The following is a 60,948-nucleotide window of genomic DNA, read 5'->3' as shown; positions in this document are numbered from 1 at the left end:
CATAAAAAATGCAGACTTACTGAGTAGGGGTTGAGAGGAGATGTGAAAATGGAGGAGGAGCCACTGGAGAAAGAGTCCATCAAAGAGACTCTTAATATGGAAAAATAGCAGTTTAATCCCATATGCAGAGACAGACTGAAATAACACAAACAGGAAGTCGGTGAAATTTTGCAGGAAACCACATTTCTGCAAAACGGCGTGCAGCCCGTCACTCCCGCCCTCTGCCCAGTTTCCGTGCTGCATAGCCTGCTCTGCAGTTGCAGAAAAAGCACTCGTTTCCCAACACAAGTTCGTTTCACAGTCTTAAGACAGTTTATTCAGTTGTACAAGGAATCAGAGCACAGGTGAAGTGAAGAGATCAGTTCCTGGACCGTAATTATCGCACCCATATTGTTATAGAGCGCCACGGGAGAAGGTGCCTGGGGAAGGGTTAGTTGTACGAGTCGCAGTTGCTGTTCCGGTTGGAAGACGGTTCCCTGCTGCTGTTGACCATTAATCTTTCCAAGCCTGAGAAAGAAACAAAGACGTGAGCACAAGAGAGGGTCGGAGACGTGGACCCAGACAGTGCCCCCATACGGGGTCGCAGAGAGGCGGATCCTAATTCAGCAACGCAGGGTATAAGGCTGGAGGGGGATGGGACACGCCCAGGGAGGGACGCCAGTCTGTCACAAGGCACTCCAAGGGGATCTCGAACCCCAGACCCACCGGAGAGCAAGATGAGGTCCAGCTCACCACACCATGCCACTGCACCCCCCACAGTTGCAGTATAAACTCGATTAATACTTCTGGTATTTTTTTTCAAAGCAAGAAAAAAGCTACATAAAATATTTGTTTTCATTAGAAAATAAAAAAAGTCAGGGATTAATACTTACATGATGTAAATATGAAAACTGTGACATAAAAATATGTAAATCATGTTGTGATGTAGTGCTGTAGCTGTAGCTGTGTGTTACTGTGTGTTACTGTGTTTTTTATTTTCACTCACCAATTGAAGACTGTCTCTTGTCGGTATCGCTGTTTGGGTGAATTCCAGCTTGCACTCTATGAAAGGACACTGAGAGACATGGAAACAATGAGACAGACAGACAGACAGAGACACAAACACGCATACAAAAGGGGGAATTATTATATCACTTCTGGAAAATATAAAGGTTTGGCACTAAGTACTCAAACAGTGAGTCACCACTTCCCTCACACCGCAGCCACACCGAGACTCACCACTCTGACTCTGCATGGGCCCAATCCACCTGTCCTTCCTCTTCTCCAACTCTGAGTGCAGGAAGACAACATGGTTTACCGCGGGCTAACGGTGGAGTAGACTGCATGCTCAGATTTAGGGCACGCTGCGGCACAAAAAACTTACTTCTCTGCATCACAGTCTTGTAGGTAGCAGGTCCGAAAATGGCGAGGAGCAGTAGCAGGAGGAGGGTGCACAGCAGGGCCGTCGCTGTCCTGTATGCCGACATCTCTTTGTCGACAGAGCCAGCTGAGGGCATACAGAGATGGAGATGTCGAGAGGTTCCTGCTCCCGTCACCTTCCAGTTCCACTCAAAGGTGATGTGCAACTCATGGTAAACAAAAGGTCATTTCACAACAGGCTCAGCTTTCTCGATTTTTAAATGCTATATTTAAATTTAAATTATAGCTGTACTTTACAAATTACTGTACAAATTACTCTCATCAAATCTTAGATGCCCTCACCATATTCAACACTCGTTATAGCCTACAAGACAAATATGAACCCCAGTACCTACAGAACCACAAATACAATCCCACAAGAGTGCTGAGTTCCCCAACCTCAGGCCACTTGGTGGTCCCACTGAAAGGCTCCAAAACTGACAGTCTGTAGGATCTTAGTTTTGTCCGTGATATGATGAAATGAGCTCCCTGTGTCCTTAAAAGCTGCTAAAGCCCTCCCTCATTCAAGAACAGGCTTGAACCCATCTCTTTGAGACCCACTTGTCTCCTGATCTGCTGACAGCTCCACAAATCCAATACCCTACCCTGGTGGAGCAGGGAGCAGGGTGCAGGGCTGGGGGGGCACACACCCCAGATGGGATGCCAATCTGCCGCAAAGCACCCCAAGCAGGACTCAAGCCCCAGACCCACCACAGAGCAGGTCCCTTCCAAACCCGCTGCGCCACTGTGCTCCCCCCGTATAGAAAACACAACGTGTTCATTACATTAGCAGAAAGACATAGATGCAGATGCATGATACTTAAGTACACTTAGTCTGTTTCTTTCCACAATATGATTCAATGTTCATATGTTCAATTTCCTAGTAACTATTTTTTTTGAGATACATACAAACATTTACGTTACATTACATCAGTAGCTGCGTAAAGGTTTATCTGGGCACGATCTTAAAGTTATACAGCATGAACATTTACACCGTACATGAACTTAAGAGATCACCAGCAAAGTGAGTCTGGAAGAGGTGAGTTTTAAGATCCTTTTTAAATGTGGGCAGAGATTCAGCAGTTCTGAATGAGGTTGTTCCACCACAACTGAGAACCTTTGTGCATGGGACCACCAAGCAGACAGATGTGGAAGAGCGTAGCAGACTGGCTGAGATGTTGCGCATGATGAAGTCTTGTAGGTACATTTACACAGTTAGATAACTTTCACTGGAGCAATTTAGGGTAAATACCTTGCACAAAGGTACCACACTTTTAGGTCGAAAAGCAGCAGCTGTAAACACTATGCTACCAGTAGGTCATGCTGTTATTCCATGGCCAGTTCCACAGACACAGACTCACCTTCACAATGGATCTCTGTTATCTGGCACGTAGTATTCATCACAGTTCCGTTAGCGATCCAATATCCCAGCATGTTCTGCTGCAGCACCTTCCAGGTCTGGAAACTGCCACAGCGCCAGCTCTTGCACACCTCCTGCTTGTTAAGTTTGGTGATACTGTTGTTGCACAGAGGCAGCGGGTGAAGGTGGCCCAGCTGCAGGTACACTACTCCTGAGCAGGGCGTGGACCCTGCTGTCACCTGGATGACCCCCAGGATGGGGGGTGACACCAGAGGGAGGCAGTTTGGGAGTGTAATTGGGATGGAACTCAGGGAGGGGGAAGTGGACAAGTTGAACTGGAGCATGGCGGTGGTCGTGTTCATCCTTGGGGAGGCATCTGCACACAGGGCCAAATTAAAATTAATAATCTGTGTTTTCCAGTGGTTATGGACAGGGATTACATAGTGTTTAATATCTATTAGATGTTACAGGGGAAACAGCACGATGAGATATAAAGGCACATTTTGCAATGCTGTCCCAGCCACACACACATATGTATCTTTAAAAAGGCAGCATAACATTTCTAAATGAGACAAAATGTACACATTCTCATAGAGTTAAAGGAATTAAAGAAAGGGAAACCTTTCAGGCTTTGCTCTCTATTGACACTTTAACGTTGCTTTGATAACTTGTTTAAACTGACCTAAAACCTGCTTATCAAGGGCCAGATTGCTCCATCACTGACCTTATATGCTATACCAGAAAAACAGGATATAAAAAACATATCAAAAGGAAAACCATTTTGCATTCCCAGCAACAGCTGAAGTTTTGGTCAGTAAAAAGAAGAAGAGAAATAAGTGAAAATACAGTTGTCAAGGTGATTACAGAGCTAAGGATTACCACTCCATGGTACATTACAATGTAATTCATGACCGTTTACAATGTGAGAAGTACATCTGAACTTATCGGCTGCCGGAGGTTTGGAAGAAAAGTATATTTCTGAGCTGAGTTTACACAACAAATCTGGCAATCACAGTAACGTCAGAACTCGGGGAGGGTCAAGCCCGCATGGACCCCAGCACTGACCCACCTGCCCCTCGGGTCCAGGACTCAGGAAGGTGCTGCACACACACCTCACAGGCTGCCCCATGTGTTTTACACCACATGACAGACTCCGCTTGCAGCTTCATCCATAATCTGACTAATTGAACTGTTAAATGTATAAATAGACCTGCATCACTACGGTACATGAACAAACGTGTATTGTTCCATTTCCTTCTCTGTTGTGGGCTGTGTGTATGAAACAGAGGCCATGTCAGTAACATGGAGGCAAACTCACCGACAGCCATGATGAAAGCAGTCAGAAAGGACACAGCCAGCATCTCCGCCATCACTGCGAGAGTCAGAGTGCAGTCACACTCCCAACGTCGTCTTCTTGTCACTGAAATAATGTTTACAGCTCAAAAGTTCATCACAATTTCCACCTGTAGACAGACAGACAGACACACACAAATACAAACACACACACACACACACACACACACACACACACACACACACACACACACACACACACACGCACACAGTAAAAACAATGCTTATTCAGAAAGTCTGTTTCCAAAGAAAATATGGCAACCCAGTGAAATGGAAGCAGTTCATCAGCTGCATGTGTAGAAGTGTGTGTGTAAGTGTGTGTTTGTAAGTCTTCTATGAATATACTGTGTACAATGTACAGTCTTTCACAGTCATTAAGAAACGTGGATGTTACATTTACATGTATTCATTTAGCAGATGCTTTTCTCCAAAGCGACGTACATCTCATAGAAAATACAATTTGTGCATTACATTAGGAGAAAGAGGGACATAGTTGCATACGTGTGATAATGCACACACACACACACACATCTTCAGAACCGCTTGTCCCATACGGGGTCGCGGGGAACCGGAGCCTAACCCGGCAACTCAGGGCGTAAGGCTGGAGGGGGAGGGGACACACCCAGGACGGGACGCCAGTCCGTCGCAAGGCACCCCAAGTGGGACTCGAACCCCAGACCCACCGGAGAGCAGGACTGTGGTCCAACCCACTGCGCCACCGCACCCCCTCTACGTGTGATAATGTTGAAACATTAATTATCACAACCATGAAGATGAATTTCTCGTGGTTATTGTTCTGTTATTTTAGCCATGAATCATTCCTTTTTAATACATTTTCATGCTTTAACATTAAACTGCTTTTCATTGTAGGATATTTCAGGCTAAAGTATGATTCTGTCCATTGATACATTCACAGTGTCCAGCAATCGCTACAATCATTACAGCCCGGACATGCAGAATGTCACTCCCAGCCTTGATTGGGTGTAAAAGAAATTTCCGCCACAACATACAGCAAACAAAAAACAAGAAGATAAACAAATTGAAAGGATAATTATATTTTTAGTACATTTTTTACCAAACTAATTATCACTCACTTACAAGAAGAGGTTTCTGACTGTCTTTCTAACGGAAATTTACTTGCATGTGTATAATACTAATATGATGACTATTGTTAGTCTCATTTATACATTTACATTTACATTTATTCATTTAGCAGACATCCAAAGCGACGCACATCTCAGCAAAAGTACAATTTACGCATTACATTAAGAGAAAGAGACATAGCTGCAGACATGAAAGTCTCAGGTAAACCTAGTTTGTCAAATGTATAGTTTAATGAGCATTGGCAATCTTTGTGGCGTTCTACAGGTCTAAAACATCTCCACAGTAAAAAAAAAAAAAAATTCATACAAATAAATGAATGATAGTTTGGTAGTCTTACCATGGAGTGAGAAGTTCGGAGAGAGACAGAGAAAGTGAGAGAAACTATGTGAAATACGAGGAAAACTGACGCTGGAGGAAGTCTAGAGGGGTGAGAGCCTCGTCTTCCTCTCAAGGTTTCCGTACTTCAAAGTGTCTCAGAAAATACGTTCAGAGCAGTGGGAGAACAGCCAGTGATGGAATGACTTGCAGGGATGTCAGTTTTGGGCAGTTACCAGGCATGGGGCGGTCAGCGTGGACTTCCAGACTTTTATTATTGCTACAGCCCACGTTCGTAAAACTCAAAACAAATCTCTTAGGCAAAATGATGAAAAGCTAACTGAAAAGAAGTTTGCATACCTTACTCACTCTCTAATTTTCCATCCATCCATCCATCTTCCTCCGCTTTATCCGGGGCCGGGTCGCGGGGGCAGCAGTCCGAGCAGAGTACTCCAGACTTCCCTCTCCCCGCACACCTCCTCCAGTTCCTCTGGGGGAACCCCAAGGCGTTCCCAGGCCAGCCGGGAGACATAGTCTCTCCAACGTGTCCTGGGTCTGCCCCGAGGCCTCCTCCCAGTGGGACAAGCCCGGAACACCTCCCCAGGGAGGCGTCCAGGAGGCGTCCGGAACAGATGCCCGAGCCACCTCAACTGGCTCCTCTCGATGCGGAGGAGCAGCGGCTCTACTCCGAGCTCCTCCCGGGTGACTGAGCTCCTCACCCTATCCCTAAGGGTGCGCCCAGCCACTCTGCGGAGGAAACTCATTTCTGCCGCTTGTATCCGCGATCTCATTCTTTCGGTCATGATCCAGAGTTCATGACCATAGGTGAGGGTAGGAACGTAGATCGACCGGTAAATTGAGAGCTTCGCCTTACGACTCAGCTCCCTCTTCACCACAACAGACCGGTACAATGACCGCATTACTGCGGACGCCGCACCGATCCGCCTGTCAACCTGCCGCTCCATTTTTCCCTCACTCGTGAACAAGACCCCGAGATACTTAAACTCCTCCACTTGAGGGAGCAACTCCCCCCTAACCCGGAGGGAGCAATCCACCTTTTTCCGACTGAGAACCATGGCCTCGGATTTGGAGGTGCTGATTCTCATCCCCGCCGCTTCGCACTCGGCTGCAAACCTCCCCAGTGCACGCTGCAAGTCTTGATTCGATGAAGCCAACAGGACCACATCGTCCGCAAAAAGCAGAGACGAGATCTCGCGGCCACCAAAACAGACACCCTCCGTTCCCTGACTGCGCCTAGAAATTCTGTCCATAAAGATAATGAACAGAATCGGTGACAAAGGGCAGCCCTGGCGGAGTCCAACATGCACCGGGAAAAGGTCTGACTTACTGCCGGCAATGCGAACCAAGCTCCTGCTCCGGTCATACAGGGAACGAACAGCCCGTAGCAACGAGCCCCGAACCCCATAATCCCGAAGTACCCCCCACAGGATGCCACGAGGGACACGGTCGAATGCCTTCTCCAGGTCCACAAAACACATATGGACTGGTTGGGCAAACTCCCACGAACCCTCCAGCACCCTAGTGAGGGTATAGAGCTGGTCCAGCGTTCCACGGCCAGGGCGAAAACCGCATTGCTCCTCCTGGATCCGAGGTTCGACTATCGGTCGGATTCTCCTTTCCAGTACCCTGGCATAGACTTTCCCAGGGAGGCTAAGGAGTGTGATCCCCCTGTAGTTGGAACACAATCTCCGGTCCCCCTTCTTAAAAAGAGGGACCACCACCCCGGTCTGCCAGTCCAGAGGCACCGTTCCCGAACTCCACGCGATGCTGCAGAGGCGTGTCAGCCAAGACAGCCCCACAACATCCAGAGACTTGAGAAACTCGGGGCGGATCTCATCCACCCCCGGAGCCTTGCCACCGAGGAGTTTTTTGACTACCTCAGCAACTTCAGCCAGGGTAATGGACGAGTCCCCCTCCGAGTCCCCAGCCTCAGCTTCCTCTACGGAAGGCGTGTCGGAGGGATTGAGGAGATCCTCAAAGTACTCCTTCCACCGCCCGAGAACATTCTCAGCTGAGGTCAGCAGCGCACCACTTCCACTGTAAACAGTGTTCGTGGAACACCGCTTCCCCCCTCTGAGTCGCCGGACGGTTTGCCAGAATCTCTTTGAGGCCGACCGAAAGTCTTCCTCCATGGCCTCACCGAACTCCTCCCAAGCCCGAGTTTTTGCCGCGGCGACTGCCAGAGTCGCGCTCCGTTTGGCCCGTCGGTACCTGTCAGCTGCTTCAGGAGTCCCATGAGCCAGCCAGGCCCGATAGAACTCCTTCTTCAGCTTGACGGCATCCCTTACTTCCGGTGTCCACCACCGTGTTCGGGGATTGCCGCCGCGACAGGCACCGGAGACCTTATGGCCGCAGCTCCGAACCGCCGCACCGACAATGGAGGAGCGGAACATAGTCCATTCGGACTCAATGTCCCCCACCTCCCTCGGGACCTGGTTGAAGCTCTGTCGGAGGTGGGAGTTGAAGACCTCTCTGACAGGGGCCTCCGCCAAACGTTCCCAACAGACCCTCACTATGCGTTTGGGCCTGCCAGGTCTATCCAGCTTTTTCCCCCGCCATCGAATCCAACTCACCACCAGGTGGTGATCAGTTGACAGCTCAGCCCCTCTCTTCACCCGAGTGTCCAAGACATATGGCCGAAGGTCAGAAGAAACGACTACAAAGTCGATCATCGACCTCCGACCTAGGGTGTCCTGGTGCCAAGTGCACTGGTGGACACCCTTATGCATGAACATGGTGTTCGTTATGGATAAACCGCGACTAGCACAGAAATCCAATAACAACTCACCGCTCGGGTTCAGATCAGGGAGGCCGTTCCTCCCAATCACGCCCCTCCAGGTATCACTGTCGCTGCCCACGTGGGCGTTAAAGTCCCCCAGTAGAACGACAGAGTCCCCAGTGGGAGCGCTTTCCAGCACGCCCCCCAAGGACTCTAAAAAGGCCGGGTACTCTACACTGCCGCTAGGCGCATAAGCACAAACGACAGTGAGAGACCGTTCCCTGACCCGAAGGCGTAGGGAGATGACCCTCTCATTCACCGGGGTAGACTCCAACACATGGCGGCTGAACTGGGGGGCTATTAATAAGCCCACACCAGCCCGCCGCCTCTCACCTTGGGCAACGCCAGAATAGTGGAGAGTCCACCCTCGATCGAGTAGAGTGGTTCCAGAACCCAAGCTGTGAGTGGAAGTGAGCCCGACTATATCTAGACGGTATCTCTCAACTTCCCGCACCAGCTCAGGCTCCTTCCCCGCCAGTGAGGTGACATTCCAAGTCCCAAAAACCAGAGTTGGCGCCCGAGGTTTGGGTCGGCCGGGCACTCGGCCCCGACCACCGCCCAACTCACAATGCACCGGCCCCTTACGGTTTCTCCGGCAGGTGGTGAGCCCACCGAAGAGCGGCTCCACGTTATGGCTTCGGGCTGAGCCCGGCCAGGCCCCGTGGGCATAGACCTGGCCACCAGGCGCTCGCATGCGAGCCCCCCCCCCAGGCCTGGCTCCAGGGTGGGGCCCCGGTGACCCCATACCGGGCGGGGTAAACGGACGCCTTGCTTTTTCCTTCATAAGGGGTTTTTGAACCGCGCTTTGTCTCGTCTGTCATCCAGGACCTGTCTGCCATGGGAGACCCTACCAGGGGCATGTAGCCCCAGACAACATAGCTCCTGGACTCATTCAGGCACTCAAACCCCTCCACCACGATAAGGTGGCGGTTCACGGAGGAGACTCTCTAATTTTGACCACTCAAATATCAGATCAGCTTTCCAAAATGTAGACCCTTATTGAAGAATTTCAGACTGAACTTAGTCGGCCACAACTAGTACCTGAACTGCCTTCATCACTTCTCTCTAGGAGCAGCCATTGATCAGAAAACTGGGGGTATGGCCAAGGCTATTCCCTGTCACACTCCTCCGACTTTAAAGAGTAGGCTACAAGATTGGCTTCCACTGCCCCCTTATCCAAAAACAGCTTTAAGGTGGAAGATCCACTGAGATGTAGAGCAAGGGTGACACAGAGATAGCAAGTGAATGATGACTGCCCTAGAAAATCTCGGTGATTTCACACAGTGTGGGTGCAGGACCACAGAAGCAAATGGCAAGTCTTGCAATTTGAGCTGTGGGGCAGAGTCAGGCAGGCAGTGGAAGGGCAGTTTTAGGATCGAGAGCAGGGAGGGACACAGGGACACCTTGGAATGGGGAACAAGGCTGGGTATAGAAAAAAAAGCAGCCAGGTGAAGGGAGGGACATAGTCAAAAATGTGATCTATTGGGAAGCATTAGTACTGGGACATGAACATGAACGCTGTCTCGGATGAGGCCATGGTCTCAGGAGCATAAGAACAGAATGGAAATGGATGCCATGAGCATCCATAGAGAGCATAAACTGTCTTGGATTAAAAATAATTATATTACATAGACACACACATGCATGCGCACTTGTGCGCACCTGACTGAAAGCTCTCGAACACCAGAGCAACACAAAGTCATTCATCCCCCATAACTCCCCACAACTATTTACATCCACAGCGGCAGTGGTGCATTATGGGAGAGCTACTGTTCCTGGCGCTGCCACTTCAATATGTTCTGTCTGTCAGTTTGAGTGAGAAAACATAAGAAAATATTCTTAGTAGTACTGGCTACGGTCCAGTCAGTTACTATAACTAATGAAGTGGTCATAAAACCCTATACCAACCAATCGCAATATTCCATGTGGTAAGTTAAACAATGATGTGTGAAAAGAAAAAACTGCACACTCTCGACCTCATCGCTGTTCTATCCGTCCAAACCACTCGCCCCACGGGGAACTGGAGCCTAACCCAGCACACAAGGCCGGAGGGGGAGGGGACACACCCAAGATGGGACGGCAGGCTGTTACAAGGCACCCCAAGCGGGACTCGAACCCCAGATCCACCAAAGAGCAGGACCCAGACCAACCCACTGCACCACCGCACCTCCTATATCACTGTTCTGTGACATAAGAATAATTACATGCATGCAGTGCCTTTCACCTTTGGGACATTCAGGACTTTTCCTGGTGGGCCAGTTAGGTTTTATTGGAGACTGAAAGGGGACATATATTTGCAGGAAAATAGTCACACATTTAGGGACAGCTGACAACATACAAGATACAGCAATTGCCTTTGGTTATGAAGGTCATTGGTGCAGATCGCTTCTACTGCTGTAATACCCTTGAGCAAGGGTACTAAGGTCTGAGGTTTGCAGTGTTTTCAAGGTTATACCCTGTGTAAACCACAGTGGGACAATCAGGTCTTAGACCCACAGCTGGTCCTTGGAAACTCTGTATAAGTTTAAAGAAAAGCCCCAACAGGCAACTGAACCTTCTACCCTCAAAATAAAAGTCTGACGCTCTGCCAACTCAGTTATTGTATCCAGGCTCGTCTGTACTATTCCAACCAAGTCATTCATTCCACTTATCTGGCTTTAGCTGTTCTCCGTACACTGTGGAAGCGAAGCACATTACCGCTCCTTTCCCGTAATTTACTCTCATACTTAGGTAAAACATGATAGCTGTAAGCCAAACCATAGTCCATGTGTGCCACATAAAGCTCTGCTGAAGATACCTGACACCCTTCATTTTGCTCACAGACCACTGCACGAGAAGAAAATTGTTTTTTTGCTTGACCCAGAGATGAAAAAAGTGCTTCTGACATATTAATGTTGAAAATCAATGTTGTTAAATTTTGAACAGGAGATCAAATATACATCACACTGACAACCTATTAGTCCAGATTTGTCCTGGAAGGATATTGCCACAACCACACACCACCCAGGCGAACACAGGGGGCACCACTCTGCACCAGCACATCTGATACTAAATCTACAAAAAGGACGCAGAGCAGAGACAAGGTTGCAGATTTCTATTCAGACTTCCATTGCTTGGAGTATAGCCTTGCCTGATGATCTTTCTTCTTATGTACCTACCTGTTCTAAGTCCTGTTCCCACAGTGTTTCTGTGAACCAGCTCCAGCCTCCACAGAGCTCAGCCTCCTCGTTCTTCATTTACCTCAACACTAAGCCTCTGTATGACTCCTCGCTCACAACTTCCAGGGTCACCATAGCATTCTGGCTCCAGTCAGCAACAATTGACAAGCACATTTCTAAATACATTTCACACCTGAGTTCACACTATTTCATGTCTGTGTGTGTTTTGTGACAACCACCTCCACCTCACACACAGTGACTCTAGGATGGGCTCTGGACCCAAACACCCCTGCCCAGGGCAAGTGGTTAATGAAAATGGATGGATGGATATTCCACTAATCTAACTGAAACAAAACAAAGCAATCAAAAACAAAGCTAAGAAAGTCACAATGAACAGTAAATGTTTATTTCAGTTCTACACAGTGAGATTGCACAAGTAGACCGGAATAAATATGTTACAAAAATACTTAATCACTGACATATTAAATAAACAGACAAACAAGATAAATAATCCTATTAAGAAATAACTTCACTATTATGGAAGAAGAATGATGGAAAATGAATGCATAGTGGCTGACACAGAAACTGTAATTTTTCAATAGCAGTTCAACTTCCATCAGATTTTAATAATTAATCAAATAATTTTTATTCAGATGACATATTAATGTTGATGTTGTGAAATTTCAGGAATCAGAAATGTCCTTCATTTCTTTATTCAGTTTCGTTCATTACTAAACTAGACCAGTAGAAAATGTGTTCATATTAAAGTTGATTATAAGACATGATTTAAAATACAGCACATAATCCTTTTAGAGGGGAAAGTTATTCTTCGGTCAAAAAATAGGAACATCCAGCCACTTTACTGCTGCTGATACCTGTGAAACTGCCATCCTCATTTAATATTTGTTGGTTCAGTATATATCCTCTTTAAAGTAATTCTGAATAACTCAATAAACATAGCATCTTACAACACACACACACACACACACACACACACACACACACACACACACACACACACACACACACACACACACACACACACACATTTTCTGAACCACTTGTCTCATATGGGGTCGCGGGGAACCGGAGCCTACCCGGCAACTCAGGGCATAAGGCTGGAGGGGGAGGGGACACACCCAGGACGGGACGCCAGTCCGCTGCAAGGCACCCCAAGCGGGACTCGAACCCCAGACCCACCAGAGAGCAGGACCTAGTCCAACCCACTGCGCCCCCTATCTTACAACATATTCAGTTAAATATATTCTTTCTGAAAAGGTTATTTCGATTACATTAAATGTTCTTATTGTAAATTCGTTGTTCAATTCAGTTCAATTCCATTCAATTTATTTTTATAGAGCTCTCTTCTCATGGTGACACAACGCTTGAATACAGGCATAAGGCAAAGAAACAAATACTTCAGACAAAGAAACAAAGAAGACAAAGAAGACAGTTTACTATTTGTAAGAAAAACACAGCGATATAGTAGATACTTCTTTCATTTTTGCCCAGAGAGATTTCCTATGCCCTAGAAGAAGTTGTTGTGGATTCTGTACTGAACGTTATAGGAGCGTCTTCTATGCCAGCGCCTCCTAATGGCAGCACACCAGCCGGTCAGCAGGCACTGAAATACAGGGGTTGGAGAAGAGGGATATCAGTCAATGAAAACAACCAATCAGAATACAAGTATAGAATATCTGCTGAGTTCTGGTAAAAGAGAAATGAGAGAGAATATACAACAAAGCAGCATGAATTTCTTGTGTGATCTCACACACTCTCAGACTTGGAAACACTGTTTTACTTCCAACTGTCGAATTTGTTTCTTTGTCTTATGCCTTTGTTCAGTGCTCTGGGTTACTGTGTGAGAAGAGCATGCTATAAAAATAAATTGAAAACTTACACAGAGCAGAATCCAGAAAGGCAGGAGAATGATAATGATACCACATGGGATGATGAAGCCTAAGATCCATGCACTACTTCCTGCAGTGGTGACGTTGCCCAGGGGGGTGGTGAGCAGAAGGATGGGTGTTGTGGTTGTAGTAACACTCAGACCTGCAATTGAATCACTAATTCAGTGCTTCATGAAGTCATTAACCAGCAGTGGTCATCATGTCTCTTTGGGTGCTCTGAACTGACCAAATGATGGAGGACATTAACTGTGTTTACTTAGTACAGTGAATGTAATATGGCTTAGAAGTGTGAAAGAACAAAGTTAGCACACATCTACCTACAAATACAGATACCCTTGTACTTATGTAAATTAGACTTATGTAAATCAGGATTTATGTAAAAAATTCCCAGCATAGACGTTATTTAGGGATAGTGCTTTTATTTTACGCAAAACATGTGAAATACTTAAAGCGCAAGTCGGTGTAGCCAGACAAGGCAGGAAGCTGTGTCTTCCCAGTTCTTGCAAGCGTACAGCAATCAAATTGGAGATGAAATTTAACATAATAAGGAAGTGTGAAGATGGACAAAGATTATCATCTATAGCATGGGAACCAGGTTTAACAGTATCAAATTTGAATACAATAGTGAAGGATGCTGCACGTATAAAGGAGCATGTGAAAGGAGCAGCTAGCATGAAAACAACAATAATAACAAAGAAACATCAAGGTTCAATAACTGAGATGGAAAGATTATAAATTATGCAACAACAGCACCCTCTTGTGTGCCAGCATACTATTAGACATAAGGTAAGCACAACAGTACAATATTGTACGTGTACCATATGCAGTAATCTACTTTTTCAATTAAATTTATGCTTTATAGAAATGTAAAAATGTATTCCATTGACTAGGCCTGTGTCGTACTACAGTATTTAATATGTCTGACATTCACTGGAGAATTTGCACACACACACTGTCTGAAACCACTTATCAGAAGCAGGGTGGCGGCAAACTGGAGCCTAATCCGGCAACACAGGGCATAAGGCTGGAGGGGGAGGGGACACACCCAGGACAGGACACCAGTCCATCACAACGCACCTCAAGCAGGACTCGAACCCAAGACCTGCCAGAAATCAGACGCCAGCCAAACCTGCTGTGCCACCAGAACCCCTGCTACTGGAGAATTATATTGTGTAATTTTTTTTATAGCTGTGTATGCAACAAATACAAAGGAAATGAGAAGGTTTGACTCTGTAACTGCATAGGAGGGGCAATCTGACATACGTAAATTTAAATTTAAGTAAGGAGTTGAAGAATTGTCTATTTGCATAAGTTGAGGGGTGTCTGTATAAGGTTCACTTGGTTTTGAACAGCTAAGAAAGTTACTTGACCAGTTTTGCTTCCTAACCCTAGTACCTCACCCTTGCACCCAATGCTTCCAGGATATCTGGATCTGGATCACTGCAACTCTGATCAGGACCAGTGGTTATTGAAAATGGATGGATGGATTTAAAAGGTAGTTGTATATATAAAAGTGACACAGAGAGAGTGTGTTTCACTGATGCAATGAGTGACCCATTGTAAGTAGTGTATCTAGCAGTGTAAGTCACCTTGATGGATAAGGTGTGTGGGCTAGTAACACTACATAGTATCTATTGTAAGTCGCTTTGGAGAAAAGCATCTACTAAGTGAATAAATGTAAATGTAAATAAAATGATGTTAAACGTACCACTGACTGCTATGATTCCAGAAAGAAAGGGGCTCGGGTTACTGATATCGCCTTCTTTGAAAACATACTTTACATTGGCTTGTATCTGGTTATTCATCATGATAAGCCTGAAACAAAGAAATTAAATAAACAGTCCCATAATCACACACACATTTGCTGAAGCCATCCATCCCAAGAGGGGTTGCGGCGAGCCTAACCCGGCAACCCAGGCCTAAGGCTGGAAGGGGAGGGAACACACCCAGGGTGGGATACCAGTCCATCACAAGGCAAGCCAAGCAGGACTCGACCCCCACACCTGCCAGATAGCAGGACCTGGCCAAACCCACTGCTCCACCGTGCCCCCCATGCCAATCTCATAATGAGTCGGCATTATCTGAAAAAAGTATAACTCAGTATTTTCAACTTTTATCTCCATGATTAATCAATATTTTATTCAGAATTAAGCTATTCATCTGGAGTTGATGACTTACGTGAAATTTGCTGGTGGAAAAACAAAAGGATTTGCTGTTGCATTGTTCAATATTTTGTTCAGCTGTGGTTTGTACATCCAACAGGAAAAAAACAAAAAGACAGATTAAACAAATTGTCACATCAGCCCTCATAACTGTTGTTTTTTCCGCTGATAAAATAATGATAAAATACACACACACCATCTGAAACTGATGTCGCATACAAGGTCGCGGGGGAGGCAGAGCCTAACCCGGCAACACAGGGCAAAGGGCGGGAGGGGACACACCCAGGACGGGATGCCAGTCCGTCACAAGACACCCCAAGCAGGACTCGAACCCCAGACCCACTGGAGAGCAAGAGCTGGTCCAATCTACTGCACCACTGTGTCCCCCATAAAACACATAGTGAAGTGCAATTTTGTCTCCTACCGTGTGTGTCCCCTTATTCTATGGCTCTAAGAGAAGACAGAATGCTCAGCTGCTGGTTTACTGGAGTGTGAACATCAGCGTGGGTTTTATTCCATTGACAATGACTGGTGACCTCACCAAAATATTGATGGAGTCCTGGATCTGGATGTAAGTGGAATTCATGATCTGGTTATTCTGAGAGATGTTGACGTTGTTGATTGCAAACACAAATTTGAGAGCAAAGGAGTAGTTGGATAACTCTGGAACAAAACGGGAAAAATAATATTGATATTTAACCTATTTTCAACTTTAGGACAACAATGTGAGTTTAAGATTAATTTCACAAAGCAAACTTTTAATAACACTAATTTAACACTTTAATAAAATTAATTTTCATAGAGCATTCTTCTCAAACAGTGGCACAGTAACACATGACCATGAAACCCCACTATCTCCCAGCTGTGAGGTTTTTACAAAGCAAGTACAATGGGTATAAATATTATAAACATTAGAACTACACATTTTGGAATATAGAAACATGTTGCAATTTAAATATTGAGCTACAGCCTTCTGGTCCCAGTTCTGTTTGTTAGCTGAAGATGGATTGTAAATTTGTACAACTATTCTCCTGTTACCTGTACATTGTTACAAAAGGCAGTGCTGAAATGGAAAATATAAGAGGAGGAGAACTCACTTTCATAAGTAATATTTTGCACCATCTGTGGACTTTCCAAGGCTCTGAGCTTTAAATTAAACAGATTGTGTGCTACACTGAGCACATTACTTTCGGAGGGTGATGGCATTATGGTTAAAAAGACCAGCCGGATGGAGATGAGCACTGACCCAATACTGCAAAAAAATGAAAAGGAACATACCAAGACAGTCTGTTGGATCACCTTAAAGATAAAACATGCTCTGTATATCTGCACAGTTCCTGAGACAAGGATTACTTTAAAGAAACAGGGAAAGTTTGGTCAAAGATCTCAGGAAAATTACTATGCATAATCAACTGTATAAACCAATGAGTCAAAAAAGGACTGTAAAAGAACACTTACCTGATCTGAAACCGTGTTGTTGCTGGAGAAGTTGCTGTAGTAGATATGGTTGTGGTTAGTGTTAAAGCTGTTGTTCCTGCTGTGGCGGCTGTAGTGGTAACATCCGGACCTGTAGGTACGAGCCAGGTAAGGTTCCCCATTCAGTCGCGATGTGCGGAATTGCCGTTGCGTCACCGAAACGGCTCCGTGACCCAACTGGTTCAGTAACGATGGAAAATTCAGAAAGCTGCTTTTGCACGCGAAAGGACGGTTGTCATGGTGTCGAACGTACCGGTGATTCTCAGCATTTCAGAAAGGTAAGGGCTCGGGTTGCTGACGGTGCCTCTTCGAACGACGTAATTCACATCGGCCTCTACCTGGCTGCCCGTCACGCTGAAAGAGAAAATCGGCAAAATAAGCTAACAGTCCCGTGAGGACAAAACACTGACTTTGTGTGATCAATGCGTGTCGCCCAAATGCGCAAAGTTTGCCGCAGAGACGTTGCGTAGGAAGCGAAGGGCGTAGTTTTCTTACACTCCGCATTTGGCTAGTCACCGGGAGACCGCGACTTACGTGAAATTTGCCCGTGGAAAGACGACCGGAGTCGCTGTTTGACTGTTCAGCATCTGATTCATCTGGGGTTTGTACATCCAGCGAGAGAAAAATGAGGAGACAGATTAAGGGAAAATCAGTCTAAGGAGCCTGTGAGAGCTGCGCAGATGCGTGACAGCGACCGCCCTGTCGCATCCAGGGAATACAAACGTTCAGCTGCTGCTTCATTCGCTTAAATGTCAAGACGGAGTGTGGAAAAGGGCGCGGCTTCTATTCCCCCCTGTGGTGACGGGCGACCTCACCAGAGCCTCGATGGTGTCCTGGATGTGGTTGTAAGTGGCATTCATGATCTGGTCACTCTGAGAGATGCTGACGTTCTCCATCAGGAAGGTGAAGTTGACCACGAAGGAGCTGTTGGGCAACTCTACAACAACACCGGAAACACGATGTTGAACTTTGCTTTACCCCACTTGCAGCGTTACAGGAGGAAGCAATCTGCGCAGCTAACGCTCTACTTTCAGGGCCTCTGCTGGGAGCAAGAAAGGGGAAAGCTTGCCATCGCCAATGCATTCCTATAAGCTTCAGTTAATCAGATCCAGGTGAGTACTGAGGCACGCTGACTCGCAGGCCGGAGACTTGCACAAAAAGAACAACCGTGTAAACCTGATTTCTTGCCACATGTACACGTTCTGCAGAGGGCCACCAGGGAGAAGGAGGAGAGGCACACGGCGCTGGCAAACTCACCTTTATAAGCGTAACCCTGGAGCCTTTGCGAGCTGTTCGAGGCTGTGAGTCGCGGGTCTAGGAAAGCGTTTGCCGCGCTCGACACGCCGCTTTCATTGAGCAAAGGATTCGCATTTGCGAACGTCAGAAGGATGACGAGACGCGCCGATCCCCTACTCGAGAAAACATCAACGGAAAACGAAGAGACCATGTCAGCCCCTTGGATCAACTCGAACAACTTCAACGACGCTGCACTTTTCTCTGGCGAAACAGTGTCAGAAACATGGGTTTGTTTCGTAAATGAACTACAAGGTAGAGAGTTGATCGACGGACCACAAAAAGAATACGTACGTGCTCTGTGACCTTGTAGATGACATAGCTTCTGATACCACAGGCTCTGTTGATAGACTTGTTTTCTGCACCGTTGCTGATTGAGATTCTGTAAGCAATAATGTGGATTTTGTAGTTGTTGTAAATCCAGTATAACTTGTTGTAAGATTTGCAGGATTCCTTGATGTGGGTGCCGCTGTTCCTGCTGTATTTGTCACAGAAATTAATGCTGTTATGGTTTCTGGGACTGTGAGTGTAATTAGTTGTGGGGCTGAGGTCAAAGTCGCCAGTGTAGACTTTGGGGGAATGGTGACAGTTGCCATTGTTGTAGACGGAGATGCTGATAAAATTGTCAGTGAATTCTGAGAAGCTGTAGTTGTTGATAAAATAGAAGATGTATTTGGATTTGTTGCTGAATTTCCTGGGGAAATGATCGAAGGAGCAGAATTTTCACTTTTTGTTGGACTAGCCAGTGTAACGAAAGCTGCTGCAGTACTTGTTAAAAGGCTGATGGTTGTTCCTTGAGATTCTTTTGCAGTACTAAATTGTGTATTTATAACTTGAGCTGTAGTGCCAGAATGTGTGAGAGTAATTGGAGTTGATGTTTCAGTTTTGTTTGACAATGCACTTGTAGTCAGGCTGGTAACTGCTTCAGTCATCATGGGCGTTGTAGTTGTTTCTGTTGTAGATGACTTTGCAGTAGTTGTTGGTGTGTCATTTCTTTCGGTTGTGGTCGACCTTGCAGTTGTCATTTGGCTGGTAGTTGCTTCAGTAGTCGTGGGAGTTGTGGTTGTTGTTGGGGCAGTAGTTGATTCAGTAGCCATGGGAGTTGTAGTTGTTTCAGTTGTGGTTGTTGCTACAGTTGTAGTTGTTTTGGTTGTGGTTGACATTACAGTTGTTGATGGGGCTGTAGTTGTTTCAGTGGTCGTGGGAGTTGTTTTTGTTATGGTTGATGCTATAGTTGTTGTTTGGGTGATAGTTGTTTCAGTAGAAGTGGGAGTTTTAGCTGTTTCAGTTGTGGCTGATGTTAAAATTGTTGGTGGGGGGGTAGTTGTTTCAGTATTCTGGGGAGATGTACTTGTTTTGATTGTGGCTAACATTACAGTTGTTGTTGGGGTTGTAGTTGTTTCAGTAGTGGTTGATATCGCAGTTGTTGTAGGGGTGGGAGTTTTAGTTGTTTCAGCTGTGGTTGACATTACACTTCTTGTTGGGGTGGTAGTTAGTTCAGTAGTCATGGGAGTTGTAGTTGTTCTGCTTGTGGTTGACGCTACAGTTGTCATTGGGGTAGTAGTTGTTTCAGTAGACATTGGAATTGTAGTTGTTTCAGTTGTGGTTAATTTCACAATTGTCGTTTGGAGGGTAGTTGTTTCAGTAGTTGTGGGAGTTGTAGTTGTTCCGGTTGTGGTTGATGCAACAGTTATCATTGGGGTGGTAGTTAGTTCAGTAGTCATGGGAGTTGTAGTTGTTTCTGTTGTGGGTGATGTTACAGTTGTTTTTGTGGTTGTAGTTGTTCCAGAAGTTGTGGGAGTTGCAGTTGTCTTTGACGTTAAAATTTTCATTGGGGTGGTAGTTGTTTCAGTGGTTGTGGGAATTTTTGTTTTGGTTGTGGTTGATGCTACAGTTGTCACTGGGGTTGTAGTTTTCTCAGAAGTTGTGGTAGTTTTCATTCTTTCGGTTGTGGATGACGTTACAGTTTTCATTGAGGTGGTCGTTGCTTCAGTGCTCAGGGGAATTGTTTTTTTGGTTGTTGATGTTAGAGTTGTAATTGGGGTGGAAGTTGTTTCAGTAGTTGTGGGTGCTGTACTGGTTTTGGTTGTGGTTGAAATTACAGTTGTCGTTGGCATGGTAGACGTTTCAGTGGTCATTGGTGTTTTTGTTTCGGTTGTTGGTGATGCAACAGTTGTCATTGGGGTTGTAGTTGTTTCAGTAGTAGTTGGAGTTATCATTGTTTTGGCAGTGGTTGACATTACAGTTGTTGTTGTCATGGTAGATGTTTCCATAATAGTGGGAGTTGTTTTTTTGGTTACGGTTGACATTACAGTTGTCGTTATGGTTGGAGTTGTCTCAGTCATTGTGGGAGTTGTTTCTTTTGTGATTGACGTCTCAGTTGTCGTTGGGGTGGTAGTTGTATTTCTTTCGGTTGTGGTGCTGGTTGTTTCAGTAGTTGAGGGAATTGTTTCGGTTTTAGTTGAGGCTGCAGTTGTCGTTGGGGATGTAGTTGTTTCAGTAGTCATGGGAGTTGTAGTTGTCTCCGTTGTGGTTGGCGCTACAATTGTTGTTGGGGCTGTAATGGTTTCAGTGGTTGTGGGAGCCTTCGCTGTTTTGGATGTGGTTGACATTAGAGCTGTTGTTAGGGTGGTTGTAGTTTCAGTGCCCATGGGAGTTTTTGCTTCGGTTGGGGTTGACGTTGCAGTTGTTGTTGGGGTGGTAATTTTTTCTAAGGTCGTGGGAGTTGTTGTTTCTGTTGTGGTTGATGCTATAGTCGTTGTTGGGATTGTAGTTGTTCCAGGAGTTGTGGGATTTGTTGTTGTTTCAGTTATGGTGGACATTACAGTTGTCATTGGGGTTGTAGTTGTTTCAGTAGTAGTGGGAGTTGTAGTTGTTTTGGTTGTGGGTGATGTTACAGTTGTCGTTGGGGTGGTAGTTGTTTCAGTAGTCATGGTAGTTGTAGTTGTTTCAGTTGTGGTTGATGCCATAGTTGTCTTTGGCGTTGTAGTTGTTTCAGTGCTCATTGGAGTCATAGTTGTTTTGATTGAGTTGGACAATACAGCTTCCGTTGGGGTGGTAGAAGTTTTGGTGCTAGTGGGACTTATTGTTTCTGTTGGGGTTGTTGTTGCTTCAGGAGTAGTTGGAGTTGTAGGTGTTTTGGCTGTGGTTGTCTTTACAGTTGTCATTGGGCTGGTAGTTGTGGATGTTTTGGTTGTGATTGACATTACAGTTGTCGTTGCGATTGGAGTTGTTTCGTTCGTCGTGGAAGTTGTAGTTGTTTCGGTTGTGGTTGATGTGACAGTTGTCGTTGGGGTGGTAGTTGTTTCAGTACTAGTGGGAGTTGTGGTTGTTTTGGTTGTGGCTGACGCCACAGTTGTCGGTGGGGTTGTAGTTGTTTCAGAGGTCTTGGGAGTTGTAGATGTTTTGGTTGTGGTTGCCATCACAGGTGTTGTTGGGGTGGTAGTTGTTTCAGTATTCTCGAGGGTTGTAATTGTTTGGGTTGTTGTTGATGTCACATTTGCCGTTGGGGTAGTCGTTGTTTCAGTAGTCATGGGAGCTAAAGTTTCTTTTCTGGTTGATGTTACAGCTCTCGTTGGGGTGGTAGTTGGTTCAGTAGTAGTGGGAGCTGTCATTTCGGATGTGGTTGAGGTCACAGTTGTTGTTGGGATGGTAGTTGTTTCAATAATTGTGGGAGTTATTTTTTCGGTTGTGGTTGAGATTTCAGTTGTCGTTGGGTTTGTCGTTGTTTCAGTAGTCTTGGGAGCTGTAGATGTTCTAGTTGTTGTTGACGCCACAGTTGTCGTTTGGGTTGTAATTTCTTCTGTGGTCGTGGGAGTTGTTTTGTCAGTTTTGGTTGATGCTACAGCTGCTGTTGGGATTGTAGGTGATTCAGTTGTAGTGGGGGTTGTCATTGGTTCGTTTGTGTGTGACATTACATTTGTCAGTGGGGTTGTAGGTGCTTCCGTGCTTGACAGCGTTTTAGTTGTTTCGGCTATGGTTGACTTTACAGTTGTCGTTGGGTTAGTAGTTGTGGTTGACATTACAGTTGTCGTTGCTATAGGAGTTGTTTCGGTTGTCGTGGGAGTTGTAGTTGTTTCGGTTGTGGTTGATGTGACAGTTCTCATTGGGGTGATTGTTGTTTCAGCAGTAGTGGTAGTTGTCATTGTTTTGGTTTTGATTAACGCTACAGTTGTCGGTGGGGTTGTAGTTGTTTCAGTAGTCCTGTGAGTTGTAGATTTTTTGGTTGTGGTTGCCATCACATTTGCCTTTGGGGTGGTAGTTGTTTCAGTAGTCATGGGAGCTATAGTTGTTTCTTTTGTTGTTGATGTTACAGTGGTCATTGGGGTGGCAGTTGTAGTTGTTTCGGCTACAGTTGTTGTTGGGATGGTAGTTGTTGTTTCAGTAGTTGTTGGATTTGTAGTTGTTTCAGTTGTAGTTGATTTCACACTTGTTGTTGGGGTGATAGTTGTTTCAGTAGTCATCGGATTTGTAGTTGTTTTAATTGTGGTTGAGGTCACAGTTGTTGTTGGGATGGCAGTTGTTTCAGTAGTAGTGGGAGTTATTTTTTCGGTTGTGGATGAGATTTCAATTGTCGTTGGATTTGTTGTTATTTCAGTAGTCTTGGGAGCTGTAGATGTTCTGGTTGTGGTTGATGGCACAGTTGTTTGGGTTGTAATTTCTTCTGTGGTCGTGGGAGTTGTTTTGTCAGTTGTGGTTGATGCTACAGTTGTTGGGATTGTAGTTGATTCACTTGTAGTGGGGGTTGTCATTTGTTTGACTGTGTGTGACATTACATTTTTCAGTGGGGTTGTAGGTGCTTCCGTGCTTGAGGGCATTTTAGTTGTTTCGGCTCTGGTTGACTTTAGAGTTGTTGTTGGGCTGGTAGTTCTGGTTGTTTTGGTTGTGGTTGACAATACAGTTGTAGTGGCGATTGGAGTTGTTTCAGTCGTGGCGGGAGTTGCAGTTGTTTCGTTTTTTGTTAACAATACAGTTATTGTCGGGGTGGAAGCTGTAGCTGTTTTGATTGTGGTTGACGTCACAGTTGTCGTTGGGGTGGTCGTTGTATTTCTTTCAGTTGTGGTTGACACTCGAGCAGTCGTTGGGGTGCTAGTTGTCTCAGTAGTTGTGGGAGTTGTTGTTTCGGTTTTGGTTGATGCTCCCATTGTTGTGGCGGTTGTAGTTTTTTCCGTAGTAGTGAGAGTTGTAGTTGTCTCGGTTGTGGTTGGCACTGCAGTTGTCATTGGGGTTGAAATGGTTTCAGTGGTCATGGGAGCTTTCATTGTTTTGGAAGTGGTTGACATTAGAGTTGTCGTTAGGGTGGTAGTAGCTTCAGTGCCCGTGGGAGTTGCGGTTGACGCTACAGTCGTTGTTGGGGTGGCAATTTTTGTTGTGGTTGATGCCACAGTTATTGTTGGCATTGTAGTTGTTCCAGTTGTTGTGGGATTTGTTGTTGTTTCAGTTGTGGTGGAGGTTACAGATGTCGTTGGGGTGATAGTTGCTTCAGGAGTAGATGGTGTTGTTGGTGTTTCAGTTGTGGTTGACGTTATAGTTGTCGTTGGGGTGGTAGTTGTTTCCGTAGTAGTGGGAGTTGTTATTTTAGTTGGTGTTGAAGTTGTCGTTACAGTTTTGGTGGTAGTTGTTTCAATAGTAGTAGGAGGTGTTGTTTCAGTGGTCGTTGTTTTGATTGTGGTTGACATTACAGTTGTGGTGGGGTTGGTAGTTGTTTCAGTAGTAATGGTAGTTGTTTCGGTTGTGGTTGATGTTCCACTTGTCGTTGGGGTGATAGGTGTTTCAGTAGTAGTAGGAGTTGTTTTCTCGGTTGTCATTGACTCTACAGTTGTAGTTGGGGTTGTAAATGTTTTAATAGTTATGGGAGTTGTAATTGTTTCGGTTGTGGTTGACACTACAGTTGTTGGAGTGGTAGTTGTTTCAATTTTTGTTGGGCTTGTAGTTGTTTCAGTCATAGTTGATGTTACAGTTGTGGTTGGGGTAGTTGTTGTTTCCATAGTAGTGGGAGTTTTCATTGTTTCAGTTGTAGTTGACGTTACAGTTGTTGTTGGGGTAGAAGTTGTTTTACGTGTTGTTGGGGTTGTAGTTGTTTTGGCTGTCGTTAATGTTACAGCAGTGGCTGGGATGGCATTTATTCCAGTAGTAGTTGGAGTCAAAGTTGTTTCGGATGTGATTGACGTCACAGTTGTCATCCGGTTGGTAGTTGTTTCAGTAGAAGTAAGAGTTGTTGCTTCAGTAATCATTGGGGTGGCAGTTGCTTCACTAGTAGTGAGAATTGTAGATTTCTCGGTTATGGTTGACTCTACAGCTGTCGTTGTGGTTGTTGTAGCTTCAGGAGTAGATGGAGTTGTCAGTGTTTCGATTGTGGTTGACGTTACAGTTGTCGTTGGGGTTGTAGTTGTTTCGGATGTGGCAGACGTTACAGTTGTTGTTTGGGTTATAGGTGTTCCAGTAGTCATGGGAGTTGTAGTTGTTTCGGTTGTGGTTGATGTTACAGTTGTGGTTGGGGTGGTTATAGTTTCAGTCGTAGTTGGAATTGTTGTTTCAGTTGTCGTTGGGGTTGTAGTTGTATCGGCTGTGGTTGACATTATAAGTGTGGTTGGGTTGGTAGTTGTTTCAGTAGTGGTGGGAGTTGTTATTTCGGATGTGGTTGATGTTACAGTTGTCGTTGGGGTTGTAGTTGTTTCAGTAGTAGTTGTAGCTGTATTTGTTTCGGATGTGCTTGACGTTACAGTTATCATTTGGGTTATAGGTGTTCCAGAAGTCATGGGAGTTGTAGTTGTTTCGGATGTGGTTGACGTTACAGCTGTCATTGTTTCAGTTTTATTCTGAGCTGTTGTTGTTTTGGATGTGGTTGACGTTACAGTTGTCATTGGGGTGGTAGTTGTTTCAGTAGTAGTGGGAGCTGTACTTGTTTTGGATGTGATTGATGTTACAGTTGTTGTTGGCGTTGTAGTTGTTTCAGTCCTCATAGGAGTTGTAGTTGTTTGGGATGTGGTTGACATTTCAGCTGTCGTTGGGGCACTAGTTGTTTTGGTCAACGTTGGGGAAGTAGTTGTTTCAGTTGTCGTGGGAGGTGTTGTTTCTGATGTGGCTGACGTTACAGTTGTTGTTGGCGTTGAAGTTGTTTTTTTCGTTTGTCGTTGGGGATGTAGTTGTTTCAGTAGTCATGGGAGTTGTAGTTGTTTCGGATGTGGTTGACGTTACAGCTGTCGTTGGGGCACTAGTTGTTTTGGTCAACGTTGGGGAAGTAGTTGTTTCAGTTGTCGTGGGAGGTGTTGTTTCTGATGTGGCTGACGTTACAGTTGTTGTTGGCGTTGAAGTTGTTTTTTCGTTTGTCGTTGGGGATGTAGTTGTTTCAGTAGTCATGGGAGTTGTAGTTGTTTCGGATGTGGTTGACGTTACAGTTGTTGTTGGGGTGCTAGTTGTTGTTTCGGTTATCATTGGGGTTGTAGTTGTTTCAGTCCTCATGGGAGTTGTAGATGTTTCGGATGTCGTTGTCGTTACAGTTGTCGTTTGGGTGGCAGTTTTTTCAGTGGTAGTGGGAGCTGTACTTGTTTCAGATGTGGTTAACGTTGCAGTTGTCGTTGGGGTTCTAGTTGTTTCAGTCCTCATGGGAGTTGTAGTTGTTTCGGATGTGGTTGACGTTACAGATGTCGTTGGGGCGCTAGTTGTTTTTGTAGTAGTTGGGGAAATAGTTGTTTCAGTACTTGTGGGATGTGTTGTTGCTTCAGCTGTGGTTGATGTTACAGATGTCGTTGGGGTGGTACTTCCAGTAGTGGTGAGTGATGTAGTTGTTTCTGCTGTCGGTGGGGTGGTAGTTGTTTCAGTAGTAGTGGGAGTTGTAGTTGTTTTGGATATGGTTGACGATGCAGTTGTTGTTGGGGTGCTAGTTGTTGTTTCGGTTGTGGTTGGGTTTGGGGTTCTAGTTGTTTCAGTAGTCATGGGAGTTGTAGTTGTTACAGATGTGGTTAACGTTACAGTTGCTGTTGACGTTGTAGATATTTTTTCGGTTGTCGTTGGGGATGTTGTTGTTTCAGTCCTCATGGGAGTTGGAGTTGTTTCGGATGTGGTTGACGTTAGAGTTGTTGTTGGGGCGCTAGTTGTTGTTTCGGTTGTCGTTGGTGATGTAGATGTTTCAGTCGTCATGGGAGTTGTAGTTGCTTTGGATGTGGTTGACATTACAGTCGTTGTTGGCGTTGAAGTTGATTTTTTGGTTGTCGTTTTGGATGTAGTTGTTTCAGTAGTCATGGGAGTTGTAGTTCTTTCGGATGTGGTTGACGTTACAGTTGTTGTTGGGGTCATAGTTGTTTCAGTTTTATTCTGAGCTGTTGTTGTTTCGGATGTGGTTGACGTCACAGCTGTCGTTGGGGCGCTAGTTCTTCCAGTTGTGATGGGAGTTGGAGTTGTTTCGGATGTGGTTGATATTACAGTTGTTGTTGGGGCACTCGCTGTTGATTCAGTTGTCGTTGGGGCGCTAGTTCTTCCAGTTGTGATGGGAGTGGTAGTTGTTTCAGATGTGGTTGACTTTACAGTTGTTGTTGGCGTTGTAGTTGTTTTTTTGGTTGTCGGTGGGGATGTAGTTGTTCCAGTTGTGATGAGAGTGGTAGTTGTTTCAGATGTGGTTGACTTTACAGTTGTTGTTGGCGTTGTAGTTGTTTTTTTGGTTGTCGGTGGGGATGTGGTTGTTTCAGTAGTCATGGGAGTTGTAGTTATTTCGATTGTGCTTGATGTTACAGTTGTCATTGGGGTGGTAGTTGTTTCAGTTGTACTGGGAGCTGTCGTTTCGGATGTGGTTGATGTTACAGTTGTCGTTGGGGCGTTAGTTGTTCTTTCGGTTGATGTTGGGGTTGTAGTTGTTTCAGTAGTAGTGGAAGCTGTCATTGTTTCGGACGTGGTTGACGTTACAGATGATGTTTGGGTGGTAGTTGTTTCAGTAGTAGTGGGAGCTGGAGTTGTTTCGGATGTGGTTGATGTTACAGTTGTCGTTGGGGCGTTAGTTGTTCTTTTGGTTGTCGTTGGGGTTGTAGTTGTTTCAGTAGTAGTGGAAGCTGTCATTGTTTCGGATGTGGTTGACGTTACAGTTGTCATTGGGGTTGTAGTTGTTTGAGTAGTACTAGGAGCTGTAGGTGTTTCCGATGTAGCTGACGTTACAGTTGTCGTTGGGGCGCTAGTTGTTTTGGTTGTCGTTGAGGATTTAGTTGTTTCAGTAGTCATGGGAGTTGTAGTTGTTTCGGATATGGTTGACGTTACAGTTGTCATTGGGGTTGTAGTTGTTTGAGTAGTACTAGGAGCTGTAGGTGTTTGCGATGTAGCTGACGTTACAGTTGTCGTTGGGGCGCTAGTTGTTTTGGTTGTCGTTGAGGATTTAGTTGTTTCAGTAGTCATGGGAGTTGTAGTTCTTTCGGAAGTTGTTGACGGTGCAGTTGTCGTTGCGGCGCTCGTTGTTGTTTCGGTTGTCATTGGGGTTGTAGTTGTTTCAGTCCTCATGGGAGTTGTAGTTGTTTCGGACGTGTTTGACGTTACAGTTGTCATTGGGGATGTAGTTGTTTCAGTAGTAGTCGGCGTTGTCGTTGTTTCGGATGTGGTTGACGTTACAGTTCTCGTTGGGGTGGTCGTTGTTTCAGTAGTAGTGGGAGATGTAGGTGTTTCGGATGTAGCTGACGTTACAGTTATCGTTGGGGCGCTAGTTGTTTCGGTTGTCATTGAGGTTTTAGTTGTTTCAGTAGTCATGGGAGTTGTAGTTGTTTCGGAAGTTGTTGACGGTACAGTTGTCGTTGCGGCGCTCGTTGTTGTTTTTGTTGTCGTTGTAGTTGTTTCAGTCCTCATGGGAGTTGGAGTTGTTTCGGATGTGGTTGACGGTATAGTTGTCGTTGGGGTGGTCGTTGTTTCAGTCGGAGAGGGTGTTGTAGTTGTCTCAGTTGTAGACTCTACACGTGTCGTTGGGGTGGTCGTTGTTTCAGTAGTAGTGGGAGCTGTAGGTGTTTCGGATATAGCTGACGTTACAGTTGTCGTTGGGGTGCTAGTTGTTTCGGTAGTCATGGGAGTTGTAGTTGTTTTGGATGTGGTTGACATTAGAGATGTTGTTGGGGTGGTAGTTGTTTCAGTAGTAGTGGGAGCTGTAGTTGTTTCGGTTGTAGCTGACATTGCAGTTAATCTTGGGGTTGTAGTTGATTCAGTCCTCATGGGAGTTGTAGTCGTTTTGGATATGGGTGACGTTACAGTTGTCGTTGGGGTGGTAGTTGTTTCAGTAGTAGTGGGACCTGTCGTTGTTTCGGATGTGGTTGACCTTACAGTTGTCGTTGGGATGGTAGTTGTTCCAGTAGTGGTGAGTGATGTAGTTGTTTCCGCTGTTGGTGGGCTGGTAGTTGTTTCGGTTGTAGTGGGAGTTGTAGATGTTTTGGATAAAGTTGACGATGCAGTTGTCGTTGGGGCACTAGTTGTTGTTTCGGTTGTCGTTGGGGTGGTTGTTGTTTCTGTAGTAGAGGGGGTTGTAGTTCTCTCGGTTGTGGTAGATGTGCCAGTTGTTGCTTGGTCGGACGTTGTTTCAGTAGTAGAGGGCATTGTAGTTGTCTCAGTTGTAGACTCTACAGTTGTTGTTGGAGTGGCAGTTGTTTCACTCATTGTGGGAGTCATGGTTGTCTTGGTTGTGGTGAATGTGACAGTTGTCGTTGGGGTTGTCATTGTTTCAGTAGTTGCTGGCGTCGAAGTTGTTACAGTTGTCGTTGTAGTGGTCGTTGTTTCAGTAGTAGTTGGCGTTGTAGTTGTCTCAGTTGTAGACTCCACAGTTGTCGTTGGGGTGGTCGTTGTTTCAGTCAGAGAAGGCGTTGTAGTTGTCTCGGTTGTGCTTGACTCTACAGTTGTCGTTGGGATGGTAGTTGTTTCAGTAGTCGTTAGCGTTGTAGTTGTATCAGTTGTCGACTCTCTAGTTTTCGTTGGGGTGGTAGTTGTTTCAGTAGAAGAGAGGGTTGTAGTTGTCTCGGTTGTGGTCGACGTGACAGTTGTCGTTGGGGTTGTCGTTGTTCCAGTCGGAGAGGGCGTTGTAATTGTCTCAGTTGCAGACTCTACACGTGTCGTTGGGGTGGTAGTTGTTTCAGTAGTAGTTGGTGTTGTAGTTGTCTCAGTTGAAGACTCCACAGTTGTAGTTGGGGTGGTAGTTGTATCAGTAGTAGTTGGAGTTGTAGTTGTCTCGGTTGTGGTAGATGTGCCAGTTGTTGCTTGGTCGGACGTTGTTTCAGTAGGAGAGCGCATTGTAGTTGTCTCAGTTATAGACTCCACAGTTGTGTTTGGGGTGGTAGTTGTTTCGGTTGTGGTCGATGTGCCAGTTGTCATTGGGGTGGACGTTGTGTCAGTTGGAGAGGGCATTGTAGTTGTCTCAGTGATAGACTCTGCAGTTGTTGTTGGGGCGGTACTTTTTTCAGGTGTTGTGGCCGTTGAAGGTGTTGCAGTTGTCGTTGTAGTGGTAGTTGTTTCACTAGTAGTTGGAGTTGTAGTTGTCTTGGTTGTGCTTGACTCTACAGTTGTCGTTGGGGTGGTCATTGTTTCAATCGTAGAGGGCGTTGTAGTTGTCTCAGTTGTAGACTCTACAGTTGTCGTTGGGGTGGCAGTTGTTTCAGTAGGAGAGGGCGTTGTAGTTGTCTCAGTTGTAGACTCTACAGTTGTAGTTGGGGTGGTAGTTGTATCAGTAGTAGTTGGAGTTGTAGTTGTCTCGGTTGTGGTAGATGTGCCAGTTGTTGCTTGGTCGGACGTTGTTTCAGTAGGAGAGCGCATTGTAGTTGTCTCAGTTATAGACTCCACAGTTGTAATTGGGGTGGTAGTTGTTTCAGTAGTAGTTGGAGTTGTAGTTGTCTCGGTTGTGGTAGATGTGCCAGTTGTTGCTTGGTCGGACGTTGTTTCAGTAGGAGAGCGCATTGTAGTTCTCTCAGTTATAGACTCCACAGTTGTGTTTGGGGTGGTAGTTGTTTCGGTTGTGGTCGATGTGCCAGTTGTCATTGGGGTGGACGTTGTGTCAGTTGGAGAGGGCATTGTAGTTGTCTCAGTGATAGACTCTGCAGTTGTTGTTGGGGCGGTACTTTTTTCAGGTGTTGTGGCCGTTGAAGGTGTTGCAGTTGTCGTTGTAGTGGTAGTTGTTTCACTAGTAGTTGGAGTTGTAGTTGTCTCTGTTGTAGACTCTGCAGTTGTTGTTGGAGTGGTAGCTGTTGCAGTAGTAGTTGCAGTTGCAGTTGTCTCAGTGTTGGTCGATATTACAGGTGTCGTTGGAGTGGCAGTTGTTTCACTCATTGTGGGAGATGTCGTTGTTTCGGTTGTGGTTGATGTGACAGTTGTCGTTGGGATGGTAGTTGTTTCAGTAGAAGTGGGAGTTGAAGTTGTCTCGGTTGTGCTTGACTCTACGGTCGTCGTTGGGGTGATAGTTGTTTCAGTCACAGAGGGCGTTGTAGTTGTCTCAGTTGTCGATTCTACAGTTGTCCTTGGGTTGGTAGTTGTTTCAGTAGTAGTTGGAATTGTCTCGGTTGTGGTCGATGTGACAGTTCTCGTTGGGGTGGCAGTTGTTTCAAGTGTTGTGGCTGTTGAAGGTGTTACAGTTGTCGTTGTAGTGGTAATTGTTTCAGTAGTAGTTGGAGTTGTAGTTTTTTCTGTTGTAGACTCCACAGTTGTCGTTGGGGTGGTAGTTGTTTCAGTAGTAGCTGGAGTTGAAGTTGTCTCTGTTGTAGACTCTGCAGTTGTCGTTGGAGTGGTAGCTGTTGCAGTAGTAGTTGGAGTTGCAGTTGTCTCAGTGTTGGTCGATATTACAGGTGTCGTTGGAGTGGCAGTTGTTTCACTCATTGTGGGAGTTGTCGTTGTTTCGGTTGTGGTTGATGTGACAGTTGTCGTTGGGGTTGTCGTTGTTTCAGTAGTTGTTGGCGTTGAAGGTGTTACAGTTGTCTTTAGGGTGGCAGTTGCTTCAAGTGTTGTGGACGTTGTGGGTGTTACAGTTGTCGTTGTAGTGATAGTTGATTCAGTAGTAGTTGGAGTTGTAGTTGTCTCGGTTGTGCTTGACTCTACAGTTGTCGGTGGGGTGGTAGTTGTTTCAGTCATAGTTGGAGTTGTAGTTGTCTCGATTGTGGTCGATGTGACAGTTGTCGTTGGGGTGGTCGTTGTTCCAGTAGTAGTTGTTTCAGTAGTAGTTGGAGTTGTAGTTCTCTCGGTTGTGGTCGATGTGACAGTTGTCGTTGGGGTTGTCGTTGTTTCAGTAGTTGTTGGCGTTGAAGGTGTTACAGTTGTCTTTAGGGTGGCTGTTGCTTCAAGTGTTGTGGACGTTGTAGGTGTTACAGTTGTCGTTGTAGTGGTAGTTGTTTCAGTCGTAGCTGGAGATGTAGTTGTCCCGGTTGTGGTCAAAGTGACAGTTGTCGTTGGGGTGGTCGTTGTTTCAGTCGGAGAGGGCGTTGTAGTTGTCTCAGTTGTTGACTCTACACGTGTCGTTGGGGTGGTAGTTGTTTCAGTAGTAGTTGGAGTTGTAGTTGTCTCAGTTCTCGATTCTACAGTTGTCGTTGGGTTGGTAGTTGTTTCTGTAGTAGTTGGTGTTGTAGTTGTCTCAGTTGAAGACTCCACAGTTGTCGTTGGGGTGGTAGTTGTTTCAGTAGTCGTTAGCGTTGTAGTTGTATCAGTTGTCGACTCTATAGTTTTCGTTGGGGTGGTAGTTGTTTCAGTAGAAGAGAGGGTTGTAGTTGTCTTGGTTGTGGTTGACGTGACAGTTGTTGTTGGGGTGGTAGCTGGAGTTGTTGAAGTTGGAGTTGTCTCAGTTGTGTTCGAAGTGACAGTTTTCGTTGGGGTGGTAGTTGTTTCAGTAGTAGAGGGGGTTGTAGTTGTCTCAGTTGTAGACTGTACAGTTGTCGTTGGGGCGGTAGTTGTTTCAGTAGTAGTTGGAGTTGCAGTTGTCTCAGTGTTGGTCGATATTACAGGTGTCATTGGAGTGGCAGTTGTTTCACTCATTGTGGGATTTGAAGTTGTCTCGGTTGTGCTTGACTCTACAGTTGTCGTTGGGGTTGTCGTTGTTTCAGTAGTAGTGGGCATTGTAGTTGTGTCGGTTGTGGTTGATGTGACAAATGTCGTTGGTGTGGTAGTTGTTTCAGTAGTAGAGGGCGTTGTAGTTGTCTCAGTTGTAGACTCTACAGTTGTCGTTGGGGTGGCAGTTGTTTCAGTAGTAGAGGGCGTTGTAGTTGTCTCAGTTGTGCTCAACGTGACAGTTGTCGTTGGGGTGGTCGTTGTTCCAGTATTTGTGGACGTTGTAGTGGGTACAGTTGTCGATTGTGTGGTAGTTGTTTCAGTAGTAGTGGGAGTTGAAGTTGTCTCGGTTGTGCTTGACTCTACAGTTGTCGTTGGGGTGGTCATTGTTTCAGTAGTAGTTGGAGTTGAAGTTGTCTCAGTTGTGGTCGACGTGACAGTTGTCGTTGTAGTGGCAGCTGTTGCGGTAGTAATTGGTTTTGCAGTTGTCTCAGTGTTGGTCGATGTTACAGGTGTCGTTGGAGTGGCAGTTGTTTCACTCATTGTGGGAGTTGTCGTTGTTTCGGTTGTGGTTGATGTGACAGTTGTCGTTGGGGTGGACGTTGTTTCAGTAGTTGTTGGCATTGAAGGTGTTACAGTTGTCGTTGGGGTGACAGTTGTTTCAAGTGTTGTGGACGTTGTAGGTGTTACAGTTGTCGTTGTAGTGGTAGTTGATTCAGTAGTATTTGGAGTTGTAGTTGTCTCGGTTGTGGTCGATGTGACAGTTGTCGTTGGGGTGGTAGTTGATTCAGTAGTAGTTGGAGTTGTAGTCGTCTCAGTTGTGCTTGACTCTACAGTTGTCGTTGGGGTGGTCGTTGTTTCAGTCGGAGAGGGCGTTGTAGTTGTCTCAGTTATAGACTCTGCAGTTGTTGTTGGGGTGGTAGTTGTTTCAGTAGTCGTTGGCGTTGTAGTTGTCTCCGTTTTAGACTCCACAGTTGTCGTTGGGGTCGTAGTTGTTTCAGTAGTAGTTGGAGTTGTAGTTTTTTCTGTTGTAGACTCTACAGTTGTCGTTGGAGTGGTAGCTGTTTCAGTAGTAATTGGTTTTGCCGTTGTCTCAGTGTTCATCGATATTACAGGTGTCGTTGGGGTGGTAGTTGTTTCAGTCATTGTGGGAGTTGTCGTTGTTTCGGTTGTGGTTGATGTGACAGTTGTCGTTGGGGTGGTCGTTGTTCCAGTCAGAGAGGGAGTTGTTGTTGTCTCAGTTGTCCATTCTACAGTTGTCGTTGGGGTGGTAGTTGTTTCAGTAGTAGTTGGCGTTGTAGTTGTCTCAGTTGAAGACTCGACAGCTGTCGTTGGGGTGGTGGATGTTTCAGTAGTAGTTTGAGATGTAGTTGTCTCGGTTGTGGTCGATGTGACAGTTGTCGTTGGGGTTGTCGTTGTTTCAGTAGTTGTTGGCGTTGAAGGTGTTACAGTTGTCTTTAGGGTGGCTGTTGCTTCAGGTGTTGTGGAAGTTGTAGGTGTTACAGTTGTCGTTGTAGTTGTTTCGACTGTGGTCGATGTGACAGTTGTGTTTGGGGTGGTCGTTGTTCCAGTCGGAGAGGGCATTGTAGTTGTCTCAGTTGTAGACTCTACACTTGTTGTTGGAGTGGCAGTTGTTTCACTCATTGTGGGAGTTGAAGTTGTCTTGGTTGTGCTTGACTCTACAGTTGTCGTTGGGGTGGTCATTGTTTCAGTCGTAGAGGGCGTTGTAGTTGTCTCAGTTGTAGACTCTACAGTTGTCGTTGGGGTGGCAGTTGTTTCAGTAGTAGAGGGCGTTGTAGTTGTCTCAGTTGTGCTCGACGTGACAGTTGTCGTTGGGGTGGTCGTTGTTCCAATATTTGTGGACGTTGTAGTGGGTACAGTTGTCGATTGTGTGGTAGTTGTTTCAGTAGTAGAGGGCGTTGTAGTTGTCTCAGTTGTAGACTCCACAGTTGTAGTTGGGGTGGTAGTTGTATCAGTAGTAGTTGGAGTTGTAGTTGTCTCGGTTGTGGTAGATGTGCCAGTTGTTGCTTGGTCGGACGTTGTTTCAGTAGGAGAGCGCATTGTAGTTGTCTCAGTTATAGACTCCACAGTTGTAGTTGGGGTGGTAGTTGTTTCAGTAGTAGTTGGAGTTATAGTTGTCTCGGTTGTGGTAGATGTGCCAGTTGTCATTGGGGTGGACGTTGTGTCAGTTGGAGAGGGCATTGTAGTTGTCTCAGTGATAGACTCTGCAGTTGTTGTTGGGGCGGTACTTTTTTCAGGTGTTGTGGCCGTTGAAGGTGTTGCAGTTGTCGTTGTAGTGGTAGTTGTTTCACTAGTAGTTGGAGTTGTAGTTGTCTCTGTTGTAGACTCTGCAGTTGTTGTTGGAGTGGTAGCTGTTGCAGTAGTAGTTGCAGTTGCAGTTGTCTCAGTGTTGGTCGATATTACAGGTGTCGTTGGAGTGGCAGTTGTTTCACTCATTGTGGGAGATGTCGTTGTTTCAGTTGTGGTTGATGTGACAGTTGTCGTTGGGATGGTAGTTGTGTCAGTAGAAGTGGGAGTTGAAGTTGTCTCGGTTGTGCTTGACTCTACGGTCGTCGTTGGGGTGATAGTTGTTTCAGTCACAGAGGGCGTTGTAGTTGTCTCAGTTGTCGATTCTACAGTTGTCCTTGGGTTGGTAGTTGTTTCAGTAGTAGTTGGAATTGTCTCGGTTGTGGTCGATGTGACAGTTCTCGTTGGGGTGGCAGTTGTTTCAAGTGTTGTGGCTGTTGAAGGTGTTACAGTTGTCGTTGTAGTGGTAATTGTTTCAGTAGTAGTTGGAGTTGTAGTTTTTTCTGTTGTAGACTCCACAGTTGTCGTTGGGGTGGTAGTTGTTTCAGTAGTAGCTGGAGTTGAAGTTGTCTCTGTTGTAGACTCTGCAGTTGTCGTTGGAGTGGTAGCTGTTGCAGTAGTAGTTGGAGTTGCAGTTGTCTCAGTGTTGGTCGATATTACAGGTGTCGTTGGAGTGGCAGTTGTTTCACTCATTGTGGGAGTTGTCGTTGTTTCGGTTGTGGTTGATGTGACAGTTGTCGTTGGGGTTGTCGTTGTTTCAGTAGTTGTTGGCGTTGAAGGTGTTATAGTTGTCTTTAGGGTGGCAGTTGCTTCAAGTGTTGTGGACGTTGTGGGTGTTACAGTTGTCGTTGTAGTGATAGTTGATTCAGTAGTAGTTGGAGTTGTAGTTGTCTCGGTTGTGCTTGACTCTACAGTTGTCGGTGGGGTGGTAGTTGTTTCAGTCATAGTTGGAGTTGTAGTTGTCTCGGTTGTGCTTGACTCTACAGTTGTCGTTGGGGTGGTCGTTGTTCCAGTAGTAGTTGTTTCAGTAGTAGTTGGAGTTGTAGTTCTCTCGGTTGTGGTCGATGTGACAGTTGTCGTTGGGGTTGTCGTTGTTTCAGTAGTTGTTGGCGTTGAAGGTGTTACAGTTGTCTTTAGGGTGGCTGTTGCTTCAAGTGTTGTGGACGTTGTAGGTGTTACAGTTGTCGTTGTAGTGGTAGTTGTTTCAGTCGTAGCTGGAGATGTAGTTGTCCCGGTTGTGGTCAAAGTGACAGTTGTCGTTGGGGTGGTCGTTGTTTCAGTCGGAGAGGGTGTTGTAGTTGTCTCAGTTGTAGACTCTACACGTGTCGTTGGGGTGGTCGTTGTTCCAGTCGGAGAGGGCGTTGTAGTTGTCTCAGTTGTTGACTCTACACGTGTCGTTGGGGTGGTAGTTGTTTCAGTAGTAGTTGGAGTTGTAGTTGTCTCAGTTCTCGATTCTACAGTTGTCGTTGGGTTGGTAGTTGTTTCTGTAGTAGTTGGTGTTGTAGTTGTCTCAGTTGAAGACTCCACAGTTGTCGTTGGGGTGGTAGTTGTTTCAGTAGTCGTTAGCGTTGTAGTTGTATCAGTTGTCGACTCTATAGTTTTCGTTGGGGTGGTAGTTGTTTCAGTAGAAGAGAGGGTTGTAGTTGTCTTGGTTGTGGTTGACGTGACAGTTGTTGTTGGGGTGGTAGCTGGAGTTGTTGAAGTTGGAGTTGTCTCAGTTGTGTTCGAAGTGACAGTTTTCGTTGGGGTGGTAGTTGTTTCAGTAGTAGAGGGGGTTGTAGTTGTCTCAGTTGTAGACTGTACAGTTGTCGTTGGGGCGGTAGTTGTTTCAGTAGTAGTTGGAGTTGCAGTTGTCTCAGTGTTGGTCGATATTACAGGTGTCATTGGAGTGGCAGTTGTTTCACTCATTGTGGGATTTGAAGTTGTCTCGGTTGTGCTTGACTCTACAGTTGTCGTTGGGGTTGTCGTTGTTTCAGTAGTAGTGGGCATTGTAGTTGTGTCGGTTGTGGTTGATGTGACAGTTGTCGTTGGTGTGGTAGTTGTTTCAGTAGTAGAGGGCGTTGTAGTTGTCTCAGTTGTAGACTCTACAGTTGTCGTTGGGGTGGTCGTTGTTCCAGTATTTGTGGACGTTGTAGTGGGTACAGTTGTCGATTGTGTGGTAGTTGTTTCAGTAGTAGTGGGAGTTGAAGTTGTCTCGGTTGTGCTTGACTCTACAGTTGTCGTTGGGGTGGTCATTGTTTCAGTAGTAGTTGGAGTTGAAGTTGTCTCAGTTGTGGTCGACGTGACAGTTGTCGTTGTAGTGGCAGCTGTTGCGGTAGTAATTGGTTTTGCAGTTGTCTCAGTGTTGGTCGATGTTACAGGTGTCGTTGGAGTGGCAGTTGTTTCACTCATTGTGGGAGTTGTCGTTGTTTCGGTTGTGGTTGATGTGACAGTTGTCGTTGGGGTGGACGTTGTTTCAGTAGTTGTTGGCATTGAAGGTGTTACAGTTGTCGTTGGGGTGACAGTTGTTTCAAGTGTTGTGGACGTTGTAGGTGTTACAGTTGTCGTTGTAGTGGTAGTTGATTCAGTAGTATTTGGCGTTGTAGTTGTCTCGGTTGTGGTCGATGTGACAGTTGTCGTTGGGGTTGTCGTTGTGTCAGTAGTTGTTGGCATTGAAGGTGTTACAGTTGTCGTTGGGGTGACAGTTGTTTCAAGTGTTGTGGACGTTGTAGGTGTTACAGTTGTCGTTGTAGTGGTAGTTGATTCAGTAGTATTTGGAGTTGTAGTTGTCTCGGTTGTGGTCGATGTGACAGTTGTCGTTGGGGTGGTCGTTGTTTCAGTCGGAGAGGGCGTTGTAGTTGTCTCAGTTATAGACTCTGCAGTTGTTGTTGGGGTGGTAGTTGTTTCAGTAGTCGTTGGCGTTGTAGTTGTCTCCGTTTTAGACTCCACAGTTGTCGTTGGGGTCGTAGTTGTTTCAGTAGTAGTTGGAGTTGTAGTTTTTTCTGTTGTAGACTCTACAGTTGTCGTTGGAGTGGTAGCTGTTTCAGTAGTAATTGGTTTTGCCGTTGTCTCAGTGTTCGTCGATATTACAGGTGTCGTTGGAGTGGCAGTTGTTTTACTCATTGTGGGAGTTGTCGTTGTTTCGGTTGTGGTTGACTCTACAGTTGTCGTTGGGGTGGTAGTTGTTTCAGTCATTGTGGGAGTTGTCGTTGTTTCGGTTGTGGTTGATGTGACAGTTGTCGTTGGGGTGGTCGTTGTTCCAGTCGGAGAGGGAGTTGTTGTTGTCTCAGTTGTCCATTCTACAGTTGTCGTTGGGGTGGTAGTTGTTTCAGTAGTAGTTGGCGTTGTAGTTGCCTCGGTTGTGGTCGATGTGACAGTTGTCGTTGGGGTTGTCGTTGTTTCAGTAGTTGTTGGCATTGAAGGTGTTACAGTTGTCGTTGGGGTGAAAGTTGTTTCAAGTGTTGTGGACGTTGTAGGTGTTACAGTTGTCGTTGCAGTGGTAGTTGATTCAGTAGTAGTTGGCCTTGTAGTTGTCTCGGTTGTGGTCGATGTGACAGTTGTCGTTGGGGTTGTCGTTGTTTCAGTAGTTGTTGGCATTGAAGGTGTTACAGTTGTCGTTGGGGTGAAAGTTGTTTCAAGTGTTGTGGACGTTGTAGGTGTTACAGTTGTCGTTGGGGTGGTAGTTGATTCAGTAGTAGTTGGAGTTGAAGTTGTCTCGGTTGTGCTTGACTCTATACTTGTCGTTGGGGTGGTCGTTGTTCCAGTCGGAGAGGGCGTTGTAGTTGTCTCAGTTTTAGACTCCACAGTTGTCGTTGGGGTCGTAGTTGTTTCAGTAGTAGTTGGCGTTGTAGTTGTCTCAGTTGAAGACTCCACAGCTGTCGTTGGGGTGGTAGTTGTTTCAATCGTAGTTGGAGTTGTAGTTGTCTCGGTTGTGTTTGACTCTACAGTTGTCGTTGGGGTGGTAGTTGTTTCAGAAGAAGTTGGAGTCATATTTGTCTCGGTTGGGCTTGACTCTACAGTTGCCGTTGGGATGGTAGTTGTTTCAGTAGTAGTTGGAATTGTAGTTGTCTCGGTTGTGGGAGATGTGACAGTTGTCGTTGGGGTGGTCGTTCCTGTCGGAGAGGGTGTTGTAGTTGTCTCAGTTGTAGACTCTACAGTTGTCGTTGGGGCGCTAGTTGTTTCAGTCGTAGTTGGAGTTGTGGTTGTCTCGGTTGTAGACTCTACAGCTGTCGTTGGAGTGGTTGTTGTTTCAGTAGTAGTGGGAGTTGTAGTTGTAGTTACCATGGCAGTAGTAGTTGCTGTTTCTGATGTTAGTGCAGATGTCAGTGTTGTTTCATTTCTTGCTCTGGAAAAATATGAAAAAAAAAAAAAAATCAGGCTTCTGCCTTTTTATATCTTAAGATATACTTTGTCTACATTTATATTTATTGTATATACATATGTTGTCTTTAAGGTGAGAAAGTACTTACGATTGTCCTGTGACAGCAGCGTTTTTCCTCTGCATGAATGCTGTGGTTGACAGGAAAAAGAGCACATTTTGATTTAAAACTTGTCAAGAGACGCTGCAGACAGATTTTACTTTATGATATTGTCAAATATCCTTATCGTGTATTTTTCTATTGTATGAAATCAAATTCTGAAGGGACAATTTGGACTTCTGCATGTGAGCTGTAAGGTCTACATAGATTTGTTAGTGTGAACTAGACTCATTGACTGTACTTCAGGAATGGTTTGTCCCTGTCTCCATCTCTCTCTCTGTTGTTGACGCACGTTTGTGTACTCTAAGTTGTGTCATCTTTTAGGAAAGCGTCCGAAAAATTAATGAATGTAATTGTGTTTGCTGTGAATTGAAACTCCATAGTATGACCCCTATGCCCTTCAAAATTCTTAGCCAGGTGTGTGTTAACTCACAGAATCATCACAGAATCAGTGAATTTTTTTTTCTTTGGACTGCACAGGTTTACTGAGTAGACATTGCAATACATGTTCTGAGTTTGATGAAATACCTCTGCATATTGTAATGATGACGTATTAGGGTGGAGACTAAGCGGTTGCTCCTCCCCTCGGTCCTCTCTCCCGCGCGCGCGCAGGCTGATATACTTGGCCGTGTACACATTTTGTGCCTCGCACGTTTGGAGTTTACTTTAAATTAATGTTGTTTATTTTATTGTAAAGACAGCTGTGTGAAATATGTCATCCATAGTTGCCTGCAAGATATTAAAAAGAAGAGCTTCCTTTTTTCCGTGTCTGACTGGGTTTATATAATTATACGCCTTTCTGGAATCCACGTGAGGATCTGGGCTAACTCATTAGCCAGATCGTTACAATATGTTCATCCTTTTCCTTTCCTAACAGTGGTGCGAGCTTTATGTGCCCGCACACAGACACACAGGTCTGGGGTTGTTCTTCAACACTGCCAATATACAGGCGTCCCTCACATAATGAGCACAGTCCCTTGCTTGAACACTTTTTACCTCACATCTCCTCAATTGTTGGGTTAGTAGCATATTCGAATCCAGCTGAGAATGCGCAGACTTTAAATTATTCTCAAATAAATCAATTTGTTTTCCTTGCATGTTCCAGTACATTTGGATTAGTGCAGCAGTTCACTCGCTACACCCCAGCCAGACTGCTACGCTCCTCCACTCTGCCTGTTTGGTGATCCCACCCACGAAAAGTCCAAAATCCAAAGCACAATGGGTTCCAATTCTGGTTCCAATGCGGTAGAATGACCCCCCTCCCACTCAGAACTGCTGAATTTCTCTCTACATTTAAAAAAGTCCCAAAACGCATCTTTTTCAGGCTCACTTCCCCTGATCTCTTAAGTGCACGATAGAAGTGGAAATGTTTTTGTTTAATTTTTCTAAGAAATTGTTGAATTTTGGGTAAACCTTTATGCAACTACTTGTGTGATGTGTACTGATTCATACTGTTGATTGTGACTGTACTGAGACTGTATTCTAGAATCACATATCTGCATCCAAATCTCTCCTCTTGTTGATGTAATGCACTCATTGCATTTTTCTCTGATATATATATTGCTTTTGAGAAAAGCATCTGCTCAATGGATAAATGTAAATGTAAATGTAGTACTGTCAACAACTTTCTACACACAAATGTGTAAAGAACAGAAAAAGGACCTCACACTTTGACATTCATATGCATGTTCACAGAGACTCTCAAGTCTCTGGACAGTTATGAGGTGACAAACCAGGTGACTAGTCACCTATTGAGAGGCCTACTGCATTTTACTGTGGGACAGTCTGTTTGCCAAAATTTTCCTGCAGAACTGTGTGAGCTAACTTGAGACTCTAGCAGTAATTTCAGGTTACTATCTTCAGAAACATGCATGCACACACATACACAGTCTGAAACCGCTTGTCCCAAATGGGGTTGCGGCGAGCTGGAGCCTGACCCTGCAACGCAGGGTGCAAGGTTGAAGGGGGAGGGGTCACACCCAGGACGGGATGCCAGTCTGGTGCAAGACATCCCAAGCTGGGCTCGAACCCCAGACCCACCAGAGAGCAGGCCCTGGCCAAGCTCACTCTGCCACCACACCCCCCATTCTTCAGAAGTAAAGACACACACACACACACACACACACACACACACACACACACACACACACACACACACACACTTTTTTTCAGAACTGCTTGTCCCATACAGGGTCACAGGGAACCGGAGCCAACCCGGTAACACAGGGCATAAGGCCAGAGGGGGAGGGAACACACCCAGGACGGGACGCCAGTCCGTCGCAAGGCACCCCAAGCGGGACTTGAACCCCAGACCCACCGGAGAGCAGGACTGTGGTCCAACCCACTGCGCCACCCACCCCCTGACAAGTAAAGATATATAATGAGCTAATTTTTTTCATTAGCGTAATTTTTTAATGCACTACTGTTTAATTTGCCTTATGAAATATCCTGTACAGTTGGTGTGTGGTGCCATGACAGCTACATTATTTATAGTTATAGAGATACAGTTATAGTGCCTCACTGTTCAGTATCATTGAGGGCTGGTCTGCAGTGTGTAACTCCCAGTCTGAATGTGAGTTCCACTCCAGTTCTGCAGACTTCCTTAATTTTTTTTCTTTTAGGTTCTGTAAAAATCTCAGATAAAGTTGCAACAAACATAAAATACTCTCTATGACTTATTATTTTTATTAACATGAAACAGCATTGATATTAAATACAATTTAGTTCATCCACACACATGCACATGTATGATTATAAGTTTTTGATGACTTCCAACCTTCTTTATTGTCTACATAAATCTTAATGTCTTTCGGTTTACTTAAAGGCTAGGTTTGCTAAACATTTTGGACATAGGTATAATAAATACAATTTGTGATACACACACACACACCATCTGAAGCCACTGGTCCCATAGAGGGTTGCGGGGAGCCGGAGCCCAACCCGGCAATACAGGGCATAAGGCAGGAAGGGGAGAGGACACACCCAGGACAGGATGCCAAGCAGGACTTGAACCCCCGACCCACCGGAAAGCAGGACCTGGTCCAACCCACTGCGCCACTGCATCCCCCTATGTAATACATGAGTTTTTTAAAAAAATATTTTCACCAGAAATTGTATTAAAATAAAACTTAGCTTAACATCAAAAAAGATAAAAATACGTTGTCTCTTACAAACTCTTATAAAATGTTTATTGTTGATCAGTTCTTCCATGGGCAACATTGCTCATGTTGTTATTTATCACCAACAGTGAGGAATACAACACAAGAACTATAAACACTGTCCAAGTGAGTCTCTGTTCTGGTGTGTTTTTTACTCCCAACTAATGACTACGTTTCGAAATGCAGGCCAAGATTGTTTCACAGCTATTCATTTTTGATGATATGCATCTGCAGAATATCGAGTTAGTTACACACAAGACTGCTTAAATATGGCAAAACAAAATTAACTCTTAAATATATTGCTGATTATTAACTGCTAAGATATTTTACGCATGGATTGTACTGAGGGCTCTCGCTGAAAGAATTTTTTACATGCTCTGTAACTTGCTGAACTTTAGTCGTGTTTCTGTAATAAACTAGGTGCAGTTTAAAATGACTGCAGTATTTCTTTCTGCAAATAATTTGAGATAACAAATATCTGAGGTGTCTGCACTTGCCCAGGCAAGCTGGACTGGAACAGTACATTCTTCTCACATTTTCATACTATTGAACTTTACATTTTGCCACCCGAAACTCTTTCCACATGAACTACTCAGACTATTGAGAAGGTTTGCTCAAAACTGTTAGTATTGTTTTGAAACTGATCCCATCTTGACTGTGAAAAGTATTACTCACCTAATAGCAGCAGAAGAAGCATTGGTATTGCCCTCATTCCCACAGGCATGAATTGGGGAAATCTGAAAATCAAAAACAAACTGTTACATGTAATTTAATTGCCTACAATTACATATTATAAGTTACAGAAATTTTTAACAGTAGTTGTGACTTTTATTGTGAAGTCCTGTAATGCTCTAAAGACCACGGTCCAAACTACTGAGGACACAATATATCACTATCCCCGTCACTGCCGTCTCCATGAGGGGACAGTAGTGAGAATAGCCTTTCTCTGTACAGAGCAGATGGTAGGAGACTGATCCAGGACTGTGTTCATTGTTCACTTTTCACTACTCCACCTTGTGGCTGGAAACGCTCAGGACTTGATCAACCCCTACACAGCAAACCATAGCCTTTCGCTCATCTATTTCTGCTTGCTTGGTAGTCCCACGCACAAAAAGTAAAGCACAGAGGTTCTCAGTTATGGCTCTCTTGTGGTGGACTGACCTCCCCCTCTCCCTCAGGACTGCTGAAACTCTGCCTACATTCAAGAAGGGTGTGAAAAGTCACCTTTTCCGGATTCACTTCGCCCATGATCTCTCAAGCTCATGTATGGTGTAAATGTTCATGCACCATAACTTTTTGATCATGCCCAGATAAGCCTTTCCACAGCCGCTACTCCTGTATTATATGTAAATGTATGTGTATCCACACACACACACACACACACACACACACACACACACACACACAAAAAGTCTGAAATCACTTGTCCCAAGCAGGGTCACAGCAAACCGGAGCCTAACCTAGCAACACAGGGCACAAGGCTTGAGGGGACACACGCAGGACAGGACACCAGTCCATTACAGGCACCCTAAGCAGAGCTCAAACCCAAATCCATCAAAGAGCGGGACCTAGCCAAATCTGCTGCGCCACTATGGCCCCTGTTTGTGTACCTTTTTATTAAAAAAAAAAATTGTAGGAAGGTGATCAGGATTCGTTTATTCTGTTTTATGCACCTTCTCATGTGGTGAACATCGGTGCACAAAGTGGAAAGAAACATACTAGGTTTATTTAAGAATCACATGTCTGCAACTATGTTGCTCTTTCTCCTAATGTAATGCACAAATTTGTATTTGAGAAAAGTGTCTGCTAAATGAATAAATGTAAATGTATTGAAATGTCCAGAATGTGTATGTTCTTCAGCTGATTCCGCACAAATGCACAAGTAGTAAAATAAAATATTACTGTCACTCACACACTATGGGTGAACCTGAACTGCATGTCTAAATAAAAAAGAAAGATAAAAAGTTTCCTGCCCATTCAACACCTGTTCACACAGTTTAAATAAGCAAGCAGATTTTTTACATAGTTTCAAAGTCATTTTTACATCATGAGTAAAACCGAAGTCCATGACAATGTGTAAAACATGTGGGCAAAGTGATGGTCAGCAATTTTTTGAAAAATAAATTGATTTATATATAAAACTGACACCATACATACAGAAGCATAAACTGGATAATCCAGAGTAACCGTAATATGAGTATTTATTTGGAAAACAGTATGAGGTAAAGTTGAGGGTGAACTTAAATGTTCCTGCTGTAAACTGCAAAGATGATGTCAATGTAAGAAATTACTCACCCCCACTCCTGTATCCTCATACAGCTGTAAACCCCAAGCAAATCCTCCTGGTTGCTTCAATTATTGTAGAACTTCTAAAGTGCTTTTAAAATGAGCTCAAGTTTCAACACGAAGTCAACAGGCCTGTTTTGCACCTCTGCTCCAGGTAGCAGTATTTGGGAGAGGTTTTATACGACAATGGGACTCATTTCAGGGTGGGAAGACATCCAAGCTCAGATGAATGCATTTAAAAAATGTACCTGTGACATCGTGAAGAAAAACAGGTGGGATGGGCATCATATACACACACACACACACACATTTTCAGAACCGCTTGTCCCATACGAGGTCACGGGGAACCGGAGCCTACCCGGTAACACAGGGCGTAAGGCCGGAGGGGGAGAGGACACACCCAGAACAGGATGCCAGTCTGTCGCAAGGCACCCCAAGCGGGACTCGAACCCCAGACCCACCGGAGAGTAGGACTGCGGTCCAACCCACTGCGCCACCGCACCCCCGGGCATCATATAACTACGTGCCCTTCAAGGGTTGGGGATTGAAACACACTATCTAAAATTATCATCTAAAATTGAATGCTTTGTATTTTAAAACACAAAATTTATGTAGTAACCGCTAGAAATATTTCCTCCATTATCTAATAAACTGTGTTACTGTAGTACTGTTTTACATGTTTGGGCAGTAATATGTTGTATTTGTTCATGTTTCATGTTCAGAATCACTGACATGTATGTTGTGTTCACCAGGAGGAGCACAGTGTTCCTTGTTTGGTGTGCTGGACTGTAAAATTACATAATAATAATAATCAACCCACTGTATCAGATATTACATAATCTCAGCGCATCCATGTAAATCCATCCTCCAAAACAATCTTCCATGTGTTTTTGAGGAATACAAAAAAGGTGGTCCTGCCTGGAAGCTTCAAACTGCACCTATACTGGAGCTCTAGAGAAGGTAATAAACAAATTAATAGTGAGTTACAAATAAAACCTGTTTGACAACAATACAGAGTATCACCATAACTGCATTTAGAAATTTGTTTTCCTGCTTATACATATTAGTTCAAAAACATTAATATTAATTATAAATATAAATAAGAAATATTATAACTATTACCATATTAATTTATCTTAATACCAGTATTAATAATAACAAGAAATGGATTCAGTTTTATAAATGAACACCTGTCATTCTCAGGTTTTAGAAGAGACAAGGACCCTGTGACTAATAGCAACTAAACTGGAAAAAAAGTTGATTTGGAAGAAAATAATCCTGCAGTTCGATGTGATTAGCCCATAATTAATTACATGAGGGGTGTGTTGAAATTATGTCTACAGCCTTGACATGTGAAAATGGTGATATTTGTAGTCTTTAACAAGAGTAACGTTATTTTATCTGAGTTCAAATCATAATAGAAGGGTCAAAATAAATTTATAAACATTTTACTACACTGTATTATATATGCACACACACATTTTCAGAACTGCTTGTCCCATGCAGGGTCATGGGGAACCGGAGCCTAACCTGGCAACACAGGGCGGAAGGCCAGAGGGGACACACCCAGGACGGGATGCCAGTCCGTCGCAAGGCACCCCAAGTGGGACTGAAACCCCAGACCCACCGGAGAGCAGGACTGTGGTCCAACCCACTGCGCCACCGCACCCCCCATACACATACCTACACATACATATACATACATATACATAACACACACTATCAGAACCGCTTGTCCCACACAGGGTGGCAGGGAACCGGAGCCTACCCGGCAACACAGGGCGTAAAGCCAGAGGAGGAGGGGACACACCCAGGATGGGACGCCAGTCCGCCGCAAGGCATCCCAAGCGGGACTTGAACCCCAGACCCACCAGAGAGGAGGACCCAGTCTAACCCACTGCACCCCCCTGTCTTATATATTCAGTGTATTTTAATATTTTGTTAAACATTGCTGTATTTTCTGTAATTTTTAGTAAATTGTTGCTTTGACTCTTTCAGTAACGTTACTATCTCAAACCAGTATATATACAGTATAACAAATACTATTACATAATACTGGATATTATAACAAATATTATCCATTTCTTATAATGTTATTTTTTAACAAATAGTTTTTTTATTCACAGTTTCTGAATAACTTTTAAATGTTGTGGTTGCGATGAAGAGACCCTTCTAAACACTTTTTAATCATTTTAGGAGACTTGGCTGTGCATTAACCAGTAATCTGCAGGTTCAATACCTCATCTTTTATTCAGTTTGGTGATTGTGTATTTATGTTCATTGGTCCCTGTTGATGTGTGACAAACAGTTTTACTCTTTTCTTCTTTTGTTGCTTTGACTGTACAAAAGTACATGGGGAATATTGACATTTGCATGATCTGCCAGGGCATTACCCAGGTGAGCACAAGCATCGGTATACAGGTGTGGTGTCAATGGAGGGTGTGTGATCCCTGATGTTTGTTTCCCACAGTTACTTTTCACCTAGAATGATACCAAAAAGATTTTGGTAGCAATAGTACAAAACCTTAGAATGATATCTAGGCTGTGCTTAACTTCAGTGGATTTTATTTTATTAAAAACTGGCACATCCATAGTTACATAGTTTGATGCAAAATACAGGAGAAATCCTTTTCAACATATTTACATAAAATCAGAGGAGCTGTCACCCTTCCATGAGACAAAGATCTATGCATGATGATGAGTGTTAAGGCAAAGGTTTTGGTTTTGCAGTGCATTTGGACCCTAAGCGAAGTTACATAACCCTGAAGGCTGACGGCACACAGTGGTTTTGGAAAGAGAGCAGTCACTCGCTGCGCTTTGGCATGTGCTCTTTTGTGCACTAGTCCATTGAAACCACAAAATGAAGACAATAATTAAGCAAAACTACGCCCTCTGCCATAAGGGTGTCTAGTTGTCATAAAGCACTGTTTTAGCTCTAAAGAAGCCCTAATCACAATAACTGTCCTTTAACAGCACCTGCTTCTTGAAAGGATCTGAACACCTGCTGCTTTTTTGTCTTAAAGGTCTGAGATTCCCTTGCAAAAATGCAGTTAACAGAAGTTTATTGTGTGTAATGAATTAGGTCACTAGCAGATTTCTTTTGAGTCCTTCCCAGTGAAATACGTAGCATTTTATAATACACACACACACACACACACACACACACACACACACACACACACACACACACACACACACACTGGCTGAAACCGCTTGTCCTGAGTGGGGTTGTGGTGAGCCAGAGCCTCACCTAAAGCTGGAGGGGGAGGGGACGCACTCAGGACGGGGCACCAATCCATTGCAAGGCACCCCAAGCAGTGCTTGAGTCCCAGACCCACCAGAGAGCAGGACCCGGCAAAACCCGCTGCGTTGCCACACCCCCTTTTATAATACATATAAAATAAATATTTGAAAAGTTATACAGATTTTCTGAAGTAAGATAATTTAATCTTAAGGGTGACACCTATGCTACAGTTTATGCATCCTTTACAACAGGAAAGGGTAATGATTCCACACTTGGGATGTAACTCAGCATTTCATTAGAAATGCAGTGATTATTAAAGACTCTGGACTGATGAAATGTTTACAGGGTCAACACAAGGGCTATGACCTGGAACTATAACAGTGACCTGTCGAGATGCATGAATGGATAGACTGAGCACCACTAAGTCATGTGAAGTCCTGTGACAACAATGTCTTACACAAATAAATAAAGGTGCAGCACCTTTTGTTCTTGTCATGCACTGCGAACAAGTTGTGCTGTGTATGTGAGCAGTGAACAATGTAGACTAGATAACAAACACATGACTAACTCACTGTCAGACTGTAACATTTCAGTGATTACCATTACTATGAGACGACTGCTTTGGTATCCAGACAGAGCCTCAGTCCAGCAGTGTCAAGTGAAGGATTAACCACAATGAGAAGATTGCTGTTGGTGAAAAAAGACTAAGTATTTTTTTTCAGAAGAGAACAAGCAATGCAGATAATCTCACATTCTGCACAATTGAGATCACACAAGACACACTGGTAACCCCTCGAACCAAGAGCAATAGTGTTGCAGACACCTGCCCGTGAGCAGGTTGTTTAACTCTTACTAGTGCGAGCTGAGATAAGTCAGCACACTGAGTAATGTCAGTTTTGCTGTCACTCCACAGCTGGGCCAAGGGAAGAAGTTTAGATGGAGAAGGGTGGGGGCCCCAGTACTGAACCCTGTGGGACACCAGCTGAGATAGGCTGAGGGGATCACCAGGAGCCATGCCATACCATACTGGTAAGATCTGGTGAGGTAGGACTCAATCCATTTTAGTGCAGTTCCTTCAGTATCAACATCAATATGTCATACAGCAGTGAGGCAGAGCGTCTACAGTAAAGCAGAGTATCCACAGCGAAAAGTTGAACACCCAACACTTGAGACATCATCTAAGGAACGATGGAATCCATTTCACATGAGTTCCATCCCCAACATTTCATCAGACAGCAGACCTATGTGTTGTGTAATATGTACTGCCTACTTACACCTGCTGATATTGTTGAACATTTCATCTGATTGACATGCATGACAAATAATGATTTGGTGCGGAAAGTCTGCAATTTAGAAGGGCACATTAAGAATTCGATTTCTATTTGATACATGAAGAGCTGGTTGGACACAGTGTGTCCTGATGCCTCAGTGGTGTTGAACTTGGCGTCGATACTTACAGGCCTCAGTACTGTTCATGAAAAGCCAGATACCCTAGACTGCTCTCATGGCAACTGGGTTACCATTAGGAGTAAGTCAAGTAAAGCTAAGCCCAAGCCACTGGTTCTGGTTCTCTCATCTGATTCCAAACTAGAAATTTGGCTCTAAGCAGCTTGATTGTGTTGGGGGGGTGTGGTGGCGCAGCAGGATTGGCCAGGTTCTGCTCTCTGGCAGGTCTGGGGTTTGAGTCCTGCTGGGGACCCTGTGCAACAGACTGGCATCCTGTCCTGGGTCTGTCCCCTTTGCATCCAGCCCTGTGCCCTGTGTTGCCAGGCTTGCTGCGACCCCACTCAGGACAAGTGGCTTCAGACAGTTTTCCTGATTAGCCTGGAAATAATACACACACACACACACACACACTTTCAGAACCGCTTGTCCCATGCAGGGTCACGGGGAACCGGAGCCCAGCCCGGCAACACAGGGCGTAAGGCCGGAGGGGGAGGGGACACACCCAGGACGGGACGCCAGTCCGTCGCCAGGCACCCCAAGCGGGACTCAAACCTCAGACCCACTGGAGAGCAGGACCCGGTCCAACCCGCTGCTCCACCGCACCCCCCTTGCCTGGAAATAATAATAATAATAATAATAATAATAATAATAATAATAATGTGCTTATCTGGGAGATTAGACTGTTCAAAATGTTAAGGCTTGAGGGTCTGGGGGCTGAAGTGTAAAAGTGAAGTGTTTCCCACATCCATGTGTGTCTGACATGAAGGCTCACATTGGTTCTCTGGCTGATAATGCAGTGTCAACTCTTATGGTGCATGTTGGTGATGCAGGTATGGGAACAAGGATGCAGGAGATCACAGGTGTGGGTGAGATTATGGCTCAATGGGGTTCTGCAATCTGGTTGGTCCGACGTCATCCTTTTATGCTCCGTCTCCGTGATCACCCCCAGGTGCAGTGAGTAGACTACCTCCATACAGACCCCCGACGTAGCTCAGCCCTTAGCTATTCCGAGAGAGTACCAAGACCACATGGAGGTCTTCAGTAAAAGCAGGGCCACTGCTTTGCCCCCGCATCGGTTGTGGCACTGCACAATCGTTCTCCTGCCAGGTACCTCTCCCCCGTGGGGCAGAGTGTACCTTCTGTCTCTGCCTGAGCAGAAAGTCATGCAGGAATATATGGTTGAGGCATTTGCTAGACAGATAGATACAATTTTATTGTCATTGCATAGTACAGGTACCCAGCAACAAAATGCAGTTTAGCATCTAGTGCAAATAGTAGAATTGTGGAAATGAACAAGTGCAGTTAAATATAAGAAATATATGTACAACAATTAAATAAATAGAATATGGCAGAGAGTATGTACAGAAACTGTTGAGCAGGTAGCAGTAATAATGTATATATAAATATCTATAGAGTATGTACAACAGTAGCAAGGATAATAATAATAATAATAATAATAATAATAATAATAATAATAATAATTTGACCCTCGAAAAGACAGAGGGCTTCGCCCATATATTGATTATTGGGGGCTCAACGCAACAACTGTGATGTTTCCTCATTCCTTGCCACTCATCACAGCTGCCCAGGAGCAGGTCTGCGGGGCACAGGCGTTTACCGAACTAGACCTGCGATGCGAGTATAATTTTATTCGGATCTAGGAAGGAGATAACTGTTGAGGACCACCATTATGCTTTTTGGTCTTTCAAACGCACCCTCGGTGTTCCAGACCTTTGTCAACTATGTGCTGGGGAATCTGGTGAACCAGTGTGTGCTTGTTTACTTGGATGACATCCTGATCTACTCCCAGTCTATGGAACAGCACATACGACAGGTCTTACAACAGTTATTAGCGAACCCTCTCTTTGTAAAAGAGGAAAAGTGCATTTTCCACCAGCAGTGGGTCACCTTCCTTGGATTCGTCCTGAGTGCAGAAGGAGTGGGCATGGGCCCCAAGAAGGTCCAAGCAGTTTTGGAGTGGCCCAGGCCTACCTCAGTGAAAGCCCTACAGCCGTTTATGAGCTCTGCTAACTTTTACAGTAGATTCATTCTGGGTTTCAGCTTGGTGGCCGCCCCCCCTCACTGCTTTGCTGCAAGGGCAGGGAATGCATCACGTGTGGACCACAGAGTCACTGGAAGCCTTCCAGGTACTTAAGGAACACTTCACGACGGCTCCTATACTCAAATACCTGGACCCCATGCTACTATTTGTAGTCCAGGTGGACTCATCAGTCATTAGAGTTGGAGTGGTATGCTCCCAATGGCAGGGCACACCCCTGAAACTCCGTCCTTGTGCGTATTTTTCACGCAAATTGTCTCCTGCCAAGCGCAACTACAACATAGGAAACTGGGGACTGTTGGCTATCAAATTAGCCTTGGAGGAATGGAAACACTGGCTGGAGGTTGATGCACACCCATTCCTAGTTCTCACTGACCACAGAAACCTGGAGTACTTGCAGACAGCACAATGCCTGAACCCATGCTAAGCCCGATTGGCATTATTCTTTACCTGTTTCCAGTTCACCGTGTCATATAGGCCGGGCATCAAGAACACCAAAGCCGACGCCTTTTCCCAAATATATGACAAGGACCTGGTTCCGGTCTCACCAGAGCCCATCCTGATAGAGAAGAGTGTTGTTGCTCTCGTTAGGTGGCAGTTTTTGCAGGACCTCCGGTCAGCCTAAGAAGGAGAACCTGGTCCCATGGACAAACCAGTCGGGGTGGAATGTGTCCTGGTAAGCATGTGGCCTTTGCTACTCTAGAGGGCACACAATTCCCTGGCCACCAGGCACCCCGGCCACTGTCGGACTCTTTCCCTCCTGCAAGGGCGCTTCTGGTGGCCCTCCATCTGAGAGGACATCTAGGTGTACATGGAGGCCTGAAAGGTCTGTGCACAGGCAAGAACACTGAACATGAAATCCACAGGATTGCTAGAGCCTCTGCCGGTACCGTTCCAACCCTGGTCCCACATAGCAGTCAATTTCCTGGTGGATCTTGCTCCTTCAGAAGGTAATACTGTCATACTGAGCATAATTGACTGAATCTCAAAGGTGTAGCGTCCGGACGGGAGTCCGACACGGACGCGCGTTGCTATTACGTCCAAACACAGACGAAATATAAAATGACTTCACGTGCAGTGTGATGTTAAAAGTGTACTGTGCGTATTGTAAGACACTCGGTGGAAGTGAAACAGGAAACACGAGACCAGGAAACACACACGGTGTTTGAACTACGGTGAACAGTGAAACGCTAATCTGTGAGTATGACCGCAACCCCGAGACGTGACGAAATACCGGACAGGAACGATGGACCAGGACTGAAGAACAAGAGGCAGGAACTGACGGGACGGGCACTCGGGACTGGAACATGCACACCTAGGAAACAGATTGTGGGAACAAGAGACTACGAATCGCCAAGAGAGCACAATAGAACCGCTGATTAAGAATCCGCAAGTAGTTCTGCTCCGCTGGCTCCTTTTATACCTCCATGTCCTACGAGACTGTGAGGTGATAGGTAAGCGTTAACTAGCGGCACTGAGTGGCGCCGCCTCTGACCAGGAGGGGCAGTGACCCCGTGGGACATGACAAAAGGCATGCCACTTCATTCCATTGCCTCGCCTTCTCACTGCACTGGAAGCTGCAGAGGCCCTGGTCCAGCATGTTTTTCGTGTTTAAAAAAAATTAACGAAGTTAGAAAGTTAGAAAACCTGCTTCGCCTGCAACCGACTGAAACAAAACGTCACCTACCTCTTCATCCTTTCCTGACCCTTCTCGTCCTTTGACCCCTCGTTCCCAGTTGTCTACATTCCCGGCTCCAGATCCCCGGCTTTACCTGTTAGACATAGACTCCAATCTTGTCCCTCAATCGACACACGCCTGTCCCCGGCTACGACTCTCGGCTGATCCTTGTTGTGTTCACAGTAACCAAACCTGCTATTGGATCCTCACCAATTCCTTTGTCTCCGCCCTTGTCAATGACAAGTTCTACCGCTAGATTTGAAGTCTAAACCTAATATAATCATATTCCTTATTTGCCACCAACCTGGACTGTACTCCTCTTTTCTCAAGAAATTTAGTAATTTTATAACTGATTTAGTCAGTAGCCCTCCTTGAACCGCCACCTTACCGTGGTGGAGGGGTTTGAGTGCCTGAATAACTTCAGGAGCTATGTTGCCTGGATCTATATGCCCCTGGTAGGGTCTCCCATGGCAAACAGGTCCTGGATGACAGACGAGACAAAGTGCGGTTCAAAAGCCCCTTATGATGACAATTAAACCACGGCTTTCATTTACCCCGCCTGGTATGGGGTCACCGGGGCCCCACCCTGGAGCCAGGCCTGGGAGGGGGGCTCTCTTGCGAGCGCCTGGTGGCCAGGTCTATGCCCATGGGGCCTGGCCGGGCTCAGCCCGAAGCCATGACGTGGAGCTGCTCTTCGGTGGGCTCACTACCTGCTGGAGAGACCGTAAGGGGCCGGTGCATTGTGATTTGGGCGGTGGTCGGGGCCGAGTGCCTGGCCGACCCAAACCTCGGGCGCCAACTCTGGTTTTTGGGACTTGGAATGTCACCTCACTGGCAGAGAAGGGCCCTGAGTTGGTGCAGGAGGTTGAGAGATACCGTTTAGATATAGTCGGGCTCACTTCCACTGACAGCTTGGGTTCTGGAACCACTCTTCTCGACCAGCGATGGACTCTCCACTATTCTGGCGTTGCCCAGGGTGAGAGACGGCGGGCTGGTGTGGGCTTGTTAATAGCCCCCCAGTTTAGCCGCCATGTGTTGGAGTCTAGCCCAATGAATGAGAGGGTCATCTCCCTGCGCCTTCGGGTCAGGGAATGGTCTCTCACTGTCGTTTGTACTTATGCGCCTAGTGGCAGTGTAGAGTACCCGGCCTTTTTGAAGTCCCTGGGGGGCGTGCTGGAAAGCGCTCTCACTGGGGACTCTGTCATTCTACTGGGGGACTTTAACGCCCACGTGGGCCGCAACAGTGACACCTGGAGGGGCGTGATTGTGAGGAACGGCCTCCCTGATCTGAACCCGAGCGGTGAGTTGTTATTGGATTTCTGTGCTAGTCACGGTTTGTCCATAGCAAACAGCATGTTCATGCATAAGGGTGTCCATCAGTGCACTTGACACCAGGACCCCCTAAGTCAGAGGTCGATGATCGACTTTGTAGTTGTTTCTTCTGATCTTCGGCCATATGTCTTGGACACTCGGGTGAAGAGAGGGGCTGAGCTGTCAACTGATCACTACCTGGTGGTGAGTTGGATTCGATGGCGGGGGAAAAAGCTGGACAGACCTGGCAGGCCCAAACGCATAGTGAGGGTCTGTTGGGAACGTTTGGCGGAGGCCCCTGTCAGAGAGGTCTTCAACTCCCACCTCCGACAGAGCTTCAACCAAGTCCCGAGGAGGACGGGGGACATTGAGTCTGAATGGACTATATTCCACACCTCCATTGTCGGCGTGGCGGTTCGGAGCTGCGGCCATAAAGTCTCCGGCGCCTGTCGCGGCAGCAATCCTCGAACATGATGGTGGACACCGGAGGTAAGGGATGCTGTCAAGCTGAAGAAGGAGTTCTATCGGGCCTGGCTGGCTCATGGGACTCCTGAAGCAGCTGACGGGTACCGGGGGGTCAGACGGAACGTGGCTCTGGCAGTCGCCGTGGCAAAAACTAGGGCCTGGGAGGAGTTCGGTGAAGCCATGGAGGAAGACTTTCGGTCGGCCTCAAAGAGATTCTGGCAAACCGTCCGGCGACTCAGAGGGGGGAAGCGGTGTTCCGGAAACACTGTTTACAGTGGAAGTGGTGCGCTGCTGACCTCGGCTGAGGATGTCCTCGGGCGGTGGAAGGAGTACTTTGAGGATCTCCTCAATCCCTCCGACACGCCTTCCGTAGAGGAAGCTGAGGCCGGGGACTTGGAGGGGGACTCGTCCATTACCCTGGCTGAAGTTGCTGAGGTAGTCAAAAAAACTCCTCGGTGGCAAGGCACCGGGGGTGGATGAGATCCGCCCTGAGTTTCTCAAGTCTCTGGATGTTGTGGGGCTGTCTTGGTTGACACGCCTCTACAGCATTGAGTGGAGCTCGGGAACAGTGCCTCTGGACTGGCAGACCAGGGTGGTGATCCCTCTTTTTAAGAAGGGGGACCGGAGATTGTGTTCCAACTATAGGGGGATCACACTCCTTAGCCTCCTGGGAAAGTCTATGTTCGGGGTACTGGAGAGGAGAATCCAACTGATAGTCGAACCTCGGATTCAGGAGGAGCAATGCAGTTTTTGCCCTGGCCGTGGAACACTGGACCAGCTCTATACCCTCACTAGGGTGTTGGAGGGCTCATGGGAGTTTGCCCAACCAGTCCATATGTGTTTTGTGGACCTGGAGAAGGCATTCGACCGTGTCCCTCATGGCATCCTGTGGGGGGGACTTTGGGATTATGGGGTTCAGGGCTCGCTGCTACGGGCTGTTCGTTCCCTGTATCACCGGAGCAGGAGCTTGGTTCGCATTGCCGGCAGTAAGTCAGACCTGTTCCCGGTACATGTTGGACTCCGCCAGGGCTGCCCTTTGTCACCGATTCTGTTCATTATCTTCATGGAAAGAATTTCTAGGTGCAGCCAGGGAACGGAGGGTATCTGTTTTGGTGGCCGCAGGATCTCGTCTCTGCTTTTTGCGGACGGTGTGGTCCTGTTGGCTTCATCGAATCAAGACTTACAGCGTGCACTGGAGAGGTTTGCAGCCGAGTGTGAAGCGGCGGGGATGAGAATCAGCACCTCCAAATCCGAGACCATGGTTCTCAGTCGGAAAAAGGTGGATTGCCCCTCTGGGTTAGGGGGGAGTTGCTTCCTCAAGTGGAGGAGTTTAAGTATCTTGGGTTCTTGTTCATGAGTGAGGGAAAAATGGAGCGGCAGGTTGACAGACGGATCGGTGCAGCGTCCGCAGTAATGCGATCATTGTACCAGTCTGTTGTGGTGAAGAAGGAGCTGAGTCATAAGGCAAAGCTCTCAATTTACCGGTCGATCTACGTTCCTACCCTCACCTATGGTCATGAACTCTGGATCATGACCGAAAGAATGAGATCGCAGATACAAGCGGCGGAAATGAGTTTCCTCCGCAGGGTGGCTGGGCGCACCCTTAGGGATAGGGTGAGGAGCTCAGTCACCCGGGAGGAGCTTGGAGTAGAGCCGCTGCTCCTCCACATCGAGAGGAGCCAGCTGAGGTGACTTGGGCATCTGTTCCGGATGCCTCCTGGACGCCTCCCTGGTGAGGTGTTTCGGGCATGTTCCACTGGGAGGAGGCCTCTGGGCAGACCCAGGACACGTTGGAGAGACTATGTCTCCTGGCTGACCTGGGAACGCCTTGGGGTTCCCCCAGAGGAACTGGAGGAGGTGTGCGGGGAGAGGGAAGTCTGTAGGATTCTGCTTGGACTGCTGCCCCCGCGACCCGGCCCCGGATAAGCGGAAGAAGAAGAAGAAGAAGAAGAAGAAGAAGAAGAAAAGAAGATTTAGTCAATAATCATGACAAAATTATCATGATGGTTGATTTTAATATTCATGTAGATGTGTCATAGGATTCTCTTGCTAGTAGTTTTATGTCTGCCTTAAGTTCCGTCAGTTTTACTCAAGTTGTTAACGGGCCTATTCTTTCCTATAACCATATGCTGGACCTCCTCACAACTTATGACATAGACGTTTATAATGTAAAAATTATTCCTTTAAACGAGATTATTTCCAATCATTACTTGCCAACCTTTGATCTATACCTGCCAGTGTCGCTTCAATAATCATCTAAAATATCATAAAATAATCGTCTAATTTCATCAGTAGTATGCTCAAAGTCGTGTAACATATTGATGAAATTAGTACTGCTAAATGTATCGATTACATGAGCAAATCTGATTTTGAAATGAGCACAAATATAGATCAAATGGTTTTTGAATATAATTCACTAGTGAAATTCATTTAGATTCTGCAGCTCCACCATAAACTAAACTTATTCAAACTAGAATAAACTCGCCATTTTTTAATGAATCAACCTGTGCAGTGAAGTTAAAATGTGATAAATTAGAGGGAAAATGGCATTCAGCTAAAATGTACCATGTTCCGTTCCGGAGGGAAGTTGCCGGACCCAAGTGCAGGGCAAAGGGGCTTTATTGTGGGAAATCCAAGAGTCGTAGTCACAAACAGGCGCAGGTCTCCGACGTGAGTTCATAGTCAAGAGGGTAATCCTAAAAACATTGCCAATAAACAGGCAAGAGGTTGATAAGCACAAGAAGTCAAGGAGTACAAGGAGGAGAACAAAGGAGCAGGGAAAAGGATGTGAAGACAAGGAAGAAATCAAGGCTGAGTAATACTGTTTGCTAGTCTCGAGGCTGAGCAAGGTTCCACATCAGCTCTTGTTCCACTGCAGCCTTTAATGTGTCTGTCCGTGCCGAGCCCCAGGTGTGCCTCGTTGCTCCAGCTGCGTGGACGTGGCAGTATCCTCCCTCCAGGAGTGGCTCTAGATGCTTGGTGGCGACCCGGAGGACAGCCTCGAGGTTTGGGAGCGGGCCGGTCAGGACTGGGTGAAAAGTGGAGATGAGGTCAGGGTCCAGAATGTCCTGAGCAGCCACACAACATTGTTCCTCCGGCCTGTAACCCTCCCAATCCACCAGATACTGAAGAGTACTGCCTCAGCATCGAGAAGCCAGCAGCGCTCTTACTGCGTATGCGGGTGCACCCCTGTCCTGTAGGGGAATTTGAGCCGGTGTTGCAGGCATGGGCTGGTGCAGAGAAGTGGCAAAGGGATTGAGAAATGACACATGGAAAGTCGGGTGGACTTGCAAGCGCTGGGGCAACTGGAAGCGGTATGACAAGGGAGTGACCCAACGGAGGACTTTGACTGGGCCTGTGTATTTAGGGTTAAGTTTCTTGGATGTGTAGGGTCCTTGGAGACCCCGAGTAGACAACCATACCCTTTGTCCCGGCACAAAGGAGAGGGGCCATCTTCGACGGTCCTCCTGTTGTTTGACCCGTGTTTGCTTCTGGAGGAAGTTGTCTCGTACTGCTGACCATACCTCCCTGCTGGTTTGGTACCAATCGTCCACTTCTGGCATGTCACTGGAGCTGGGTTGCCATGGAAACAGTGGAGGCTGGTACCCTAGAATATACCGAGAGAGAACACCCTGTGGAGGTATGGGTTAGCGTGTTGTGGGTGTACTCGGCCCAGGAGAGGTACCTGACCCATTGATAGGGGCGGTCGTGGCAGCAGCTTCGCAGAAATCGCCCAATGTCTTGTTGAAGTCTCTTCACCTGGCTGTTGGCTTGCGGTGATACCCTGAAGTCAGACTCACCGTGACCCCCAATTTCTTCCAAAAAGCCTTCCAAAGCCGGGAGGTGCACTGGGGACCTCAATCTGACACGATTTTTTCAGGTAAGCCATAGAACTGGAAGACGTGATGGAAAAGCAGCTCGACCGCTTCTAACGCTGTGGGTAGTTTGGGAAGGGATACCAAGTGACATCCTTTGGAAAACCGGTCCATGACTGTCATGATTGTGGTCTTACCATCTGAATTTGGCAGGTCCACCAAGAAGTCCAGCGCAATGTGTGTCCAAGGGTGGTTGGGCACTGGTAAAGGCTCCAGGAGCCCAGCAGGTTTCAGGTTAGATGATTTTGATTGGGCGCAGGTCTGGCACTCCCGGATGTAGTCTTGGACCTCCTCCTTAATGGATGACCACCAAAATCGTTTCTGTAAAAGGGACTGGATTTGCTGAACCCCAGGAGGACCGCCGCTGGGTGGTCATGGGCCCACTGGAGAAGCGTGGAATGCAAGCCTCGGGGAACGTACTGTTTTTCCTCTTGCTTACCTGGGGGTTCTGGCTCTGATGCTTGGACTTGGGCTAGGTCCTGTGTGAAGTCCCATTGAATGAGGCCAACAAAGCAGGTTCAGGGCAGAATGAAGTCTGGTTCAGGCTGGTTTGGTATTTCTTCATGTAGATGCGATAAGGCATCTGCCTTGGCATTCTTTGGTCTGGGCCTGTAGGTAATAGTAAAATCAAAACGAGAAAAGAAAAGTGCCAACCTGGCCTGCCGGGGATCGAGGTGCCTTGCAGTCTACAGATATTCAAGGTTCTTGTGGTCTATTATTACCACAAAGGGGTGCTTGGCTCCTTTGAGCCAATGCCGCCCTTCTTCCAGGGCCAATTTTACGGCTGGCAACTTTTGGTTTCCAGTGTCGTAGTTCCTTTCGGCGGCCAACAATTTCCTAGAAAAAAAGGCACAGGGGTACATTTTGACTGGATTACCCTGATGCTGGGATAGTATGGCTCCCACTCCGGTTTCTAAAGCATCCACTTCCATGATGAAGGGTAATTCAGGGTCTGGCTGGTGGAGAATTGGTGCTGATGTGAACTTGTGTTTGAGGGTGTCAAAAGCGTGTTGTGCCTCTTTGGACTATGAAAGACAGGGCGCTTTGTTGGCTGTCAGTGCAGTTAGAGGGGCCGCTAGAGAGCTGAAGTTCTGGACGAACCTGCAGTAGAAATTAGTGAAGCCTAGGAAGCGCTGGAGGGCCTTTGTTGTGGTGAGACAAGGCCATTGTAGGATGGTCCGTACCTTTTTGTGCCTTTGTAATGCTTATGGATGATGGTCCGGACCTTCCCAGGATCCATATCGATGCCATCATGGGAGAGCACAAATCCCAGGAAGGAGATCTCTCTCTGGTGGAACTCACATTTCTCCAGCTGGACATACAGGCAGTGGTGGAGCAATCACTGCAGCACCTGTCTTACCAATCGGACGCGCTGGTCCAGGGTAGAGGAATAAATAAGGATGTCATCCAGGTAGACCAGGACCCCGTTGTTGACCAAGTTGCCGAAGACATGATTTACAAAAGCCTGAAAGACACTGGGGGCATTGGCAAGATCGAAGAGCATTACCCAATACTCACAATGCCCCAGGGCGGTGCTATAGGCGGTTTTCCACTCATCACCCTTCCGAATCGGAATGAGGTTTTATGCACTTCTGACGTCGAGTTTGGTAAACCATTGTGCTTGCTGAACGTGTTCCAGTGCAGCAGTAATTAAGGACAAAGGATGTGGGTACTTTATAATGATACTATTTAAACCCTGATAGTCGATATACGGGCGCAGTCCTCCGTCTTTCTTCTCAATGAAAAAGAAACTGGCTGACGCGGCTGAAGTGGATAGACGGATTATACCTGCGGCTAGGGCTTCAGAGATGTATTGTTGTAGAGCTTGTTGTTCTGGACGGGAGAGAGGGTATATTCTATTGCGAGGCAGAGTGGTGCCTGGGAGGAGATCGATTGCACAATCCCATAGCCGATGAGGTAGCAGGTAAGCGGCTTGGGTCTTGCTGAAGACTTCGACAAGGTCTTGATACTCTGGTGGAACCATCACCTGCCTTGCAGATTCTGTTCCTTCAATAGAAGTGGCTCGGCATGGGAGCCTCAAACATGCCCCTTTGCATTGGGTTCCCCAGGACAACAATTCTCCGGAGCTCTAGCGGAACACGGGGTCATGATGGGAGAGCCAAGGGAACCCAAGAATTATGGGGACATCTGGTGAGGCGATCAGATAAAACTGCAGAGTTTCCTGGTGACACACCCCTAAACTAGAGTTTACAGGTTCTGTCCAAGAATCCACAAAGCCCTTCGCCAGTGGCTGCCCATCGAGCGCACTCACTTTAAGACGAACCCTGCACTGTTTTCTGGGGATATTGCGGGTTTGTGCGAAACTGGAATCCATGCACCCTGCACCGATGAAGCCCCCGCT

General features: G+C 46.0%; 6 protein-coding genes and 1 long non-coding RNA gene across 8 annotated transcripts; all 7 read right to left on the bottom strand.

Moving 5' to 3' along the window:
* Positions 1-248: 248 nt before the first annotated feature.
* On the bottom strand, positions 249-5,622 carry LOC108933258 (T-cell surface glycoprotein CD5-like). 2 transcript variants are annotated; one of them, XM_018750194.1, is made up of 7 exons: positions 5,553-5,620; positions 4,077-4,221; positions 2,760-3,134; positions 1,364-1,486; positions 1,219-1,269; positions 986-1,054; positions 249-507 (listed from the first exon to the last, which is right to left on the bottom strand). In XM_018750194.1, exons 2-7 carry the CDS (start codon positions 4,126-4,128, stop codon positions 431-433), a joined length of 747 nt encoding a protein of 248 aa, XP_018605710.1. In that variant the 5' UTR covers positions 4,129-4,221; positions 5,553-5,620; the 3' UTR covers positions 249-430. The 2 variants fall into 2 exon arrangements, with proteins under 2 accessions (XP_018605710.1, XP_018605709.1); XM_018750193.1 differs by having other exon boundaries at positions 251-507; positions 4,077-4,178; positions 5,553-5,622.
* Positions 5,623-12,949: 7,327 nt separating this feature from the next.
* Positions 12,950-18,521, bottom strand: LOC108933263 (uncharacterized). The gene is made up of 11 exons (XM_018750198.2): positions 18,294-18,521; positions 17,852-17,973; positions 17,571-17,632; positions 17,290-17,390; positions 17,019-17,127; positions 16,658-16,812; positions 16,102-16,223; positions 15,577-15,638; positions 15,107-15,213; positions 13,389-13,540; positions 12,950-13,112 (listed from the first exon to the last, which is right to left on the bottom strand). The coding sequence occupies exons 1-11, from the start codon at positions 18,481-18,483 to the stop codon at positions 13,017-13,019; spliced, it is 1,278 nt and encodes a 425-aa protein (XP_018605714.2). The 5' UTR covers positions 18,484-18,521; the 3' UTR covers positions 12,950-13,016.
* Positions 18,522-21,440: 2,919 nt separating this feature from the next.
* LOC108933255 (mucin-2-like) lies at positions 21,441-25,060 on the bottom strand. Its single transcript, XM_029259261.1, has 2 exons — positions 21,896-25,060; positions 21,441-21,500 (listed from the first exon to the last, which is right to left on the bottom strand). The coding sequence occupies exons 1-2, from the start codon at positions 25,058-25,060 to the stop codon at positions 21,441-21,443; spliced, it is 3,225 nt and encodes a 1,074-aa protein (XP_029115094.1).
* Positions 25,061-25,379: 319 nt separating this feature from the next.
* Positions 25,380-28,361, bottom strand: LOC108933254 (mucin-2-like). The gene has a single exon (XM_029259260.1). It carries the CDS (start codon positions 28,359-28,361, stop codon positions 25,380-25,382), a length of 2,982 nt encoding a protein of 993 aa, XP_029115093.1.
* A 1,880-nt stretch (positions 28,362-30,241) lies between these two features.
* On the bottom strand, positions 30,242-32,248 carry LOC114912433 (bromodomain-containing protein DDB_G0280777-like; the record flags this gene model as incomplete). The annotated part of the gene is made up of 3 exons (XM_029259259.1): positions 30,242-30,545; positions 31,005-31,031; positions 32,049-32,248. Coding segments are annotated over 3 exons (465 nt in total), but the record flags the coding sequence as incomplete, so codon positions are not given.
* A 1,526-nt stretch (positions 32,249-33,774) lies between these two features.
* LOC114912432 (mucin-2-like) lies at positions 33,775-36,654 on the bottom strand. The gene is made up of 3 exons (XM_029259258.1): positions 35,623-36,654; positions 34,550-35,019; positions 33,775-33,893 (listed from the first exon to the last, which is right to left on the bottom strand). The coding sequence occupies exons 1-3, from the start codon at positions 36,594-36,596 to the stop codon at positions 33,775-33,777; spliced, it is 1,563 nt and encodes a 520-aa protein (XP_029115091.1). The 5' UTR covers positions 36,597-36,654.
* Positions 36,655-39,054: 2,400 nt separating this feature from the next.
* On the bottom strand, positions 39,055-44,573 carry LOC114912367 (uncharacterized). The gene is made up of 3 exons (XR_003798227.1): positions 44,518-44,573; positions 42,898-42,959; positions 39,055-39,095 (listed from the first exon to the last, which is right to left on the bottom strand). It is a non-coding gene; the product is annotated as an uncharacterized LOC114912367 (long non-coding RNA).
* Positions 44,574-60,948: the final 16,375 nt, after the last annotated feature.

This window comes from Scleropages formosus, chromosome 16 (assembly GCF_900964775.1).
Source record: "Scleropages formosus chromosome 16, fSclFor1.1, whole genome shotgun sequence".
Taxonomy (NCBI): domain Eukaryota; kingdom Metazoa; phylum Chordata; class Actinopteri; order Osteoglossiformes; family Osteoglossidae; genus Scleropages; species Scleropages formosus.
This window is presented reverse-complemented; position numbering and strand designations above follow the sequence as displayed.

Coding starts and splice junctions, on each gene's coding strand:
- LOC108933258 (XM_018750193.1), bottom strand. CDS start 4,128: ATGGCGGAGATGCTGGCTGTGTCCTTTCTGACTGCTTTCATCATGGCT. Junction 3,135..4,076: donor TGCTTTCATCATGGCTGTCG/GTGAGTTTGCCT, acceptor CCCTGTGTGCAG/ATGCCTCCCCAAGGATGAAC. Junction 1,270..1,363: donor CAAGACTGTGATGCAGAGAA/GTAAGTTTTTTG, acceptor TCCTGCACTCAG/AGTTGGAGAAGAGGAAGGAC.
- LOC108933263 (XM_018750198.2), bottom strand. CDS start 18,483: ATGGTCTCTTCGTTTTCCGTTGATGTTTTCTCGAGTAGGGGATCGGCG. Junction 17,633..17,851: donor AGGACACCATCGAGGCTCTG/GTGAGGTCGCCC, acceptor TACAAACCCCAG/ATGAATCAGATGCTGAACAG. Junction 13,113..13,388: donor CTTTCTGGATTCTGCTCTGT/GTAAGTTTTCAA, acceptor CCTGTATTTCAG/TGCCTGCTGACCGGCTGGTG.
- LOC108933255 (XM_029259261.1), bottom strand. CDS start 25,060: ATGATAACTGTAACGTCAAGCACATCCGAAACAAATACAGCTACAACT. Junction 21,501..21,895: donor CTACCACCCCAACGAGAGCT/GTAACATCAACC, acceptor CACAACTACCAG/CCCAATGACAACTGTAAAGA.
- LOC108933254 (XM_029259260.1), bottom strand. CDS start 28,361: ATGACTACCGAAACAACTAGCACCCCAACGACAACTGTAACGTCAGCT.
- LOC114912432 (XM_029259258.1), bottom strand. CDS start 36,596: ATGCCCACTACTACTGAAACAACGACAACCCCAACGACAACTGTAGAG. Junction 35,020..35,622: donor ACTACTACTGAAACAACTAC/TACTGGAACAAC, acceptor TGAAACAACTGC/CACCCCAACGAGAACTGTCA. Junction 33,894..34,549: donor GGCCACAACACCTGAAAAAA/GTACCGCCCCAA, acceptor TCTACAACTGAG/ACAACTACAATGCCCTCTCC.